Source organism: Amia ocellicauda, chromosome 2 (assembly GCF_036373705.1).
Source record: "Amia ocellicauda isolate fAmiCal2 chromosome 2, fAmiCal2.hap1, whole genome shotgun sequence".
Classification (NCBI taxonomy): Eukaryota; Metazoa; Chordata; class Actinopteri; order Amiiformes; family Amiidae; genus Amia; species Amia ocellicauda.
The window spans coordinates 51,751,563-51,823,651 of NC_089851.1; the positions used below are offsets into that span (position 1 = coordinate 51,751,563).

The 72,089-nt window shown below is 42.2% G+C and overlaps 12 non-coding genes across 12 annotated transcripts; all 12 read right to left on the reverse strand.

Moving 5' to 3' along the window:
• Nucleotides 1-14,161: 14,161 nt before the first annotated feature.
• Nucleotides 14,162-14,235, reverse strand: trnai-uau (transfer RNA isoleucine (anticodon UAU)). The gene has a single exon. It is a non-coding gene; the product is annotated as a tRNA-Ile (tRNA).
• A 5,691-nt stretch (nt 14,236-19,926) lies between these two features.
• Nucleotides 19,927-20,000, reverse strand: trnat-cgu (transfer RNA threonine (anticodon CGU)). The gene has a single exon. It is a non-coding gene; the product is annotated as a tRNA-Thr (tRNA).
• A 920-nt stretch (nt 20,001-20,920) lies between these two features.
• On the reverse strand, nt 20,921-20,994 carry trnat-cgu (transfer RNA threonine (anticodon CGU)). The gene has a single exon. It is a non-coding gene; the product is annotated as a tRNA-Thr (tRNA).
• Nucleotides 20,995-22,906: 1,912 nt separating this feature from the next.
• Nucleotides 22,907-22,980, reverse strand: trnat-cgu (transfer RNA threonine (anticodon CGU)). Its single transcript has one exon. It is a non-coding gene; the product is annotated as a tRNA-Thr (tRNA).
• Nucleotides 22,981-24,658: 1,678 nt separating this feature from the next.
• Nucleotides 24,659-24,732, reverse strand: trnat-cgu (transfer RNA threonine (anticodon CGU)). The gene has a single exon. It is a non-coding gene; the product is annotated as a tRNA-Thr (tRNA).
• A 1,310-nt stretch (nt 24,733-26,042) lies between these two features.
• On the reverse strand, nt 26,043-26,116 carry trnat-cgu (transfer RNA threonine (anticodon CGU)). Its single transcript has one exon. It is a non-coding gene; the product is annotated as a tRNA-Thr (tRNA).
• Nucleotides 26,117-27,607: 1,491 nt separating this feature from the next.
• trnat-cgu (transfer RNA threonine (anticodon CGU)) lies at nt 27,608-27,681 on the reverse strand. Its single transcript has one exon. It is a non-coding gene; the product is annotated as a tRNA-Thr (tRNA).
• A 1,316-nt stretch (nt 27,682-28,997) lies between these two features.
• Nucleotides 28,998-29,071, reverse strand: trnat-cgu (transfer RNA threonine (anticodon CGU)). Its single transcript has one exon. It is a non-coding gene; the product is annotated as a tRNA-Thr (tRNA).
• Nucleotides 29,072-30,545: 1,474 nt separating this feature from the next.
• Nucleotides 30,546-30,619, reverse strand: trnat-cgu (transfer RNA threonine (anticodon CGU)). The gene has a single exon. It is a non-coding gene; the product is annotated as a tRNA-Thr (tRNA).
• A 1,470-nt stretch (nt 30,620-32,089) lies between these two features.
• Nucleotides 32,090-32,163, reverse strand: trnat-cgu (transfer RNA threonine (anticodon CGU)). Its single transcript has one exon. It is a non-coding gene; the product is annotated as a tRNA-Thr (tRNA).
• Nucleotides 32,164-33,382: 1,219 nt separating this feature from the next.
• On the reverse strand, nt 33,383-33,456 carry trnat-cgu (transfer RNA threonine (anticodon CGU)). The gene has a single exon. It is a non-coding gene; the product is annotated as a tRNA-Thr (tRNA).
• Nucleotides 33,457-34,518: 1,062 nt separating this feature from the next.
• trnat-cgu (transfer RNA threonine (anticodon CGU)) lies at nt 34,519-34,592 on the reverse strand. The gene has a single exon. It is a non-coding gene; the product is annotated as a tRNA-Thr (tRNA).
• Between the last annotated feature and the right edge of the window lie 37,497 nt (nt 34,593-72,089).

Here is a 72,089-nt window from a genome sequence, read left to right on the forward strand (position 1 = left end):
AAAAAATGTATTTAAATTCACTTTTTCGCTGAAATGTATACACACACACACAACCTTTTCTGTTGCAGGAGGAGCCAGGTGTGGCCTGTTAGGTGTGAATTGGGGGTAGTAGACAAAAGCTACTTAAACAGCTGTTTCTCACTGACAAAATGTAGGCAGTTGACTAGGCAATTGGAACCAAGAGACAAAAAAAAAAACAAAAAAACTAACATTTAGAAGCATGTGGCCACTACAGTGTCAGATTTGCAGAATGATTGCCTTCCTGCATGAACTCATCCAAGAAAGTTTCATTTGTGAACGTTGTCAACAGGTTGAAATCCTAGAGATCAAGGTTTGTGATCTTGAGGCTCAGCTTGTCGATCTGTGCTGTATTAGGGATATAGAAGAATTGGTCAATCAGCCCATGAGAGAGATGGTGTGCACTACAAAACCTAGGAGAGTTGAGACCTTAGAGCAGGACAGTGTAGAGAACTGCTGGGTTACAGTAGGTCGTAACCACAGAAAAGGGCATGCACAACACCTAGAGACACCCCAAGAGCTAGAATTGCTCAACAGGTTCCAACTGCTGGACACAGAGTTGGACAGTGACAGCTCAGAGGGTGATCTGGGGGCAGTTGAGCACCAGAGCACCATGGTGCACACTCCCCCCCAGAAGAGGGAGGTAGTTCTAGTAGGAGACTCAATTCTTGCGGTGTAGATCACACAGTGTGTTCTAGTGACAAGGAGACCCGCATGGTATCTTGCCTGCCTGGTGCTCAGGTTGCAGATCTCCCTAAACTAGTAGACGGGCTACTGGCCTAAGCCGGAGGGAATCCACTGGTCATGGTCTACATTGGAACCAATGACATAGGAAAAGGTAGGACAGAGGTTCTGCAAGACAAATTTAAAGAGTTAGGAACAAAACTAAACAGCAGAACCTCCACAGTAGTTTTCTCTGAAATACTTCCGTTACCACGTGCCAGGCCAGGGAGACAGGCAGAGATTAGAAAGTTTAACACATGGTTGAAAGCTTGGTGTAGGGAAGAGGGGTTTAGGTTTATAGAGCATTGGTCTTTCTTCTGGGATAGATGGGACCTGTACAAAATGGACAGTCTACATCTAAACAGAAGGGGGGCTAATGCATTGGGAGAGCGTATGTGCAGTGAAATTGAGAATCATTTAAACTAGGAACCAGGGGGACAGGGAGCTATGACAATGGGAGATGTTCCTCTAAGGAAAGAAAACAAAGGGAACCCACTAGTAGGAAAGTCCTGAAATGTTTGTACATCAATGCCAGGAGTATAAGGAACAAGATGTTAGACTTGGAAGCCACAGTGCTGGCATGTGACTATGATGTTGTAGGAGTGACAGAAACATGGCTTACAGAAAATGATGGGGATGAATACAAGTTGGAAGGATACACACAGTTTAGGAGAGACAGGCAAAATCGAAGAGGGGGTGGGGTAGCATTATATGTCAAAAATGACATTGAGGCAGAAGAACTCATATTAGATCCCAGTAATGGAACAGAATCTTTGTGGGTGAAACTTTTGAACAAGAGATCTGGAGGATTAGTGGTAGGAGTGTGTTACAGGCCACCAAACTCAGATATTCAGCAAGATGTTGCATTGTACAGTGTAATCAGGACTGCATGTAGCAAGGATGTGGCTGTTATAATGGGATTTCAATTTCCCAAACTTAGACTGGGAAAGCCCAGTGGGGACTACAGAAGCAGAAATCGAAATGGTTGAGATTGTAAATGACTGCTTTCTAACTCAGTTTGTTATTGAACCAACTGGGGAGAGTGCATGTATTGACTTGATCTTTTCAAATGACCAAGACAGAGTCAGGGGGACAGTAGTTAGAGAACCAATGGCAAATTGTGATCACAATATGGTTAGCTTTGAGGCACTTTTAAAATATTATTAGAATATTTTATTGCCATGCTGGAATACCCATCCACGACCCATTTACAATGCCCTGGCTGAGGGAAGGAGGTTCTCACCCAAGATTTGAGAGTACATGGCCCTGTCCATCGTCCCTTTAATGCGGTGCCAGTCCCCTTAGCAGAAAAACACCCCCAAAGCATAATGTTTACACCTCCATGTTTGACGGTGGGGATGGTGTTCTTGGGGTCATTCCTCCTCCTCCAAACATAGCAAATTGAGTTGATGCCAAAGAGCTCAATTTTGGTCTCATCTGACCACAACACTTTCACACAGTTCTCCTCTGAATCATTCAGATGTTCATTGGCAAACTTCAGACGGGCCTGTACATGTGCTTTCTTGAGCAGGGGGACCTTGCGGGCGCTGCAGGATTTCACGGTGTAGTGCGTTACCAATTGTTTTCTTGGTGACTATGGTCCCAGCTGCCTTGAGATCATTAACAAGATCCTCCCATGTAGTTCTGGGCTGATTCCTCACCGTTCTCATGATCATTGAAACTCCACGAGGTGAGATCTGGCATGGAGCCCCAGACTGAGGGAGACTGACAGTTATTTTGTGTTTCTTCCATTTGCGAATAATCACACCAACTGTTGTCACCTTCTCACCAAGCTGCTTGGCGATGGTCTTGTAGCCCATTCCAGCCTTGTGTAGGTCTACAATCTTGTCCCTGACATCCTTGGACAGCTCTTTGGTCTTGGCCATGGTGGAGCGTTTGGAATCTGATTGATTGATTGAGTCTGTGGACAGGTGTCTTTTATACAGGTAACAAACTGAGATTAGGAGCACTCCCTTTAAGAGAGTGCTCCTAATCTCAGCTCGTTACCTGTATAAAAGACACCTGGGAGCCAGAAATCTTGCTGATTGATAGGGGATCAAATACTTATTTCCCTCATTAACATGCAAATCAATTTATAACTTTTTTGAAATGCGTTTTTCTGGATTTTTTGTTGTTATTCTGTCTCTCACTGTTAAAATACACCTACCATTAAAATTATAGACTGATCATTTCTTTGTCAGTGGGCAAACGTACAAAATCAGCAGGGGATCAAATACTTTTTTCCCTCACTGTATGTGATAAAGAGGTGTTTTTCACCCTTGCTTTAAGATGCATTACTATTTATGTACAGCACAATTAGGCTGGGATTAAATCTAAACTTTGACCCACCCGCTAATAGAAAACTACAGAACTGTACTCAGTTGCAGCTTCATTTTTAGTAAGATGCCATTTTCTTCTAATCATAAATGTAACCACTATGATGTACAGGTTTGTAGTTTGCTATTAGCGGGTGGGTCAAAGTTTTGATTTAATCCGGCCGTTAGTCAGATATGAATTCGTTATTTTAACTTTTTTTATAAAGGTGACCTGCCTGGTATGACCTGAGTAATGGGGATAATGTTTCTATCTCTCACAAATTTAATAAGACAATTGAAAAAAGTAATAGTTTAAGAATATATACACAGATATATATATACCATTGTTTAAAAGAAACTCACCTATCTACCCACTGGTATTGGGCCTTTTCTACACCAGCACCTTCATATCTGTTCGCTAATCTGCATTCCAACTGCACCATCACCCAGGAAAGGATCATCCAATTCTCATTCATAACAGCGTAGGATGACATGGTGTCAGATGTCAACTTAATTTTTCTGGCAACTTTCCTGGTGTGGTCAGATCTCATTACTTGCCCAAATGTGCCCTGTGTAAACTTGTTGATGACTGACTCTTGACATTGATGCTTCTGTATCAGACAATCAGTAAAATGTTGGTATACCTCAGAGAAAGTTTTTCCAGCCATTGTGGATTGTCAGCAAACCAGTGCTTTTTTCATGCTTTACAGCACAGTCTGGATGTAAATATATAATATTGACCACTGATGCCAACAATCACTCTGGGTCTTCCCACCCCAGATGAGACTATCAGTGGCTGAGAACATCCATGTAAGCAGCGAAGTGTGAAATTGTTTTTCAACCTGCTCATAATGGTACTATCCTCAGGTTTCCAAATAAAGAATAGGTGGAGCTGAAAATACTTTGGTCAAAACAGCGAAACACTGTTCATTGGGAGACATACAGGATGCGATCCAGGCCACAGTCCCAAGGCTTCTAATTCTGTCTTCATCCACACCTTCCACTCTTGAGAACATCTCCAACCCTTGATTCCTTTATCAAAACTAATTGTGTGAGGAGAAGCAAATGATGACACTTGTATGGAAGTAGGTGGTAGGGGTGTACCTTTAGGCAAAATATATGAATAATTTTTAGTCCAGACCACAAAGCTTGCACAGTACACAACTATTTTCTGTAATGGTGCGCTGGCAATGGCACTCACAGTCACAGACTCTGTACCTGCATAAAATATAAAATATCAGTATCTTTTTATAGTGTTTAATTTTTTCTAAACTGGTAATTATTTAGTGTAAAAGATTAAGAAAAACATGTATATAGTGACAGTACAGACAAAAACTTAGGTTTGTGAAACAACAAAAGCAATGAATTGTGTATTTGTATGCATGTGCACATAATGATGATTTCAGTACACTTATCAATGAAATGTAAATAGCATACCTTGTGCTTGACCAGATGGAGCCACTTCTGACACCATTGATAACAGTGGTGATGTAGGCTTTACAGGTGGACTTATGTTTTAAAAACAAAGAAATGTTTCAAATGAAAGTTATGTTTATTAAGATTATGCAAGTAATACATATTTACAATCTGACTGGCATACATCCTTGTTGGTAGTGTCACCTCCAGGTGGTCAAGATACTGTAGAATTAGATCGTTCGGAATGTATTAAAAAAAGTTTATTCATATTCTTACTGTGAAGCAGATTAATTGTTAGTGTTAGTATTAGTATGGCAATAACAATATTCCATGTTTAAAGTTTTTATCTTTGGTTGTGCCACCTTATTCACTAATAAGATCATTTCTATGTGAAATGAACATAGATAACTTGTTTCACTTTTGACTAGTTTCAAAATCAAAATAACATAATAAACGTTTACTTACAAGCTTGTGCAGTAAATTTAGATGGTGATATATCTATCATTACCTTTTCCAGGTATTCATGACCACTGACAGGTGAAGTGAATAACACTGATAATCTCGTTATCATGGCACCTGTCAGTGGGTGGGATATATTAGGCAGCAAGTGAACATTTTGTCCTCAAAGTTGATGTGTTAGAAGCAGGAAAAATGGGCAAGCGTAAGGATCTGAGTGACTTTGACATGGGCCAAATTGTGATGGCTATACGACTGGGTCAGAGCATCTCCAAAACTGCAGCTCGGGTGTTCCCGGTTTGCAGTGGTCAGTATCTATCAAAAGTGGTCCTAGGAAGGAAAAGCAGTGAACCGGCGACAGGGTCATGGGTCGGCCAAGGCTCATTGATGCACGTGGGGAGCGAAGGCTGGCCCGTGTGGTCCGATCCAACAGAAAAAGTTAATGCTGGTTCTGATAGAAAGGTGTCGGAACACACAGTGCATCACAGTTTGTTGCGTATGGGGCTGCATAGCCGCAGACTAGTCAGGGTGCCCATGCTGACCCCTGTCTACTGCCGAAAGTGCCTACAATGGGCACGTGAGCATCAGAACTGGACCACGGAGCAATGGAAAAAGGTGGCCTGGTCTGATGAATCACGAGTTCAGGGTGTTGACTTGGCCTCCAAATTCCCCAGATCTCAATCAAATCGAGCATCTGTGGTATGTGCTGGACAAACAAATCTGATCCATGGAGGCCCCACCTCGCAACTTACTGGACTTACAGGAGTCCATGCCTCGACAGGTCAGGGCTGTTTTGGCGGAAAAAGGGGGACCTACACAATATTAGGCAGGTGGTCATAATGTTATGGCTGATTGGTGTATATCTAGTAAATAGAAAATATTTAAGTATTTAATTTTTGTTTTTAACTTCATGACATTCGTTACTACTTGAAGTAGTGAAGTAATTACATGCCTGGTTCTTGTGGGGGAGGCACAGACACTGTTGAGGGAACAGAAACAGCCCGAGGGGGCACAGACACCATCGAGGGAACAGAAACAGCCCCAAGTAGCACAGACACTGTTGAGGTAGCTCTAGAAAAAAGATCCCTTTTCCTCTGCAAGTAACTTTGTAGCTTATGCATTTTTGTCCCCGGTACACATTTTCTGCTGAGAATAAATGCAGCATAACCATCGGCTTCGCTTTATCGAAATCTCTCTCCAGGTGTCTTCAGCGCGCACCCCAAATCCAACAAGATTGTCATCTTCAGATTTCTCAGGTCCCATTGGCACATCTTTCTTGTGCGTTTCAAATTTCAGAAGATCCTCAATTTTGTTGTGGCTCAGTGCATAATCAATGAATGACATTAAACTGTCCTTACTGTGTCCTTGTGAAGAAGGAAACCTTTAGCTGTTTCCTCCTGTACATTTGTGATCAGGTACATGGTGTAACCGACATCATTTTCCAGAAGCCATCTGAATGATTTCCCCTAATATCAGCCAAAGTCGGCGCAGTTGGTCTTTGAGACCTTTTTGGATCACGTGCGGAACAGACCAGGGAGGCGCCAACCATGACTCATTTCAAAAAGGGCAAAAGGAGCACTGTTTTTATTGTTTGAGTATTTTACATTACGAAAATTAAACATACAAAGTTTTAATACTCATGATTAAAAACTGTTTTTAAAAAACAATTCTAAAATCATTTCTGAAACTTTTAAAATCCTTAAAAGTTTTAAACAGAACAAGTGAATTCAAAAGTGTGTTAAATATCAAAACAATTTGTATTAAATATGGCAAACTGCCAAAATAACTATAATGAAAAAAAAACCATCTGATGTGTTGTTTTAAAACGGTAGATGCATTAGACAAAATAAAGAACAAAACATGTTTCTAAAGCAATACAAAACAGTCTAATACATCTTTTTCTAATTTTAAAAACAGTCAGCACATCAGACAAACCATAAACATAAAAAAAAACCTCAAAACCCTGTGATTATAAACCATTTAAAACAAAGACCATAATCAGTCTTTATAAAATTAAAATCAACAATCCTGCAGAGGAGGCCCTCACAGTCCTGATAGAGATGTTCTTTCTATGCTTCCCAGTGCTGATGCTCCACTCCGGACCGGTTCCTGTCTCTGCTGTGCTAACTCCTCTCCGCAGGCCATGGTTGCCTCGCCGGCACCCTCAATCTGTGTGGATGGTGCCTAGGCGCCGGCGCCTCGGCTCCTCACAGACCTGCAGAGAGAGAGAGAGACAGAGAACCAGTCTGGGTGCACATGGGAAGCTTCACTCACGTCTGTACTCCTGAGACCAGCGTGTCAAGTCGGACTCTGCTCCTGAGGAGCAGCCCTGAGGTGGGGGCCCAAGGACCCCTGGACCAGACTTATTAGGAGGAGGAGTGCCTTTTACCCCCCCCCTCACCACCTTTGATCTTCTTAACAAGAGGGATGGGGTAGTTGGGGTATCTCTTCCCCTCTCTCTTCCTCTCCTTTGGCCGTCTGGCCAACTCCTCCTCTGTCATGGAGGCTTTGGCCCCTAACATCGAATCCTGGGTGGGGCAGTGCAGTTGTACACTTGAGCAAGGTACTTCACTTAGATTGCTCCAGTAAAATGCCCAGCTGTATAAATGGGTACAAATGTAAGTCGCCCTGGATAAGATTGTCAGCTAAATGACAAAAATAATAATAATAATAATAATAATAATAATAATAATAATATAAATAATAATAATAATAATAATAATAATAATAATAATAATAATAAAAAGCAGGGACCCCTGGGTGAGACCGTGGCCCTGCCGCTCCTCTATCCCCCTTCTCCGAGGTGGCTAGAGGAGGCACCCTTCTGTGCTGGCGGTTTCGACACCTGTGTGGCGCCGATATTCCTGTCCTTTGCCTTTCTTTCTATACGAGCCAGCACCTGATCTAATTCACCCTCCAGCTACAACGGTTCCAGGGCTTTCTTTCTCACCTGCCTGTCGCAGCTGGAGGGAGGGCTGGCTCTCTTCTGCAAGACGGTCTCACCTACACTATCTTTCGACCCGGTTCCCGAGGCTCTGCTCTCCACTCTCACACATGGAGGAGCGGTGGGTCTGGTTTTCTTTTCAGCGGTTTTCAGGGGGCTGGTCCACCAAGGCAGGGCCCGATGTTCCGTTTTTGCTGGAGGAGGGAGTGGAACTTCTGCCTCGGCTCCAGCGAGGGGTGGGCCGGGGGGAGCTCGACTATCTTGGGCTGCCTCCAGAGAGGAGACATTATTCGGGTTCTTGGCAGATTTCTCCTCTCTGTCCACCACTTTTCTCCTTTTATTGCTCACCTTCACCCAACCCCCCCCTTCTGACTGTTACCCCTTTCTCTTAAGTGGTTCCTTTGGGGTAGGGGGAGGTTCTGGAGCCAGGTCATATATCTGTTCTTCTTCTCCCTCTCCCTCCTCCTCCCACGCCGGGCCTCCCTCATGTTCCGGCTCAGGGTCCAGAATGGAATTGTGAGAAGGGAGACCCAACTCTATTTGTGTACGACTGGAGGCAGTTCTTATAGATATGGCCCCCACAGCTGCAGAGGTAGTAGAGTAACTTTTCTCTGCAGGCGTGTGTCTGGTGACCTCCTCTACACTTACACGTGCACTGGGCAACAACGGGGTCTCGGCCCTGACACCGCCTGCAGAGTTTTGGCATCCCGTCATAGTAGACCAGCCCCCTAGCTTCTCTGATCTGTATAGTATTGGGGAGGTGGCAGACCTTCTCTGGATTCTCCACGCTCCGCCTCAATCGAATCCGGCACTGCCACATTCCCCCCACACACCGTCCACATCCAACATCCAACTATTCGAGTGGAGAGCTCACTGAACCTCGCAAGCCAGATCTTCACGTCCTTGCCTGAGACCATCTCACAGAAAAATTGCACAGTCACTATTCTATAGCAAATATCCGACAGGATTATCATCGCAAAACCCGCCAGCTCCCTGTATTTCTCCCTTCTATACACGCTGTAGCACTCCTCTAGCAAATCATGGTTGACAAAGCTTACCTCGAAGAAGTCTTTGTCTTTATGCGGCAGCTTCACCAGCAAAGCCCATACCTTTTTGCAGGACCTCCCTGCTGAACTGGAGTCTTGACATCCGCTTGTCTCCTAAACTAAACAAAGGAACAGAAAACTAGAGGTAGGTCTCCTGCTGGTGGTGGAGGTTCCAGTGGATTGATGTCAGTGAAAAGGTCTGACTGGAGTCACTGCTCCAGTGGGCTGCGCTGCTTCCCGCTGAGACCTGGTCCTGGTATCCCGTGGGGTGCTGCCTTCATGAAGCCTGCTCTTCGGTCCCACTGGTCCAGGCAGGACCTTCAGATGGTTCATCCTCAGCTGGGCCTCCCTCGCACCGGAACAGGAACACCGCTGGATCAGGAACTCCAAAGGATTCTGGGTCGCCGCCACACTGCCTCTGCTGAAAAAAAAAAGACAAATGCCAATCTCTGCAAAGTCTACTCCATGTCCTCCTTCAGGTGGTGAAGAGAAACCCAATTCCAAGATAAAGGAGCACTGGCTATGTCAAAAGCAGGAATCAAACCCATGCCTCTAGGGGAAACTACAACCTAACCACAGCACCTTCGACCACTTGGCCATCCTGACCACCCGGGAGGGTGCTAGCAAAATGAGTAGCAGTCAAGGACTGCCTTCCGGAGCTTGAGCTGACTGAAGGACACTCACAATGTGGAATAAAGCAGGCAGGGGAGGCAGCGATGCTGCCCTCAACTTTTAGAACTGGAAAAAGACGTGGCGGAAGATATGGGGGCTGCAAGGGCAGCTCCTCATTAGAATACTATTTTATTGTATTTAGTATTTTACATTTACATAAAAACAATTCAATTTTTTAATACTTATGATTAAAATCTTTAAAAATCAATTCTTAAAATCACTTAAAAAAATTTAAAATCTTTGTGATTTTAACGAAAAACAAAACAATTAACTTAAAATAAACGTGCACAAAACAACAAAACAAACGTGATTAAAGCAAAACTGCTCACCAACATAAAAGTCAAATACATTGAAAATAACTGAAAATGCATTGGACAAAATAAAAAAAACAATTAAAAAGGTAAAAATAAAAAACAAACAAAAAAGGTCCAATGCATTTAAAATTAAATCCAAAACAGTCAATGTATTTGACAAAAGAATATAACAAAACTAAACCAAAAAACCCCTAAAACAATTAGTGGTTTAAAAACAACTAAATCTTTAAAAACAATTAAGATTCATTTTTAAAATCGTTTTAAAAACAATCATCCATAAATTAATTAAAAGATCTTGGACTCGGGCTCCAGCAGGGGGAACTGACCGTCCCCGGAGGTGGGTCCCATCATGGGATCCTGAGCTCCCCCAGATCTTGTATGTGCCAGTTCTTATAGGCTTATAGGCTGCCCTCAACTTTTAGAACTGGAAAAAGACGTGGCGGAAGATATGGGGGCTGCAAGGGCAGCTCCTCATTAGAATAGCGTTGAGTATCCCTGCCTGTCATGCGGGAGACTGGGGTTTGATTTCCCAATAGCAGGCTCCTTCTCTGGTTTTGCTTCCCCCACCTAGGGGGGGAAGCCTACACAAAGGACTTGGGAACAAGAAAGAAATGTCACCCCAATGACCAGAGAAAGGAGGAAGAGCAAGAGCAACACAATAATTCCAATAGATTCCAATCTCTATATGTAGATTTATATATTATAAAGTCATAGAGCGAGAGAGAGAGATTGCAAAAAAATGTGTGAGAGAAACAGATTTTACGAATGGGGGCCAACAAGCCATAGGGGGGCTGGCACTATTCTTTGGCGTCATAGTCAGCAGGATTCAAACCTGCACGGGGAGACTTCAATGGATAACTAGTCCATAGCGGGGGATGTGGAGAAGCAGGTGTATCCCGATGAGGAAGGGACAGGGAGCAGATCGCTTTACAGATCAAGAAGGATATAGGATTAAAAGCGTCTGCTAAACCTACTTAAAATGATGGACGGGGGTGCTTGACTTATTTTTTTCTGCTGTCTGTTTTCTTTGTGTGTGTTACTCACTCTACTTCTATAATGGACACAATTAAAGTATGAATGGATGCGTTAAAGAGAGCGGCTGTGTTTTAGTATGTCAAGCAGAAATGCCTGTCCGTGATCTTTTTAGATGCAGATGCACACAGAGCATGCTAGAGGGGGAGTGGGTCAGGAATTGGAAAGGCGAGATTTGTTTTAGTCATGGGTCAAGACAGAGTGCAGGAGTTACAGTTTTATTTTCAGGGCATTTTAGATTAGTTTCTGTTTTAATGACTGAGGTGGTGGAAGGACGCCTGCTTGTTGTCAAGGCAGTAGTTGAGAGACGATTGTTTGTTTTTATAAATGTATATGCACCAACAAATGGCAGGGAGAGAGTGGGGGGGTTAAAACAGCTTGACAATGACAATTATTGATTTTAATTGCACCCTGCATGACAAACTTGACAGGAACCACACTGAGCCGCACTCCCAGTCTGCCAGGGAGATGAGGGAGCTGCAGGAGAGGCATGACCTGCAGGATGTGTGGAGGAGTTTGTATGGGGCAGAAAGGCAGTATAGCTGGTCGGAGGTGCGGGAGGACACTCTCTCCCTATCCAGGCTTGATCAGATTTACACTGTACTCCAGTGAGGTGGATGAGCCTCAGACCAACATGCAGCATCTCCTTGGAGACCTGCCGCAGGTGCCGGAGGAGAAGCAGGCTGGGCTGGAGGGGGAGCTCACCCTGCAGGAGCTTACTGCTGCTCTTCATGGGTTGAGTACAAGGAAGGCCCAGGGCATTGATGGCCTGCCAGTTGAGTTTTATAGCACCTTCTGGGGTCTGCTGGGGACTGACCTGCTGGCAGTGATGCAGGAGAGCATCCAGCAAGGGGCGCTGCAAGTGAGCTGCAGGCGTGCCCTCGTGGCACTGTTGCCCAAGAAAGATGACCTGTGCTAGAACTGAAGCTCCTCTCCAGAGTGATGGCCTGATCCATCTGATCCACCCTGACCAGTCCTACTGTGTGCCTGGTAGGTCCATACAGGACAACATCCTGTTCATTAGGCACATCATGGAGGTCTCCAGGCTGTTGGGGTTAAAGACTGGTCTCATTGCGCTGGACCAGGAAAAGGCTTTTGACCGGGTTGAGCACCAGTACCTGTGGCGGATGATGGAGGCTTTTGGGTTCAGCCCTGTTTTCATAGCCATGACCAGGGTGCTCTATGGTGACACTCAAAACATATTGAAAATCAATGTTGGCTTGAGCGCCCCCTTCAGGGTGTACAGGGGAATCTGGCAGGGCTGCCCCATGTTGGGATGCTCCACTCCATGGCCATTGAGCCATTGCTGCAGGAGCTGCACAGAGTGGTGGGGGGGCTTTATGTCCCTCGCTGCCCGACACCCTTCCGCTTCTCTGCCTACGCTGATGATGTGGTGGTGCTGGTGGGGTGCGAGGGGGATGTGGACAGAATCAGCACCTCGCTCTGGGACTTAAACCAAAGTGAACTGGTCCAAGAGCACGGGGTTGCTGCTGGGGGAGTTGGGGGGGCAGGGAGGCCTGCAACTCCCTGGAGGATTACAGTGGTGCAGAGGTGGTCTCAAGTACTTGGAGGTGCACCTGGGGGATCAGGCCATGGAGCAGAGGAACTGGGAGGGGATGCCGGAGGGGCTGCGGGGGAGGCTCGGGCGATGGCACTGGCTGCTCCCTCAGCGTTCTTCTTCTGGACTGGTCTGCACTGGCTGTGAAAGGGGCTACTATACCTGCCCCGTGAGGAGGGGGGGCAAGGGCTGGTGGACGTGGAGTGCAGGATGGCTGCTTTCCATCTGCAGTTCCTGCAGAAGCTGGTCTACGGGCCGAGCCTCCTGTCCTGGAGGCCGCTTACGTGGACCTTGCTCCGTCATGTGGGGACGCTGCAGGTGGACAGTGCAATGTCCCTGATGGACATTAGCAGGCTGGCAGCAGGCAACCTTCCTGGGTTCTACCGCAGTGTGTTGAGGGCCTGGCAGCTGCTCACAGCCTGACATGTGTACAGCTCCCTCATCCTGCACTGGCTGCTCCAGATGCCCATCATCTGGACCGGGGTGTTCCAGCTGCATGATCTGCTGGCTGGAGGATTGTGGACAGCCTGGAAGGGAAAATGGGTGTGCGCTCCCTGCGCTGGACAGGTATTCTGCTCGGCCGAGGCCGGTGCCACCCTGCCTTCTGAAGGGAAACTGCTGCTGAGGGAGTGTTTCCTCCAGCTCCAGACCCCAGAGCCCCAGTTCAAGTTCCCCAATTTGCTGGTTTCCCCCTTCCCTGAGGTATGATGGAGGCCTCTCAGGGACCCTGTTGAGGAGGGGTCCGCAGGAGTTGTCCCTGGATGGGGCCTGTGTGAAGGCCCGGCACCAAACGCAGCTCTTGCCGCTAACTGACATGCCCTGGAGGGACAGGCTGGGGGGGAGGAGGGGAAGGGGGAGCCAGTATGGCACAGTGTGTATCAGCCACTTCTGAAAAGAGAGCTTGGGATCTGCAGTGGAGAGTGCTCCACGTTATCATTGCCATCAAGTACTTCCTGTTGCTAATTAACGTTGCACAGTGTGACATCAGTTTGCACACCTTTCTCTTTCTTGTTCTCAAGTCCTTTGTGTAGGCTTCCCCCACCACTCCCCGGAATCAATCCCCGGTCTCCCGCAAGACAGGTAGACATACTCACCACTATACTAATGAGGAGCTGCCCCTGGTGCCCCTGCTGCCCCCACATCTTCCGCCACGTCCTTTTACGGTTCTAAATTTGTCAGAGCAAGGTGAGGGCAGCATCCCTGCCTCACCTGCCTACTTTATTCCACCTTGTGAGTGTCCTTCGGTCAGCTCAGGCTGCGGAAGGCAATCCTGGACCACTACTCGCATTCCTAGTACCCTGCCGAGTGGTCAGGATGTCCGAGCAGTCTAAGAGGCTGCGTTCATGTTGCAGTCTCCTCTGGAGTTCAAGTCCCACTTCTGACATATCCAGTGTTCCTTTTGCCCTTCTTCAAACGTGTCAGCAGGAACACCTTTGTCTGTCTCTGTGGTGTAATCGATTAGCTGTTGACCTTTAGAATCCACCCAGGGAGGGCCCCCTTTTCCCCCCACCCCCTGTTATTATTTCTACTTCGGGCGGTCAGCTTGCCAGACTGCGGCTTTCCTTCAGCCACAGTAACCTTATGCTGCTTGCTGTGGACGGCCATCTTGCTAAAGTCTAAGGAGGTTTTAGAAGCTTCCTTTACATTGCCTAGATCAACATAAACCAAGGCACTGCTGGGATTCAAACCCAGAGTTTCCTGTTTATAAGATAGGTGCTTTGACCAACTAAGCCACAGCGCCAGTACTCCCCTGTTCCCCAGTGCCTACACTCAGGGGTAAGGAGCAAAACAAAACAAAACAAAACAAAACAAAACAAAACAAATACTATTTTATTGGATTTAGTATTTTCTTTTCATCAATAAAAACAATTCAATTTTTAATACTTATGATTAAAAACATTGACATATCAATCCTTAAAATCACTTAAAAATTTTAAAATCTTTGTGATTTTAACAAAACTAAAACAATTAACTTTTAAAATAAATGTGCTCAAATCAAATAAACAAAACGTGATAAAAGCAAAAACTGCACACCAACAAAAAAGTCAAATACATTGAAAATAACTGAAAATGCATTAGACAAAATAAAGAAACAAAACAAAACAAAGTGTGGATCCAGGCTGCAACAAAGGAAGCACACAGAGGTGTACACGTAAGGTTGATGGGAGCAACAAGCTTCCTGGTGAGCTTGTCCCGCGGGTGGCAATGGGAATTCGACATCGGCCGTTAGGTGTGCGTAGCCCACGCAGGGATGTCCTTTGGGTTTTGGTTCTTCTTTAAAAACTGTCATCTGTCCTGTTGGCTTTCCGCTTCATAACGTCCTCCAATGGCTTTACTATTAGCCTATCTTGCTAAAACTAAGGGTTGATGTAACAGTTCGGGTGGGATATTCAACAGCCCCTCCCAACCTGCACACAACGAATAATGTGACAGCAAACAACTCAAACAACTGATACAAATGTGTGTATCCTAGCACAATGAAATGTATTTGGAATAAATTACAGCACATTTAAGATGAGCAAAAAGATCATGAAAAAGGAAGGACAACAAAAGTCATAACAAATCAGACACTATTACAAATGGTGGCGATACAAAGTCCACAATGAAGTTCCCCCAGTCCTTTACCAGTTCATATCACAACCGACGCTGAGGTGCCGTGGAAATCATGGAAGTGTTGATTATAACATGTCCATTATGGTCAAGACTTCCAAAGTGGGCGAAAGATTAATTTAACAGTCTTTTGTGCAATGAATCCGCGGTTGAAGTATTCCCCCACCATGGCGTCTCATTTCTCCTGTTCCTCTTCCCTTTCTCCTTTTATATCCATTCCATAAATTAGGTCATCTGTAGTCCACCACATCCTCACCTGGAACCATGTATGCACAACAGCACCAGCAGGGGATAGTGGTCACCACAATACACACTCATAACACAACAAATATAAAGCACAAGCTTCACAAGGTGCACATAAAGCCCACCTAAGGCACTGCTGGGATTCAAACCCAGGATCTCCTGTTTGCTAAACAGGCACCTTAACCAACTAAGCCAAGATGCTGCCAATAGTAGCAGAACAGCAGATCACGGACCACTGTCAATCAGATGCTTGCCTTGCCGTCCATCCATCTATCCATCTATCTATCTATCTATCTATCTATCTATCTATCTATCTATCTATCTATCTATCTATGACTCTCGATATCTAACTCTCGCTTGCTAGTTAGCTAGCTATGACTCTACACTCAGGCGTAAGGAACAAAACAAAACAAAACAAAACAAAACAAAACAAAATCTGGATGCAGGCTGCAACAAAGGAAGCACACAGAGGTGTAAACGTAAGGTTGACGGCACCAAGACTGCAGCTGCTGCTGCCGATAGTAGCATAATAGCAGATCACGGACCACTGTCAATCAGATGCTTGCCTTGCCGTCTATCTATCTATCTATCTATCTATCTATGACTCTCGATATCTAACTCTCTTTGCTGGCTATCGCTCCCCCAATGGTCAGTAGCATAGTAGCATAACAGCAGATCACGGACCACTGTCAATCAGATGCTAGCCTTGCCATCCATCCATCTATCTATCTATCTATGACTCTCGATATCTATCTCTCTTGCTTGCTATCGCTACCCCAATGGTCAGTAGCATAGTAGCATAACAGCAGATCAAGAACCACTGTCAATCAGATGCTTGCCTTGCCGTCCATCCATCCATTCATCTATCTATGACTCTCGATATCTAACTCTCTTGCTTGCTATCGCTCCCCCAATGGTCAGTAGCATAGTTGCATAACAGCAGATCACAGACCACTGTCAATCAGATGCTTGCCTTGCCGTCCATCCATCCATCTATCTATCTAGCTAGCTAGCTATCTATCTATGACTCTCGATATCTAACTCTCTTGCTTGCTATCGCTCCCCCAATGGTCACGTATGTTGCATTCAACGACAAAGAAAATCGTGTGCTGGAAATGATTTCTGGCAACTGTGAAGGAGCTGCACGACTGCAGCAACCACAACACCTCTGTCTGTCTCTGTGGTGCAATCGCTCAGCGCGTTTGGCTGTTAACCGAAAGGATGGTGGTTTGAATCCACCAAGGGACGGCCAACTTTTCCCCCCGCCCCTTGTTATTGTTTCTACTTCTGGCGGTCACCTTGCCAGACTGCGGCTACAGTAACCTTAAGCTGCTTGCTGTGGACGGCCATGTTGCAAAAATGTATTGAGCGTTTAGATACTTCCTTTCCATTGCCTAGGCCAACATAAACCAATGCACTGCTGGGAGTCGAACCCAGGGTTTCTTGTTTACAAGACAGGTGCTTTGACCAACTAAGCCACGGTGCCAGGACTCTCCCATTCCCCAGTGCCTACACTCAGGCGTAAGGAACAAAACAAAACAAAACAAAACAAAACAAAACAAAACAAAACAAAACAAAACAAAACAAAACAAAACAAAATCTGGATGCAGGCTGCAACAAAGGAAGCACGCAGAGGTGAAAACGTAAGGTTGACGGGAGCAACAAGCTCCCTGTTGCGACTGTCCAGGGGCTGCAATGGGAATTGGACGTTGGCCGTTAGGTGCGCGTAGCGCGTGTCCTTTGGGTTCTGGTTCTTCTTTACAAACCGGCTTCTGTCCAGTTGGCTTTCCGGTTCATTACGTCCTCTGATGGCTTTACGATAAGCCTATCTTGCAATCAGATGCTTGCCTTGCCGTCCATCCATCCATCTATCTATCTATCTATCTATGACTCTCGATATCTAACTCTCTTGCTTGCTATCGCTCCCCCAATGGTCAGTAGCATAGTTGCATAACAGCAGATCACAGACCACTGTCAATCAGATGCTTGCCTTGCCGTCCATCCATCCATTCATCTATCTATGACTCTCGATATCTAACTCTCTTGCTTGCTATCGCTCCCCCAATGGTCAGTAGCATAGTTGCATAACAGCAGATCAAAGACCACTGTCAATCAGATGCTTGCCTTGCCGTCCATCCATCCATCCATCTATCTTTCTATGTATCTGTGTCTCTCGATATCTAACTCTCTTGCTTGCTAACGCTCCCCCAATGGTCAGTAGCATAGTAGCATAACAGCAGATCACGGACAACTGTCAATCAGATGCTTGCCTTGCCGTCCATCCATCCATCTATCTATTTATCTATCTATGACTCTTGATATCTAACTCTCTTGCTTGCTATCGCTCCCCCAATGGTCAGTAGCATAGTAGCAAATCACGGACCACTGTCAATCAGGTGCTTGCCTTGCCGTCCATCCATCCATCCATCTATCTATCTATCTATCTATCTATGACTCTCAATATCTAACTCTCTTGCTTGCTATCGCTCCCCCAATGGTCAGTAGCATAGTAGCATAACAGCAGATCACGGACCACTGTCAATCAGATGCTTGCCTTGCAGTCCATCCATCTATCTATCTATCTATCTATAACTCTTGATATCTAACTCTCTTGCTTGCTATCGCTCCCCCAATGGTCAGTAGCATTGTAGCATAACAGCAGATCATGGACCACTGTCAATCAGATGCTTGCCTTGCCGTCCATCCATCCATCCATCTATCTATGACTCTCGATATCTAACTCTCTTGCTTGCTATCGCTCCCCCAATGGTCAGTAGCATAGTTGCATAACAGCAGATCACAGACCACTGTCAATCAGATGCTTGCCTTGCCGTCCATCCATCCATCCATCTATCTTTCTATGTATCTATGTCTCTCGATATCTAACTCTCTTGCTTGCTATCGCTCCCCCAATGGTCAGTAGCATAGTAGCATAACAGCAGATCACGGACCACTGTCAATCAGATGCTTGCCTTGCCGTCCATCCATCTATCTATCTATCCATCTATGACTCTTGATATCTAACTCTCTTGCTTGCTATCGCTCCCCCAATGGTCAGTAGCATAGTAGCATAACAGCAGATCACGGACCACTGTCAATCAGATGCTTGCCTTGCCGTCCATCCATCCATCTATCTATTTATCTATCTATGACTCTTGATATCTAACTCTCTTGCTTGCTATCGCTCCCCCAATGGTCAGTAGCATAGTAGCAAATCACGGACCACTGTCAATCAGGTGCTTGCCTTGCCGTCCATCCATCCATCCATCTATCTATCTATCTATCTATGACTCTCAATATCTAACTCTCTTGCTTGCTATCGCTCCCCCAATGGTCAGTAGCATTGTAGCATAACAGCAGATCACGGACCACTGTCAATCAGATGCTTGCCTTGCCGTCCATCCATCTATCTATCTATCTATCTATGACTCTTGATATCTAACTCTCTTGCTTGCTATCGCTCCGCCAATGGTCAGTAGCATAGTAGCATGACAGCAGATCACGGACCACTGTCAATCAGATGCTTGCCTTGCCGTCCATCCATCCATCCATCTATCTATGACTCTCGATATCTAACTCTCTTGCTTGCTATCGCTCCCCCAATGGTCAGTAGCATAGTTGCATAACAGCAGATCACAGACCACTGTCAATCAGATGCTTGCCTTGCCGTCCATCCATCCATCCATCTATCTTTCTATGTATCTATGTCTCTCGATATCTAACTCTCTTGCTTGCTATCGCTCCCCCAATGGTCAGTAGCATAACAGCAGATCACGGAACACTGTCAATCAGATGCTTGCCTTGCCGTCCATCCATCCATCCATCTATCTATCTATCTATCTATCTATCTATGACTCTCGATATCTAACTCTCTTGCTTGCTATCGCTCCCCCAATGGTCAGTAGAATAGTAGCATATCAGCAGATCATGGACCACTGTCAATCAGATGCTTGCCTTGTCTTCCATCCATCCATCTATCTATCTATCTAGCTATCTAGATAGCTATCAATCTATGACTCTCAATATCTAACTCTCTTGCTTGCTATCGCTCCCCCAATGGTCAGTAGAATAGTAGCATAACAGCAGATCACGGACCACTGTCAATCAGATGCTTGCCTTGCCGTCCATCCATCCATCCATCTATCTATCTATCTAGCTATTTAGCTAGCTATTTAGCTAGCTATCAATCTATGACTCTCAATATCTAACTCTCTTGCTTGCTATCGCTCCCCCAATGGTCACGTATGTTGCATTCAACGACAAAGAAAATCGTGTGCTGGAAATGATTTCTGGCAACTGTGAAGGAACTGCACGACTGCAGCAAGCACAACACCTCCGTCTGTGTCTGTGGCGTAATCGGTCAGCGTGTTCGGCTGTTATTCGAAAGGATGGTGGTTTGAATCCACCCAGGGACGGCCCACTTTTCCCCCCGCCCCTTGTTATTGTTTCTACTTCTGGCGGTCACCTTGCCAGACTGCGGCTACAGTAACCTTAAGCTGATTGCTGCAGACGGCCATCTTGGAAAAATGTATTGAGCGTTTAGAAACTTCCTTTCCATTGCCTAGGCCAACATAAACCAAGGCACTGCTAGGGGTCGAACCCAGGGTTTCCTGTTTACGAGACAGGCGCTTTGACCAACTAAGCCACGGTGCCAGGACTCTCCCATTCCCCAGTGCCTACACTCAGGCGTAAGAAACAAAACAAAACAAAACAAAACAAAACAAAACAAAACAAAACAAAACAAAACAAAACAAAACAAAACAAAACAAAACAAAACAAAACAAAACAAAACAAAATCTGGATGCAGGCTGCAACAAAGGAAGCACACAGAGGTGAAAACGTAAGGTTGACGGGAGCAACAAGCTCCCTGTTGCGACTGTCCAGGGGCGGCAATGGGAATTGGACGTTAGGTAAGTAGCATAGTAGCATAACAGCAGATCACGGACCACTGTCAATCAGATGCTTGCCTTTCCGTCCATCCATCCATCTATCTATCTATCTATCTATGACTCTCGATATCTAACTCTCTTGCTTGCTATCGCTCCCCCAATGGTCAGTAGCATAGTAGCATAACAGCAGATCACGGACCACTGTCAATCAGATGCTTGCCTTGCCGTCCATCCATCCATCTTTCTATCTATCTATCTAGCTATCTATCTAGCTATTTAGCTAGCTATCAATCTATGACTCTCAATATCTAACTCTCTTGCTTGCTATCGCTCCCCCAATGGTCACGTATGTTGCATTCAACGACAAAGAAAATCGTGTGCTGGAAATGATTTCTGGCAACTGTGAAGGAACTGCACGACTGCAGCAAGCACAACACCTCCGTCTGTGTCTGTGGCGCAATCGGTCAGCGTGTTCGGCTGTTAACCGAAAGTATGGTGGTTTGAATCCACCCAGGGACGGCCCACTTTTCCCCCCCGCCCCTTGTTATTGTTTCTACTTCTGGCGGTCACCTTGCCAGACTGTGGCTACAGTAACCTTAAGCTGCTTGCTGCGGACGGCCATCTTGGAAAAATGTATTGAGCGTTTAGAAACTTCCTTTCCATTGCCTAGGCCAACATAAACCAAGGCACTGCTAGGAGTCGAACCCAGGGTTTCCTGTTTACGAGACAGGCGCTTTGACCAACTAAGCCACGGTGCCAGGACTCTCCCATTCCCCAGTGTCTACACTCAGGCGTAAGAAACAAAACAAAACAAAACAAAACAAAACAAAACAAAACAAAACAAAACAAAACAAAACAAAACAAAACAAAACAAAACAAAACAAAACAAAACAAAATCTGGATGCAGGCTGCAACAAAGGAAGCACACAGAGGTGAAAACGTAAGGTTGACGGGAGCAACAAGCTCCCTGTTGCGACTGTCCAGGGGCGGCAATGGGAATTGGACGTTAGGTAAGTAGCATAGTAGCATAACAGCAGATCACGGACCACTGTCAATCAGATGCTTGCCTTTCCGTCCATCCATCCATCTATCTATCTATCTATCTATGACTCTCGATATCTAACTCTCTTGCTTGCTATCGCTCCCCCAATGGTCAGTAGCATAGTAGCATAACAGCAGATCACGGACCACTGTCAATCAGATGCTTGCCTTGCCGTCCATCCATCCATCCATCTATGACTCTCGATATCTAACTCTCTTGCTTGCTATCGCTCCCCCAATGGTCAGTAGCATAGTAGCATAACAGCAGATCACGGACCACTGTCAATCAGGTGCTTGCCTTGCCGTCCATCCATCCATCCATCTATCTATCTATCTATCTATGACTCTCAATATCTAACTCTCTTGCTTGCTATCGCTCCCCCAATGGTCAGTAGCATTGTAGCATAACAGCAGATCACGGACCACTGTCAATCAGATGCTTGCCTTGCCGTCCATCCATCTATCTATCTATCTATCTATGACTCTTGATATCTAACTCTCTTGCTTGCTATCGCTCCCCCAATGGTCAGTAGCATAGTAGCATGACAGCAGATCACGGACCACTGTCAATCAGATGCTTGCCTTGCCGTCCATCCATCCATCCATCTATCTATGACTCTCGATATCTAACTCTCTTGCTTGCTATCGCTCCCCCAATGGTCAGTAGCATAGTTGCATAACAGCAGATCACAGACCACTGTCAATCAGATGCTGGCCTTGCCGTCCATCCATCCATCCATCTATCTTTCTATGTATCTATGTCTCTCGATATCTAACTCTCTTGCTTGCTAACGCTCCGCCAATGGTCAGTAGCATAACAGCAGATCACGGAACACTGTCAATCAGATGCTTGCCTTGCCGTCCATCCATCTATCTATCTATCTATCTATCTATGACTCTCGATATCTAACTCTCTTGCTTGCTATCGCTCCCCCAATGGTCAGTAGAATAGTAGCATATCAGCAGATCATGGACCACTGTCAATCAGATGCTTGCCTTGTCTTCCATCCATCCATCTATCTATCTATCTATCTATCTAGCTATCTAGATAGCTATCAATCTATGACTCTCAATATCTAACTCTCTTGCTTGCTATCGCTCCCCCAATGGTCAGTAGAATAGTAGCATAACAGCAGATCACGGACCACTGTCAATCAGATGCTTGCCTTGCCGTCCATCCATCCATCCATCTATCTATCTATCTAGCTATTTAGCTAGCTATTTAGCTAGCTATCAATCTATGACTCTCAATATCTAACTCTCTTGCTTGCTATCGCTCCCCCAATGGTCACGTATGTTGCATTCAACGACAAAGAAAATCGTGTGCTGGAAATGATTTCTGGCAACTGTGAAGGAACTGCACGACTGCAGCAAGCACAACACCTCCGTCTGTGTCTGTGGCGCAATCGGTCAGCGTGTTCGGCTGTTAACCGAAAGGATGGTGGTTTGAATCCACCCAGGGACGGCCCACTTTTCCCCCCGCCCCTTGTTATTGTTTCTACTTCTGGCGGTCACCTTGCCAGACTGCGGCTACAGTAACCTTAAGCTGCTTGCTGCGGACGGCCATCTTGGAAAAATGTATTGAGCGTTTAGAAACTTCCTTTCCATTGCCTAGGCCAACATAAACCAAGGCACTGCTAGGAGTCGAACCCAGGGTTTCCTGTTTACGAGACAGGCGCTTTGACCAACTAAGCCACGGTGCCAGGACTCTCCCATTCCCCAGTGCCTACACTCAGGCGTAAGAAACAAAACAAAACAAAACAAAACAAAACAAAACAAAACAAAACAAAACAAAACAAAACAAAACAAAACAAAACAAAACAAAACAAAACAAAACAAAACAAAACAAAACAAAACAAAACAAAACAAAATCTGGATGCAGGCTGCAACAAAGGAAGCACACAGAGGTGAAAACGTAAGGTTGACGGGAGCAACAAGCTCCCTGTTGCGACTGTCCAGGGGCGGCAATAGGAATTGGACGTTAGGTAAGTAGCATAGTAGCATAACAGCAGATCACGGACCACTGTCAATCAGATGCTTGCCTTTCCGTCCATCCATCCATCTATCTATCTATCTATCTATGACTCTCGATATCTAACTCTCTTGCTTGCTATCGCTCCCCCAATGGTCAGTAGCATAGTAGCATAACAGCAGATCACGGACCACTGTCAATCAGATGCTTGCCTTGCCGTCCATTTATCCATCCGTCTATCTATCTATCTATCTATGACTCTCGATATCTAACTCTCTTGCTTGCTATCGCTCCCCCAATGGTCAGTAGCATAGTAGCATAACAGCAGATCACGGACCACTGTCAATCAGATGCTTGCCTTTCCGTCCATCTATCTATCTATCTATCTATCTATCTATGACTCTCGATATCTAACTCTCTTGCTTGCTATCGCTCCCCCAATGGTCAGTAGCATAGTAGCATAACAGCAGATCACGGACCACTGTCAATCAGATGCTTGCCTTGCCGTCCATCCATCCATCCATCTATGACTCTCGATATCTAACTCTCTTGCTTGCTATCGCTCCCCCAATGGTCAGTAGCATAGTAGCATAACAGCAGATCACGGACCACTGTCAATCAGATGCTTGCCTCGCCGTCCATCCATCCATCCATCTATCTATCTATCTATCTATGACTCTCGATATCTAACTCTCTTGCTTGCTATCGCTCCCCCAATGGTCAGTAGAATAGTAGCATATCAGCAGATCATGGACCACTGTCAATCAGATGCTTGCCTTGTCTTCCATCCATCCATCTATCTATCTATCTATCTATCTAGCTATCTAGATAGCTATCAATCTATGACTCTCAATATCTAACTCTCTTGCTTGCTATCGCTCCCCCAATGGTCAGTAGAATAGTAGCATAACAGCAGATCACGGACCACTGTCAATCAGATGCTTGCCTTGCCGTCCATCCATCCATCCATCTATCTATCTATCTAGCTATTTAGCTAGCTATTTAGCTAGCTATCAATCTATGACTCTCAATATCTAACTCTCTTGCTTGCTATCGCTCCCCCAATGGTCACGTATGTTGCATTCAACGACAAAGAAAATCGTGTGCTGGAAATGATTTCTGGCAACTGTGAAGGAACTGCACGACTGCAGCAAGCACAACACCTCCGTCTGTGTCTGTGGCGCAATCGGTCAGCGTGTTCGGCTGTTAACCGAAAGGATGGTGGTTTGAATCCACCCAGGGACGGCCCACTTTTCCCCCCGCCCCTTGTTATTGTTTCTACTTCTGGCGGTCACCTTGCCAGACTGCGGCTACAGTAACCTTAAGCTGCTTGCTGCGGACGGCCATCTTGGAAAAATGTATTGAGCGTTTAGAAACTTCCTTTCCATTGCCTAGGCCAACATAAACCAAGGCACTGCTAGGGGTCGAACCCAGGGTTTCCTGTTTACGAGACAGGCGCTTTGACCAACTAAGCCACGGTGCCAGGACTCTCCCATTCCCCAGTGCCTACACTCAGGCGTAAGAAACAAAACAAAACAAATCAAAACAAAACAAAACAAAACAAAACAAAACAAATTAAAAAACAAAACAAAACAAAACAAAATCTGGATGCAGGCTGCAACAAAGGAAGCACACAGAGGTGAAAACGTAAGGTTGACGGGAGCAACAAGCTCCCTGTTGCGACTGTCCAGGGGCGGCAATGGGAATTGGACGTTAGGTAAGTAGCATAGTAGCATAACAGCAGATCACGGACCACTGTCAATCAGATGCTTGCCTTTCCGTCCATCCATCCATCTATCTATCTATCTATCTATGACTCTCGATATCTAACTCTCTTGCTTGCTATCGCTCCCCCAATGGTCAGTAGCATAGTAGCATAACAGCAGATCACGGACCACTGTCAATCAGATGCTTGCCTTGCCGTCCATCCATCCATCCATCTATGACTCTCGATATCTAACTCTCTTGCTTGCTATCGCTCCCCCAATGGTCAGTAGCATAGTAGCATAACAGCAGATCACGGACCACTGTCAATCAGGTGCTTGCCTTGCCGTCCATCCATCCATCCATCTATCTATCTATCTATCTATGACTCTCAATATCTAACTCTCTTGCTTGCTATCGCTCCCCCAATGGTCAGTAGCATTGTAGCATAACAGCAGATCACGGACCACTGTCAATCAGATGCTTGCCTTGCCGTCCATCCATCTATCTATCTATCTATCTATGACTCTTGATATCTAACTCTCTTGCTTGCTATCGCTCCCCCAATGGTCAGTAGCATAGTAGCATAACAGCAGATCACGGACCACTGTCAATCAGATGCTTGCCTTGCCGTCCATCCATCCATCTATCTATCTATCTATCTAGCTATCTATCTAGCTATTTAGCTAGCTATCAATCTATGACTCTCAATATCTAACTCTCTTGCTTGCTATCGCTCCCCCAATGGTCACGTATGTTGCATTCAACGACAAAGAAAATCGTGTGCTGGCAATGATTTTTGGCAACTGTGAAGGAACTGCACGACTGCAGCAAGCACAACACCTCTGTCTGTGTCTGTGGCGCAATCGGTCAGCGTGTTCGGCTGTTAACCGAAAGGATGGTGGTTTGAATCCACCCAGGGACGGCCCACTTTTCCCCCCGCCCCTTGTTATTGTTTCTACTTCTGGCGGTCACCTTGCCAGACTGCGGCTACAGTAACCTTAAGCTGCTTGCTGCGGACGGCCATCTTGGAAAAATGTATTGAGCGTTTAGAAACTTCCTTTCCATTGCCTAGGCCAACATAAACCAAGGCACTGCTAGGAGTCGAACCCAGGGTTTCCTGTTTACGAGACAGGCGCTTTGACCAACTAAGCCACGGTGCCAGGACTCTCCCATTCCCCAGTGCCTACACTCAGGCGTAAGAAACAAAACAAAACAAAACAAAACAAAACAAAACAAAACAAAACAAAACAAAACAAAACAAAACAAAACAAAACAAAACAAAACAAAACAAAACAAAACAAAACAAAACAAAACAAAACAAAATCTGGATGCAGGCTGCAACAAAGGAAGCACACAGAGGTGAAAACGTAAGGTTGACGGGAGCAACAAGCTCCCTGTTGCGACTGTCCAGGGGCGGCAATAGGAATTGGACGTTAGGTAAGTAGCATAGTAGCATAACAGCAGATCACGGACCACTGTCAATCAGATGCTTGCCTTTCCGTCCATCCATCCATCTATCTATGACTCTCGATATCTAACTCTCTTGCTTGCTATCGCTCCCCCAATGGTCAGTAGCATAGTAGCATAACAGCAGATCACGGACCACTGTCAATCAGATGCTTGCCTTGCCGTCCATTTATCCATCCGTCTATCTATCTATCTATCTATGACTCTCGATATCTAACTCTCTTGCTTGCTATCGCTCCCCCAATGGTCAGTAGCATAGTAGCATAACAGCAGATCACGGACCACTGTCAATCAGATGCTTACCTTTCCGTCCATCTATCTATCTATCTATCTATCTATCTATGACTCTCGATATCTAACTCTCTTGCTTGCTATCGCTCCCCCAATGGTCAGTAGCATAGTAGCATAACAGCAGATCACGGACCACTGTCAATCAGATGCTTGCCTTGCCGTCCATCCATCCATCCATCTATGACTCTCGATATCTAACTCTCTTGCTTGCTATCGCTCCCCCAATGGTCAGTAGCATAGTAGCATAACAGCAGATCACGGACCACTGTCAATCAGATGCTTGCCTCGCCGTCCATCCATCCATCCATCTATCTATCTATCTATCTATGACTCTCCATATCTAACTCTCTTGCTTGCTATCGCTCCCCCAATGGTCAGTAGCATAGTAGCATAACAGCAGATCACGGACCACTGTCAATCAGATGCTTGCCTTGCCGTCCATCCATTCATCTATCTATCTATCTATCTAGCTATCTATCTAGCTATTTAGCTAGCTATCAATCTATGACTCTCAATATCTAACTCTCTTGCTTGCTATCGCTCCCCCAATGGTCACGTATGTTGCATTCAACGACAAAGAAAATCGTGTGCTGGCAATGATTTCTGGCAACTGTGAAGGAACTGCACGACTGCAGCAAGCACAACACCTCCGTCTGTGTCTGTGGCGCAATCGGTCAGCGTGTTCGGCTGTTAACCGAAAGGATGGTGGTTTGAATCCACCCAGGGACGGCCCACTTTTCCCCCCGCCCCTTGTTATTGTTTCTACTTCTGGCGGTCACCTTGCCAGACTGCGGCTACAGTAACCTTAAGCTGCTTGCTGCGGACGGCCATCTTGGAAAAATGTATTGAGCGTTTAGAAACTTCCTTTCCATTGCCTAGGCCAACATAAACCAAGGCACTGCTAGGAGTCGAACCCAGGGTTTCCTGTTTACGAGACAGGCGCTTTGACCAACTAAGCCACGGTGCCAGGACTCTCCCATTTCCCAGTGCCTACACTCAGGCGTAAGAAACAAAACAAAACAAAACAAAACAAAACAAAACAAAACAAAACAAAACAAAACAAAACAAAACAAAACAAAACAAAACAAAACAAAACAAAACAAAACAAAACAAAATCTGGATGCAGGCTGCAACAAAGGAAGCACACAGAGGTGAAAACGTAAGGTTGACGGGAGCAACAAGCTCCCTGTTGCGACTGTCCAGGGGCGGCAATGGGAATTGGACGTTAGGTAAGTAGCATAGTAGCATAACAGCAGATCACGGACCACTGTCAATCAGATGCTTGCCTTTCCGTCCATCCATCCATCTATCTATCTATCTATCTATGACTCTCGATATCTAACTCTCTTGCTTGCTATCGCTCCCCCAATGGTCAGTAGCATAGTAGCATAACAGCAGATCACGGACCACTGTCAATCAGATGCTTGCCTTGCCGTCCATTTATCTATCTATCTATCTATGACTCTCGATATCTAACTCTCTTGCTTGCTATCGCTCCCCCAATGGTCAGTAGCATAGTAGCATCACAGCAGATCACGGACCACTGTCAATCAGATGCTTGCCTTGCCGTCCATTTATCCATCCATCTATCTATCTATCTATCTATCTATGACTCTCGATATCTAACTCTCTTGCTTGCTATCGCTCCCCCAATGGTCAGTAGCATAGTAGCATAACAGCAGATCACGGACCACTGTCAATCAGATGCTTGCCTTGCCGTCCATTTATCCATCCATCTATCTATCTATCTATCTATGACTCTCGATATCTAACTCTCTTGCTTGCTATCGCTCCCCCAATGGTCAGTAGCATAGTAGCATAACAGCAGATCACGGACCACTGTCAATCAGATGCTTGCCTTGCCGTCCATTTATCCATCCATCTATCTATCTATCTATCTATGACTCTCGATATCTAACTCTCTTGCTTGCTATCGCTCCCCCAATGGTCACGTATGTTGCATTCAACGACAAAGAAAATCGTGTGCTGGCAATGATTTCTGGCAACTGTGAAGGAACTGCACGACTGCAGCAAGCACAATGTCTGTGTCTGTGGCGCAATCGGTCAGCGTGTTCGGCTGTTAACCGAAAGGATGGTGGTTTGAATCCACCCAGGGACGGCCCACTTTTCCCCCCGCCCCTTGTTATTGTTTCTACTTCTGGCGGTCACCTTGCCAGACTGCGGCTACAGTAACCTTAAGCTGCTTGCTGCGGACGGCCATCTTGGAAAAATGTATTGAGCGTTTAGAAACTTCCTTTCCATTGCCTAGGCCAACATAAACCAAGGCACTGCTAGGAGTCGAACCCAGGGTTTCCTGTTTACGAGACAGGCGCTTTGACCAACTAAGCCACGGTGCCAGGACTCTCCCATTCCCCAGTGCCTACACTCAGGCGTAAGAAACAAAACAAAACAAAACAAAACAAAACAAAACAAAACAAAACAAAACAAAACAAAACAAAACAAAACAAAACAAAACAAAACAAAACAAAACAAAACAAAACAAAACAAAACAAAATCTGGATGCAGGCTGCAACAAAGGAAGCACACAGAGGTGAAAACGTAAGGTTGACGGGAGCAACAAGCTCCCTGTTGCGACTGTCCAGGGGCGGCAATGGGAATTGGACGTTAGGTAAGTAGCATAGTAGCATAACAGCAGATCACGGACCACTGTCAATCAGATGCTTGCCTTTCCGTCCATCTATCTATCTATCTATCTATCTATCTATGACTCTCGATATCTAACTCTCTTGCTTGCTATCGCTCCCCCAATGGTCAGTAGCATAGTAGCATAACAGCAGATCACGGACCACTGTCAATCAGATGCTTGCCTTGCCGTCCATCCATCCATCCATCTATGACTCTCGATATCTAACTCTCTTGCTTGCTATCGCTCCCCCAATGGTCAGTAGCATAGTAGCATAACAGCAGATCACGGACCACTGTCAATCAGATGCTTGCCTTGCCGTCCATCCATCCATCCATCTATCTATCTATCTATCTATGACTCTCCATATCTAACTCTCTTGCTTGCTATCGCTCCCCCAATGGTCAGTAGCATAGTAGCATATCAGCAGATCACGGACCACTGTCAATCAGATGCTTGCCTTGCCGTCCATCCATCCATCCATCTATGACTCTCGATATCTAACTCTCTTGCTTGCTATCGCTCCCCCAATGGTCAGTAGCATAGTAGCATAACAGCAGATCACGGACCACTGTCAATCAGATGCTTGCCTTGCCGTCCATCCATCCATCCATCTATCTATCTATCTATCTATGACTCTCCATATCTAACTCTCTTGCTTGCTATCGCTCCCCCAATGGTCAGTAGCATAGTAGCATAACAGCAGATCACGGACCACTGTCAATCAGATGCTTGCCTTGCCGTCCATCCATCCATCTATCTATCTATCTATCTAGCTATTTAGCTAGCTATCAATCTATGACTCTCAATATCTAACTCTCTTGCTTGCTATCGCTCCCCCAATGGTCACGTATGTTGCATTCAACGACAAAGAAAATCGTGTGCTGGCAATGATTTCTGGCAACTGTGAAGGAACTGCACGACTGCAGCAAGCACAACACCTCCGTCTGTGTCTGTGGCGCAATCGGTCAGCGTGTTCGGCTGTTAACCGAAAGGATGGTGGTTTGAATCCACCCAGGGACGGCCCACTTTTCCCCCCGCCCCTTGTTATTGTTTCTACTTCTGGCGGTCACCTTGCCAGACTGCGGCTACAGTAACCTTAAGCTGCTTGCTGCGGACGGCCATCTTGGAAAAATGTATTGAGCGTTTAGAAACTTCCTTTCCATTGCCTAGGCCAACATAAACCAAGGCACAGCTAGGAGTCGAACCCAGGGTTTCCTGTTTACGAGACAGGCGCTTTGACCAACTAAGCCACGGTGCCAGGACTCTCACATTCCCCAGTGCCTACACTCAGGCGTAAGAAACAAAACAAAACAAAACAAAAAAACAAAACAAAACAAAACAAAACAAAACAAAACAAAACAAAACAAAACAAAACAAAACAAAACAAAACAAAACAAAACAAAATCTGGATGCAGGCTGCAACAAAGGAAGCACACAGAGGTGAAAACGTAAGGTTGACGGGAGCAACAAGCTCCCTGTTGCGACTGTCCAGGGGCGGCAATGGGAATTGGACGTTAGGTAAGTAGCATAGTAGCATAACAGCAGATCACGGACCACTGTCAATCAGATGCTTGCCTTTCCGTCCATCTATCTATCTATCTATCTATCTATCTATCTATGACTCTCGATATCTAACTCTCTTGCTTGCTATCGCTCCCCCAATGGTCAGTAGCATAGTAGCATAACAGCAGATCACGGACCACTGTCAATCAGATGCTTGCCTTGCCGTCCATCCATCCATCCATCTATGACTCTCGATATCTAACTCTCTTGCTTGCTATCGCTCCCCCAATGGTCAGTAGCATAGTAGCATAACAGCAGATCACGGACCACTGTCAATCAGATGCTTGCCTTGCCGTCCATCCATCCATCCATCTATCTATCTATCTATCTATGACTCTCCATATCTAACTCTCTTGCTTGCTATCGCTCCCCCAATGGTCAGTAGCATAGTAGCATAACAGCAGATCACGGACCACTGTCAATCAGATGCTTGCCTTGCCGTCCATCCATCCATCCATCTATGACTCTCGATATCTAACTCTCTTGCTTGCTATCGCTCCCCCAATGGTCAGTAGCATAGTAGCATAACAGCAGATCACGGACCACTGTCAATCAGATGCTTGCCTTGCCGTCCATCCATCCATCCATCTATCTATCTATCTATCTATGACTCTCCATATCTAACTCTCTTGCTTGCTATCGCTCCCCCAATGGTCAGTAGCATAGTAGCATAACAGCAGATCACGGACCACTGTCAATCAAATGCTTGCCTTGCCGTCCATCCATCTATCTATCTATCTAGCTATCTATCTAGCTATTTAGCTAGCTATCAATCTATGACTCTCAATATCTAACTCTCTTGCTTGCTATCGCTCCCCCAATGGTCACGTATGTTGCATTCAACGACAAAGAAAATCGTGTGCTGGCAATGATTTCTGGCAACTGTGAAGGAACTGCACGACTGCAGCAAGCACAACACCTCTGTCTGTGTCTGTGGCGCAATCGGTCAGCGTGTTCGGCTGTTAACCGAAAGGATGGTGGTTTGAATCCACCCAGGGACGGCCCACTTTTCCCCCCGCCCCTTGTTATTGTTTCTACTTCTGGCGGTCACCTTGCCAGACTGCGGCTACAGTAACCTTAAGCTGCTTGCTGCGGACGGCCATCTTGGAAAAATGTATTGAGCGTTTAGAAACTTCCTTTCCATTGCCTAGGCCAACATAAACCAAGGCACAGCTAGGAGTCGAACCCAGGGTTTCCTGTTTACGAGACAGGCACTTTGACCAACTAAGCCACGGTGCCAGGACTCTCCCATTCCCCAGTGCCTACACTCAGGCGTAAGAAACAAAACAAAACAAAACAAAACAAAACAAAACAAAACAAAACAAAACAAAACAAAACAAAACAAAACAAAACAAAACAAAACAAAACAAAACAAAACAAAACAAAACAAAACAAAACAAAATCTGGATGCAGGCTGCAACAAAGGAAGCACACAGAGGTGAAAACGTAAGGTTGACGGGAGCAACAAGCTCCCTGTTGCGACTGTCCAGGGGCGGCAATGGGAATTGGACGTTAGGTAAGTAGCATAGTAGCATAACAGCAGATCACGGACCACTGTCAATCAGATGCTTGCCTTTCCGTCCATCTATCTATCTATCTATCTATCTATCTATGACTCTCGATATCTAACTCTCTTGCTTGCTATCGCTCCCCCAATGGTCAGTAGCATAGTAGCATAACAGCAGATCACGGACCACTGTCAATCAGATGCTTGCCTTGCCGTCCATCCATCCATCCATCTATGACTCTCGATATCTAACTCTCTTGCTTGCTATCGCTCCCCCAATGGTCAGTAGCATAGTAGCATAACAGCAGATCACGGACCACTGTCAATCAGATGCTTGCCTTGCCGTCCATCCATCCATCCATCTATCTATCTATCTATCTATGACTCTACATATCTAACTCTCTTGCTTGCTATCGCTCCCCCAATGGTCAGTAGCATAGTAGCATAACAGCAGATCACGGACCACTGTCAATCAGATGCTTGCCTTGCCGTCCATCCATCCATCTATCTATCTATCTATCTATCTAGCTATCTATCTAGCTATTTAGCTAGCTATCAATCTATGACTCTCAATATCTAACTCTCTTGCTTGCTATCGCTCCCCCAATGGTCACGTATGTTGCATTCAACGACAAAGAAAATCGTGTGCTGGCAATGATTTCTGGCAACTGTGAAGGAACTGCACGACTGCAGCAAGCACAACACCTCCGTCTGTGTCTGTGGCGCAATCGGTCAGCGTGTTCGGCTGTTAACCGAAAGGATGGTGGTTTGAATCCACCCAGGGACGGCCCACTTTTCCCCCCGCCCCTTGTTATTGTTTCTACTTCTGGCGGTCACCTTGTCAGACTGCGGCTACAGTAACCTTAAGCTGCTTGCTGCGGACGGCCATCTTGGAAAAATGTATTGAGCGTTTAGAAACTTCCTTTCCATTGCCTAGGCCAACATAAACCAAGGCACTGCTAGGAGTCGAACCCAGGGTTTCCTGTTTACGAGACAGGCGCTTTGACCAACTAAGCCACGGTGCCAGGACTCTCCCATTCCCCAGTGCCTACACTCAGGCGTAAGAAACAAAACAAAACAAAACAAAACAAAACAAAACAAAACAAAACAAAACAAAACAAAACAAAACAAAACAAAACAAAACAAAACAAAACAAAACAAAACAAAACAAAATCTGGATGCAGGCTGCAACAAAGGAAGCACACAGAGGTGAAAACGTAAGGTTGACGGGAGCAACAAGCTCCCTGTTGCGACTGTACAGGGGCGGCAATGGGAATTGGACGTTAGGTAAGTAGCATAGTAGCATAACAGCAGATCACGGACCACTGTCAATCAGATGCTTGCCTTGCCGTCCATCCATCCATCTATCTATCTATCTATCTATGACTCTCGATATCTAACTCTCTTGCTTGCTATCGCTCCCCCAATGGTCAGTAGCATAGTAGCATAACAGCAGATCACGGACCACTGTCAATCAGATGCTTGCCTTTCCGTCCATCTATCTATCTATCTATCTATCTATGACTCTCGATATCTAACTCTCTTGCTTGCTATCGCTCCCCCAATGGTCAGTAGCATAGTAGCATAACAGCAGATCACGGACCACTGTCAATCAGATGCTTGCCTTGCCGTCCATCCATCCATCTATCTATCTATCTATCTAGCTATCTATCTAGCTATTTAGCTAGCTATCAATCTATGACTCTCAATATCTAACTCTCTTGCTTGCTATCGCTCCCCCAATGGTCACGTATGTTGCATTCAACGACAAAGAAAATCGTGTGCTGGAAATGATTTCTGGCAACTGTGAAGGAACTGCACGACTGCAGCAAGCACAACACCTCCGTCTGTGTCTGTGGCGCAATCGGTCAGCGTGTTTGGCTGTTAACCGAAAGGATGGTGGTTTGAATCCACCCAGGGACGGCCCACTTTTCCCCCCGCCCCTTGTTATTGTTTCTACTTCTGGCGGTCACCTTGCCAGACTGCGGCTACAGTAACCTTAAGCTGCTTGCTGCGGACGGCCATCTTGGAAAAATGTATTGAGCGTTTAGAAACTTCCTTTCCATTGCCTAGGCCAACATAAACCAAGGCACTGCTAGGAGTCGAACCCAGGGTTTCCTGTTTACGAGACAGGCACTTTGACCAACTAAGCCACGGTGCCAGGACTCTCCCATTCCCCAGTGCCTACACTCAGGCGTAAGAAACAAAACAAAACAAAACAAAACAAAACAAAACAAAACAAAACAAAACAAAACAAAACAAAACAAAACAAAACAAAACAAAACAAAACAAAACAAAATCTGGATGCAGGCTGCAACAAAGGAAGCACACAGAGGTGAAAACGTAAGGTTGACGGGAGCAACAAGCTCCCTGTTGCGACTGTCCAGGGGCGGCAATGGGAATTGGACGTTAGGTAAGTAGCATAGTAGCATAACAGCAGATCACGGACCACTGTCAATCAGATGCTTGCCTTTCCGTCCATCCATCCATCTATCTATCTATCTATCTATCTATCTATGACTCTCGATATCTAACTCTCTTGCTTGCTATCGCTCCCCCAATGGTCAGTAGCATAGTAGCATAACAGCAGATCACGGACCACTGTCAATCAGATGCTTGCCTTGCCGTCCATACATCCATCTATCTATGACTCTCGATATCTAACTCTCTTGCTTGCTATCGCTCCCCCAATGACAGGCATTCCCGCATGACAGGCGGGGATACTCACCACTATACTAACGAGGAGCCGGGCTTGCCACCTCCCACCTTCTCCGCCCCCACATCTTTCGCCACGCCCCTTTCCGATTCTGAATGTCTCAGGGCAAGGCGAGGGCAGCATCGCTGCCTCCCCTGCCTGCTTTATTCCACCTTGTTAGTGTCCTTCGGTCAGCTCAGGCTCCGGAAAGCAGTCCTGGACCGCGACCCGTTGCGCTAGGGCCCCGCCGGGCAGTCAGGATGGCCGAGCGGTCTAAGGCGCTGCGTTCAGGTCGCAGTCTCCCCTGGAGGTGTGGGTTCGAATCTCACTTCTGAAAACAGTGTGTGCTCCTTTTTGCCCCGTTTGAAACGGGTCAAGGATGGCGCCCTCCCTGGTCCTTTCAGCACGTGAGCCAAAAAACGAACGCTTCAGTGACTGCGAAGCGGGGCCAAGCGGGCTCGTCCGGGAGTTGAAGCCAGGGCCTCTCGCACCCGAAGCGAGAATCATACCCTAGACCAACGAGCCAAGTTAACGGACGGTGTCGCAGTTTCTGCTGGGCAAGCACGTAACTGCTTGGGGCAGACCAGGAGACCTACGCTCACTGACTGATAGCATGGACTGTAGCGCTGACGTGTCTTTCCAGAACGGTAACCCCATCCCCAGTGAGACAGCACTGAGAGCATGGTTCAGCAGGCCCGCAAACAACTGAAAAGAATGCCTCTCCTTGGGTGCAGCTCAGGTGTACACGTTCAGCAAAGGTCTCCATAATAAGCCGGCAAACCACATTTCGTCCTCCTCCTCCTCAACAACACACTACATGTCCTCCTCCTCCTCAACAACAACAACAACAACAACAACAAACTTGTAAAATACACATTTTCTTTAAAGAAAACAAAACACACAGGTGACAGTCTGATTTCCCATCAGCTATACAGGCAACAGTATCTGAGGTCAATAGCCCTCCTTTGTGCAGAGGAGCCCAGAAGCCAGCCTTCAAGAGCAAATGAACAAACACTTCAGTGACTGCAAAGCAGGGCCATATGGGCTCGTCCTGGAGTTGAACCCAGGGCCTCTCACACCCTCAGCAAGAATCATACCCCTAGACGAACGAGCCAAGCTAATAGGCAGTATTGCATGTTCTCCTGGGAAGCACGTAACTGCTTGAGGCAGACTCTCACCTGATCACCACATGTGGTTACACTTTAAGAAGGGGTGAGTTTAAGGTCATCGGTAACATCACAAAGGTTGGCAGCATTTTACATGAATATGTAAAGTAAAAAACACACACTACATGTAAATAAGCCATACTACTTGTTTAGTGTATGTAAGCTCGTTCTGTAATCATACATCATCCATACTAGTATTTAATAATTTAATTAACTATACACAAACTACTTGGTCAATTCACTCTTGTTACCGTGTAATTACAGTGCAAGTAAATTGTAATAATTGTAGCATTGTATATTGGGCCATATTTTACATGTAACTATATATTTCATATTTGTCCAATTAATGTACATTTGTTTTTGTTTTTTTTAGCTGGTACCAAAACATTGGTCTCTGGAACTAAAAGGTCGGAAATTGGAAGAACTATTAATGACAAATGAATGACCGCTGATACAAGTAAATAGTGTTTCCTCAAATCTAAAGTGAGACCTTTTTGAATGAATCTGTAATACATGCCCTATACACTCACCTAAAGGATTATTAGGAACACCTGTTCAATTTCTCATTAATGCAATTATCTAACCAACCAATCACATGGCAGTTGCTTCAATGCATTTAGGGGTGTGGTCCTGGTCAAGACAATCTCCTGAACTCCAAACTGAATGTCTGAATGGGAAAGAAAGGTGATTTAAGCCATTTTGAGCGTGGCATGGTTGTTGGTGCCAGACGGGCCGGTCTGAGTATTTCACAATCTGCTCAGTTACTGGGATTTTCACGCACAACCATTTCTAGGGTTTACAAAGAATGGTGTGAAAAGGGAGAAACATCCAGTATGCGGCAGTCCTGTGGGCGAAAATGCCTTGTTGATGCTAGAGGTCAGAGGAGAATGGGCCGACTGATTCAAGCTGATAGAAGAGCAACTTTGCCTGAAATAACCACTCGTTACAACCGAGGTATGCAGCAAAGCATTTGTGAAGCCACAACACGTACAACCTTGAGGCGGATGGGCTACAACAGCAGAAGACCCCACCGGGTACCACTCATCTCCACTACAAATAGGAAAAAGAGGCTACAATTTGCACAAGCCTGGTCTGATGAGTCTCGATTTCTGTTGAGACATTCAGATGGTAGAGTCAGAATTTGGCGTAAACAGAATGAGAACATGGATCCATCATGCCTTGTTACCACTGTGCAGGCTGGTGGTGGTGGTGTAATGGTGTGGGGGATGTTTTCTTGGCACACTTTATGCCCCTTAGTGCCAATTGGGCATCGTTTAAATGCCACGGCCTACCTGAGCATTGTTTCTGACCATGTCCATCCCTTTATGACCACCATGTACCCATCCTCTGATGGCTACTTCCAGCAGGATAATGCACCATGTCACAAAGGTCGAATCATTTCAAATTGGTTTCTTGAACATGACAATGAGTTCACTGTACTAAACTGGCCCCCACAGTCACCAGATCTCAACCCAATAGAGCATCTTTGGGATGTGGTGGAAAGGGAGCTTCGTGCCCTGGATGTGCATCCCACAAATCTCCATCAATTGCAAGATGCTATCCTATCAATATGGGCCAACATTTCTAAAGAATGCTTTCAGCACCTTGTTGAATCAATGCCACGTAGAATTAAGGCAGTTCTGAAGGCAAAAGGGGGTCAAACACCAAGTGAGTACCAAGTGAAATCTATTAAAGTATTGAAGTATCCCAATGTTTTAAGTTACACTTCATGTATACATGTGTTTGGAAGTTTATCCAAATATATTCTACCAGTATATTTAGAATGCAACATTTTTGCAGTCTAATATATTCACAGTATACAATACATGCAATATGAGATTGTTGTGTATTTAGCAGTATACTAAATGTATATTATAAGGGGACATATATGTATGCATTTTTATATATTTAGTATAAAATACATGTGTAGATGTTACAGTATATTTGCATATAATTATAGATATATTAAAAACAAGTTTACATATAATTCTGAATATACTTAAGTTATATTAAGCAATATTTGTATTGTATAATATAGTGTATTTGACCATATTTCTGTATCAAGTAACATACTAAAACTGCAATTGATATTTAAAAGTATATTTTCACCATATATTATAAAATGGTATGCACATTTATAAAACATATTAATACATTAAAATACATTTCATATTTCAGAATATTATATATTTTTAAATATTTTATTTTTGTAAGGGTATCTTCCATAAATGCAGTTTTACCAAACAAAGGAAAACCAGGAAAGGTTGGTGGAGGAGATTACGCAGTTTTGGCAGCCCATTCTGAAACCCACTGCAGAATATATTCTGGCAGGAGGTCTGATTAAAATACTGGAAAATCTTCAATCAAAGTCAAGAAATGTGTCAAAAGGCTTCCAGTTTCCTTTCCTGCCATGAGAAGTATGCTGATTTCAGAACCTCTATGAAGTAGATTCCTTATTTTTCAAAAAATAAGTAATGGTTATTTTTTTCACTGTTTCCTCAATATATTAATAATAAACTGTTTTATTTTTTTCTGCAAAATAAGTAAAGTTTACTTATTTATTTCTGGTTCCTGTTTTTTTTTTTTTTAAATAAGTAATGGTTATTTATTTTTATCTTTATTGTTTATTACTTTTTCTGTGAATTCTGATTCTAGCAGTATGAAGAAATAAGTAATAGTTACTTATTCCTTATTTCTGTTTCCCTGTTTTTTCACAAAATAAGTAATGGTTATTTCAAAAATCCTTGTTTACAAATGTAAGGACTTATAGGACAACAGCATTACATACAGATAGATAACATACATTAGTTATTATGCTAACAAGTGTCCATTATAAACAATCTATTAACAAATTATTGATTATGTTATTGTTATATGATTATTACAAATTATAAATATATTAGACATTTTTATTTAAACATTTTTGCTATACTATGTAGTTTGCATGTTCTCCCCGTGTCCACGTGGGTTTCCTCCCACCGTCCAAAGACATGTGGGTTAGGTTAATTGGCTTCTCTAAATTGCCCTGTATGTGGGTGTGTCTGCGTGTGTGTGTGTGTGTGTTGCCCAGCGATGGACTGGGGTCCCGTCCTGGGTGTATTCCTGCCTTGTGCCCTTTGCCTGCCGGGATCAGTGCTCGGCGACCTTCGCCAGGATAACTGGTTTCAAAAATGGATGGATAATAGCAGCAATTAACTGGCATGGCAGTTAATGATAATAGATTGATATCGGTGTGCAAATGTCATGTTATTATACCCTTTATTAAATATGTTATTAAATACCTTAAAACATATTATAGCAAAAAAGTTTAAAAATGTCTAATATATTTATAATTTGTAAAATTAATCATATAATAATAACATAACATGTTAATAGATTGTTTATAATGGACACTTAAAATAAAGCATTACCATTATTCTTAATACATGGATACAAGATAATCAACAACATGGGAGGGCTTGAGAATCTGCTATGGCTTTGTGCAAGGAAATTTGGCACTGAATAAATGTTGGCTACGGCAAACATGCGCTGCTGTACAGGCTGACAGAGACACTGTGATGCATTTCTTCAATGAGTGATGCTTACTTAATCTTTATTTCCATTTCCCAGTTTAAGGACACTTATCTCTACAGCATTACTTCAGTAGTTCACGCAGCCCCCTATAGAAGTCAGCGGAAGATGTAGTGATTGAAGTAATGGAGGTATCTTGGCCTGTACACACTTGGCAGAGGGAACGACAGCCTGGCCATGGAACACCTACCCCCAGCTCCATCTTGAGATTAGCGAGAGGCAGCAGTGATGCAGCGCTATGGAGCCTACAGCGCAGGGAAGGGACTTAATGCGTGGTATCTCTGATGTAGTGCTTGTGTGTTTTTCAGGTCTTTTCTATAATGTGCTTTCTGTATTGTCATAAACCCCTGGCACTTTTTGTCACTGTTACTCTATATTGTTTTGAATTACATTCATAAAGAAAATAAAACGAAAAATCTCTAATAGTGTGTGTCTCAATGGTTGTGTTTGTTCATACATCGATAAAAAACGTTTGGAAATACTATGAAAAGTAAAATGTAGATAACAAATAAGTAATCATAAGTTATTTCTGTGTCCTATTCTGTAAAAAATAAGAAATGATTAGGCCTACTTATTAAGTGGTTACTGAACAGTGTGCTCTCTGTCAAAAGCCAGCTTTTGGGCTCCTCTGCACAAGAGGGCTTTTGACCTCAGATGCTGTTGCCTGTGCAGCTGAAGGGAAATCAGACTGTCATCTGTGTGTTTTTCTATAAAAAAAATGTGTATTATGCAAGTTTGTTGTGGTTGTTGAGGAGGAGGAGGAGGAGGACATGTAGTGTGTTGTTGAGGAGGAGAACTTTGTGAAGCCACTTGTTCAGTTGGCCCGTTGGTCTAGGAGTATGATTCTCACTTAGTGTGCGAGAGGTCCTGTGTTCAACTCCTGAACGAGCCCTAGGGCATGAAGCCGTCTGGTTTCGTGGCTGGTGACGGTAGTCTTCTTGGGGTTGCTTTCCTCTACCTGCTTTCACATTATTGTTCATCTGCACTGTGAAGTGCTGTTAAATGAGTTTTGAATCATTTGGCTGAATCGGAGCAGATAACATAGCCCTAAACATTTCAGAATTCATCCTGCTGCTTTTGTCAAAAGTCAACCAGTTCTCTTGACAGCCATACATGCCCTTACCATAACACTACCTTCACCATGTTTCACAGATGAGGTGGTATGCTTCAGATCATGAGCAGTTCCTTCCCTTCTCCATACTCTTCTCTTCCCATCATTCTGGTACAAGTTGATCTTTGTCTCATCTGTACATAAGATGTTGTTCCAGAACTGTACAGGGTTCTTTAGATGTTTTTTGCCAAACTCTAATATGGTCTTCCCATTTCCTGTTTAAATACAGAGGGTTTACCACAAGATGTACTCTGGTGAAGTGTTCTCTTGATTGTTGACATTGACACAGATACACCTACCTCCTGGAGGGTATTCTTGATTTGGCCAACTGTTGTGAAGGGGTTTTCCTCACCAGGGAAAAAATTCTGTCATCCACCACAGTTGTTTTCCGTGGTGTTCATGGCCTTGTGGTGTTCCTCCGCTCACCAGTACGTTCTTATTAGTGGATTTGGCCCCACCTAATGTTTTTGCTCTCTGATTGGTTTGTTTCGATATCTAAGGCAGAACACCCCAAGAACAAGCAGGATCTAAAGACAGCTGTAGTGCAGGCCTGGCATAGCATCACCAGGGAAGAAACCCAGCATCTGGTGATGTCTATGGGTTCCAGACTTCAGGCAGTCATTGACTGCAAAGGATTTGCAACTGATAGGGAGAAATTTTACTCCCTCAATAAACAGGCGGACAAGGAATACTCAGGACCCGATTTAACTGAAATAATACCAAAATAGTTTATTCAGCTACAACTAAGTGCTCTGGAGATGGTCAGTCAGCAAGACACATCTAAGGTTTTTCTAAAGAACATGCTATCATATACAAGATGACTCCCTTTGGTTGCTGGGAAACTGGATGACGTCAATGATGTACCCCAAACTTGATCACAGACTTCTCCTTTGTCTTCTGTTTTCTCTATAGCCTTGGATGAAAATGTTTTTCTAAAAATCAGCTACACAGAACTACTGCACCTGTCCTCTGCGGAGCAATACACAAAGCTTAAATTCATACATGGGCTACACAATCTTACTGCAACAATGGTGCAAATATATTTGGCATTCGGACAGGCCACTGTCCCGCATCACAACCAAGTATTGAAACTCACAATTTAATTAATGATTATATTAGTTTGTCCAAATGCTTTTGAGCCCCTAAAATTGGGGGGACCACATAAAAATTGGTTTAATTCCTACACCATTCACCCGATTTGGATGTAACTACCCTCCAATTAAAGATGAAAGTCTACACTTAAAGCACATCTTGATTGTTTCCTTTCCAATCCATTGTGATGGTGTACAGAGCCAAATTGACAATTGGGTCTGTCCAAATATTTATGGACCGGACTGTATACCTGTAACGAAGGACTGCCATGGCGGGGAACCCAGGTGCGGAGTGAGAGGTGGTCAGAAACAGGCTGTGGTCAATGCTGGCAAACCGTAATGTCCAGAGAAATCCACAAGTCCTGGTCGAAAAGACAAGCAGGGGGTCAATGATCAGGCAAACAGGCTGGTAGGGAGAATACGGGAATTGGTGGAGGAACACGTGGAGGTTGTAAACAATCAATAACAAAAGGATACAAGACTTAGCAGTGAATTAAAGTCACAGAAAGGTTTATATGTGTAGCAGAGAGGAGCAGAGGACGGTGAAGGAGAGTGCTGGTCCAATGGGAGTTCGAGGATGATAGAACAAGTGCACATGGTGCCGAGGAATGTTAAGTGGCTGATTGCTGGGGAATGTGAGGGTTTAGAATTCCGGTGATTCTGACCTCTGCAGGGGAGCTTGTGAATTGCGGGATGTGTGGGATACAACAGTGACAATACCACTTGTTATTGTGTGTTTGAGTTTACTTGCATGGATTGTCTATTCATGTCAATATTAAAATTCCAAAGCATAACATTTATTCACAACATGCTTTAGTGTTAAATGTTTGATATGGCAGCGCATATAAAGGTGTATACAGCTCTGGAAAAAATTAAGAGACCAGTGCACAATTATCAGTTTCTCTGGTTTTACTATTTATAGGTATATGTTTTGGTAAAATTAACATTTTTGTTTTATTCTATAAACTGCTGAAAACATTTTTCCCAAATTCCAAATAAAAATATTGTCATTTAGAGCATTTATTTGCAGAAATTTACAACTGGACAAAATTACAAAAAATATGCAGTGTTGTCAGACCTCAAATAATGCAAAGAAAATAAGTTCATATTAATTTTTAAACAACATAATACTAATGTTTTAACTTACAAAGAGTTCAGAAATTAATATTTGGTGATTTTCAATCACAGCATTCATGCGTCTTGGCATGCTCTCCACCAGTCTTTCACATCGCTGTTGGGTGACTTTATGCCACTCCTGGCGCACAAATTCAAGCAACTCGGCTTTGATTGATGGCTTGTGACCATCCATCTTCCATCCATCACATTCCAGAGGTTTTCAATGGGGTTCAGGTCTGGAGATTGGGCTGGCCATAACAGGGTCTTGATCTGGTGGTCCTCCATCCACACCTTGATTGACCTGGCAGTGTGGCATGGAGCATTGTCCTGCTGGAAAAAACAATCCTCAGATTTGGGGAACACAGCAGAAGGATCAGAGCAGAAGGAAGCAAGTTTTCATTCAGGACAACCTTGTACATGGCTTGATTCATGCGTCCTTCACAAAGACAAATCTGCCCGATTCCAGCCTTGCTGAAGCACCCCCAGATTATCACTGATCCTTCACCAAATTCCACAGTGGGTGCGAGACACTGTGGCTTGTAGGCCTCTCCAGGTCTCCGTCTAACCATTAGATGACCAGGTGTTGGGCAAAGATGAAAATTTGACTCATCAGAGAAGATGACCTTACTCCAGTCCTCTACGGTCCAAACCTTATGGTCTTTTGCAAACCTCAGCCTGGCTCTTCTTTGCTTCTCGCTTTTTTCTAGCTTTGCAAGACTTCAGCCCTGCCCCTAGGAGCCTGTTTCGAACCATCCTCGCAGTGCACTTCACCCCAGCTGTCGTTTGCCATTCTTTTTGTAGGTCACTTGATGTCATCCTACGGTTGTTGAGTGACATTCCAATGAGTTGGCGGTCATCCCGGTCAGTGGAGAGTCGTTTTTGTCTTCTGCTGGTAGCTTTGTAGCTTTGTTGTCCCCAATGTCTGCTGCTTGACCTTGTTCTTATGAACCGCCATCTTTGACATTTTAAGAATGGAAGCAACGCTCACTGTATCCCTCTGCCAGTAAAGCCAGAATTGAAACCTAATTTTCTCAAAACTTTCCTTTTCAACTCTTTTGGCATGGTCAATAGTTATTTTCTGATTCCAATTACTTTTGAGGTTCTACTAGCACTGTTTTTCCCATCCAGCTGGTGCTAATGCAAGAGGATAGTGATATACTTTTCCTCCTTAAATATGATTTGGTTCAGGTGATCACCTAATTAGTACCTCATTGAGTAGAATGAGGTGTGTCTGTGTTGGAATTCAACAGACACTGGCATGGAATGACTGCCATACATGTCGAGATGCTGATTTAAGAAAAATGTGCAGTGGTCTCTTAATTCTTTCCAGAGCTGTATAAAATAATGAGGACCTAGTAGGGCAGCATGGTGGCATGGTGGTTAGCACTGCTGCCTCACCGGTACAGGGGTCTGGGGTTTGAGTCCTGGCTTGGGGGCTTGTCTGTGTGGAGTTCACATGATCTACCTCTGTCTGTGTGGGTTTCCTATGGGCACTTCAGTTACCAGTTCTGTGAGAAGAGTGCAAATCTAAACAAACAAGAAGGTTCTTGAGTTTCAACTTCACTGCTGCAACTGGTCTGTAATTCTGTGAGGCAAGAATGATAAAAAAAAATCTGTAACCTTTGTAAGGACTTGTAAGGTATGCATATTCCATGTTTTTACTGGTAATGGATTTTATGTAATTACAGTCACTGACTCCCTCAGCTGTGCTTGGGTGGCCTTCTTCTCCTCAGTCCTCATCCTCCTCAATCTCTCTGCAGAATTTGACACTGTCGATCACTCCATCCTCCTCTCCTGCCTCGCTGACCTTGGAATCTCTGAACTGCTCTCACCTGGTTCTACTCCTACCTCAGCGACGGGACCTACCAAGTGACATGGCGAGGTTCCTCATCCACCCCCCAACCTCTCCTCACAGGTGTAACCCAAGGCTCCATTCTGGGTCCCCTCTTGTCCTCTCTCTACACTCACTCCCTGGGCCCCCTCATTGCATCCCATGGTTTCTCTTACCATTTTTACACCGATGATGCCCAGATCTTCCTGTCTTTTCCCTCCTCCGACATTCTCATCCCCTCTTGCATCTCTTCCTGCTTGTCTGCTATCTCTGCCTGGATGCACTCACACCACCTCAAGCTCAACCTCTCCAAATCTTTTTTACATTCCGTTAATTCCTTTAGAAATCAGGATAAATTGGGTAAAACCAGAAAAGCATCTAATTAATTCTCATTCAGGAGTCAACATAAAAAACAGAAAAGAAACAGAAAACCATCCTGAGGTTCTGTGACACCGAAGAAGGTTTCCTACTGTTCACAGAGAAAGGGGAGCAATTGCTTGCCCCAGTGGAGGACCTTCTACGGCAGATGGGATTGAAGACTGTGGAGGAGATCGAACAGCTTCTCCCTGTAGTAGCAGACATAACTATCCAAAGTAAAAAAAAAATGCAATCAATCTATTGCAATTAGCAATGAGGAGTAGCATTTAGTGCTATTGTTTGGCTCCAAACCAGAAGCCTATTGGATGATGTGTTATTTTAAATAAGTATGTATAATATAAAAATAGTAACAGACTGATTTGTTTTTTTGTATACGCATATTTTACTGTTTTAGTTTTTAATTTACTTTTTTTTAACTAAGTTAATTACATGCAATTAAATGTGTGTGTATATATATGTTTCCAATTTTGTTTACTTTTTAACAAAATTAAAGTGTTCCGAAGCCCAACCCTGCAGCAACACCAGTCTATCACAAGGCAACTCTAATTATCTCTAATTAAGGACACAAGTCTAACACAGGGTAACTCTAATTCTAATGTTTGTTATATTCCTTTTTGATAATTGTCAAGATAAGAAAATGTACAAACAAATGATATATGCCAATATTCAGTAAATAATTATCCATTAAGTTTAATCTGAGGATTTTTACAGCTTTCCTTCTACCCCCAAAATTCCAACTCCTGTTACAACTTTGGTAGAAACATAGTATACATACCAGGCAATTAATTCCCTATATTATCCTTATCTAATAGCCTTAGCTTATTTTCCTTAAACACCTTTTTCAAATCGTTTAACGTTTCGATTATTTTCAAAAACTACTACTAGTAGCTTACTACTGTTAAAAATAACTTACATGTACTTATAGTAACTTACATACTGTAGCATTGGGGGGGCATTTTATTGGTTATTATGAATTATTATTTATTATTTTGTATTGTAAGGATAAGGGTGTCTGCCAAGAGATAAATAATAATAATAATTTAATTATTGAAACAGCGATACACAGCAGACCGACACTGTACACACTGCCGGTTTATCTGCCGCTCACGCTTGGCTGCGAGGCACTGCCTGAAGAGCTGGAGTCTCTGGCCTGCGCCCCCTCCTCCCCTGTCTGCTGGCCAGGAGCCGTAAGTGTCCATCCTCATTTCTGATGCCAATGTAGTATTTTCAGCGGGGGAAAGCAAGTAGCCCACAAATCGCTTGCTTACTTGCTGCTAGATTTATTGAAGAAAAAAACTACGCGCCTCTTGCCCAGTAGAAGTTCACACAGTTCCAGGTGTTGCTCCGCACACGTGGTCACCAACTCTAAAACCCCTGCACACACCCTAATAAACCCCAGCTACCTTACCTAAATTAGCATAACACATTTTTAAATAAATTAAACTGAGCACTTTATCTCCGTTCTTACACATACATAGTATTAATAATTATACTGTTCTTACCACATGTAAATCCTGCAATAAATCATTCCCCAGCGTGAAGTAATTTTCACAAAACGAAATCCAAATATAAATTTTTGCTAGTCTTTAGATGTGCCCAGCAAATGTAGTCTGTAACTCTAAGTTAAAACTTTAATAACACTCATGTATTACAATCAAACTTGAAAAATAGGGCATCCAAAACAGGAATGTCACAAAATGTTGTATCACTATATTAAAATAATATCATATGAAAGCTGTTGGGACTGAGGGACGGAAGCTCAGTTCGTTAGCTTTGCCCCTCATATTAGGATTTGGGGGTGCACAAAATGTACTAATTTATGTTTAATCTTAATTGTAAACTACTGTAAATAAATGAATAAACATATCAAGAGGGCTTCCTTTGATCTACTGGCAGAGGTCTGGTCTCATAGTTCTCAAAGCAACTGTTGATCAATAATGATGAGGTGACCTCTCCAGCCACAGATTAGCCACAGAAATCTTGAAGGAGATGCTGGGAGTGTCAGAACAGCCTTGCTAAAATTTGCTTGCTTGACAATTAATACAATTGGCTCTGTTGACATGTTTTTCAATCATTAATATAAAACATTATACAGTTTATACAAAACATTAATACCGGCTCTTCAAAAAGTTTTACATTTATATTTATAAATGTTATTTTGTATACTGGTAAGTTAGCCTTGATTGGTCTTTGTTCACATATTTTTCTTTTTAAGCTGTCAAAAGCAAAATATTCCATACCTCTGTTTTGGATAGCGTACAGTTGCTAATAATAATACAAACCATACATTTCATTACAATAACACACACACATATATATTAAGGCTGTCAGTCCATTCAAATATTTGATCGGTTAATCAATGGGCAATTGCTGATTAATCGGGCACTTATTAAAATAAAAACAACGCTGTAACATTAATGGTAAAATATATATATATATAGGAATATATATTTAAAAAACACCAAATCATTATAATAAGCAAACTAAATTATAATTGCTACAGCAAATGGGTGCTCACAAATTATACTGTAAACTACACTGCTCTTGTAAGAAAAGCATTGCATGCAAATGAAACAGAAAACCTTTCCTTGTCTTCAATATTTCCTTACAAATCGAGTTTGAATCCAAAGTTTAGTTTCCCATTTGCGGCTTGTGACCCTGTAGTTTGTGTGCTGATACTGTACACGTGATGTGATCTTTTGCATGATTTGCCTTTATAATTTAACTCTAGAAGTGCACGGCTGGTCAGTTTGACTGATTTAATTTGAATTACTATGTGTTCCTGAATACACTATGGATACCAATTCCTCACTTTTCCTAAATATATGTATTAAATATGCCTACAGCATTTTAGCTGCATAAACGCAAATAAAGTTTTTTATTTGATCATTATTATACTATAGTTTTGGCTCTTGTAGGTAGTTTGAAATGTCGGTGCTTCTAGTGTGTACTGTATAATAGCCAGTCATTATAATAGACATTTTTAATTTGTTTAAATCTGCTTGATAAATGATCTTTTAAGAACTATACTGTGATGATTATATATATATATATATACTGTCATTTATGTTGTTGTAACTTACCATTACATATAGTGTGCCTTCCAGATGTATGCATACCCCTGATTCAATGTAACAAAAATAGTTTTAGCAAAGAAAAGAGAACAATGTTGTTTTTTGTTTGTTTTTGTTTTGTTTAAATACATGCACACATGAAACAATCTAGGACTATCAGTGTTAGATATCGCAAAAATATTAAAGTACAAGTTTTGAACAAATATGCAAATATGTTTTTGCGAAGTACAGTACTGAAACTAGTATTGCTTTCATTAATTTCTGCAACAAATACTGAGTGTACACTTGCATAGATGTGAGTGAAGCCATCTTCTTTTTGCCAATGTACAGCATGGCAGAAGCTGCCATAACTAAATATTCCTATACATATTTACACTCTTGATCTTGCTTTTCTCTTTCAAAACTCAAAACTTCATCATGTAGTCTTGCTCCCAAACAACCTTTATATAGCATGCAATTGCATCACGATTTAATCTGTATTCACCTGATTAAATCATGCAATTTCATGCATTCGGATTTCATGAAATCCAACGAAATTGAACACATTCGGATTCCATGGAAATTTCATAGTGTATCGCAAAGCTCTTTACAAGAAAATATAGTTAATTAAATATTAAAACTACAATTAAGTAGTACAACAAATACTGTAGGACACTGTTGTATACCACACTAAACTTTTATACTATGGTATACTGAATAATGTGTGACATACGATAGTACACTGTTATACTATAGTATACTCTTGTTACATGATATACTATAGTATCTTGTAATGTACTATAGTGCCTCCTACGGTACTTAGACAAATATTGAACTACCCTGTTGTATACTATAGTTTACTGTAGTACCTTGTGATGTACTATAGTACTTAATATATTACATGTACACTGAAACATACTGCTTACTGTACTTCCACAATGTTTCTCATGGAACTTTAGCATTCTAGTTATAAATAATATCATCATTATTATTATGCTTTTACTTTGTATTGCCTACAGGTCTTACACATACTAGTACAGACTGTTACCGAGGGTCTGGTGGAGAGAAAATGGTCATCTATTCCTTAAGAAAATCATATTAATAAATATATCTTCACTTCAGACATTTGTGACATTGCTATATTTAAAACAATTTATACAAATAACAGAATTAAGATAAAATTGTGGTGCAGTTCCCCTTAAAGTTTAAGCAAAACTTATTTTAGCAAATACATTGTTTATTCATTACTTGAATCGCTTCACATTACATAAATAAATGAATAAATGTAGTAGTGTTGACATAAATAAATGTCCATTTGAACAAGTATTTATGTATTAATGTATTGATTATTTTCACTGTATTTATTTTTAATTAAAATTTAAAACAAATTCGCAGTGAAAATAATAAATAAATGTTGAAATAAATAAATACATGTTCTAATAAATACATGGAGATTTATTTATTATTGTATTTAATTCAAAATCTGTTTATTTATCCATCTATTTATTTCCACATTAATTCATGTATTTATTATTTTCTCCATGTATTTATTTTTAATTTTGTCATGGATAGTATGGAGGATAATTTGTGCCAAAATGTAAAAACAAAAAAAAAAAACAATGTATAAATAAATAAATAAATATGTAGATAGTAAAGACGTTAATTCCGTTCGGAATTTAAAATGGTGTCCAGACTGTTCCTATTGCACAGACCTCCTGATGTGCCTTGTCCTAATGGATTATTTCTGTAATGGATAATTTAATCACTGGATCTATAGAGTTGAACATAAGACAACATACGGACATACGGACATACTCGGTCAGGCGCAATAGTAAAAACTAATTGGAGCTATTTGCTCCTTAGTGATATACTTTGCTTTTCCAGCTGTAAATATATATAACGCATACATCAGAAATCAACGTGATAACTATATGAAACACCAGGTATGCAACTAAATAAGCTTGAGAAGGTAAATGGAAAAATGGAGAGCAGCAGCAATCTAAAGCTACTTAAATGGTTAGATTGTGTTTTAAAGTACACAAAATGAAACTTAGAGAATAAACTGTTTACTACTATATTATGATATTAGAAGTATTGATGGTACTACTAATGTAATTAAATTGATACATTTCAATCAAATAAGTGTAGTTGGTTTATTGAGATTGAAATGGCTTGTTCCTTAAAATATTAGACCACAAGAGGGGGAACTTGACCTTGAATACTCTACTTACCAAAACCTTTAAGCAACAATTGTTGTCAACATGTGTCTTCATCTGATTCATATTTTTATGAGTCTGAAGCCATACATTTCTCGACTCCAAGCACCTGGAAGCCTCAAAAGTTGGGGGCCAAGCAACGAAGTTGCTGGAACCCTATTGTTATTGTTAGGATTATTATTTTTCCGCAGTATCTTTTCAAAAGCCTATAAAAACCAACGCTTGATGAAAACTCATGAAACTTCATACAGTGATAGATGGCTATGTAGTACTATGCCATATTCAATATGGAGGCCATATGTCACATGGTCTGGTGGCCATAGTGGCTTAAGTGACACATTTTGGAAAATATACAAAAATCTTCTTCTCCGAAACCGCAGACGGGACAGATGTGAAACTTGGTGTGTGATGTTATGTTATGGCCTAAATTCAGATTTGTTCAAAACAAGTCAATAAGTAATATGGTTTGGCAGCCATATTGGATTGGCCAAGAATCTTCAAAGATCTTCATCTCTGAAATGGTTGGTCTGATTGATATGAAATTTTGTACACGTGACCTTGGCTAGATCCTCTATCAGATTTTTTCAAGGCAAGTTGATTGAGAAAACAAAATGGCCGCCATGAGCCAATCAAATTTCAGAGATGGTCAAGTTGCAAATAAATGCATATGGTGCAGTATGGAACTATGTTAGAATGTATTGGACTGATTGTTACATGACAGAATTGATCCCATAAGCAATGTGGTGGTCACTGGTCATTATTATTATTATTATACTTATTTTTTCTTCTCTTCCACCAGAATATGTTCAAATGCCTATAACTTTTGAACCGCAGTCTAAAAAGTCATCAGACTTTGAATGGATGTAGGGGTCTATGGCATGGTCACTAGATCGCAAAATGGCGGCATAATGTCACATGGTTTGGTAGCCATCTTGATTGTAGTCCAGGCAAAAAATTACAGTTTTCAAACATAGTTTTCTCAGGAACGGGAAAGATATTGTACATATTGCGCTTATGAGTAGTAATGATGGCACTTTATGTCAAAGTGTCAGGTGGCCCCACCCCTACCCAGAAGCCCCATGGGCTGGGAAGCCCCGCCTTACCCAGAAGCCCCACGGGCCAGGAAGCCCCTCCTTACCCAGAAGCCCCACGGGCCAGGAAGCCCCTCCTTACCCTGTACCCTTTGATCCTCTCCAGTCAGCCAACTTGTTAGGATACAGGTTTTACCCTTTGACCCTCTCCTGTCAGCCATCTTGTTTGGATGACCGTAATCTTGTTAGGATGACAGCCATCTTGTTTGGATGACCTCCATCTTGTTAGGATGACAGGCATTTTGGAAAGGGCACAGGTCATCTTGACAAGTGTTTACTGCCATCTCACCCTGATGGTGTATGTGTGTGTGTGTGTAATGTTTAATAGTTTAAACTTATTATTATTTGTGTTAGGTTATGTTTTATGAATAGGTTTGTTATGATAAGTTGTTAGCAAAATAAAATACATTAAAATTAAAAGAGAACAACAACATAAAGTTTTAATAAAAAAGTATTTTAAACTGTGTTTAGTGATGTGCGTGTGATGATTTTAGGTTATATATTTTATGATTATTTTTGGGGTGGTACAGTGTTGGAAAAATAAAAGAGAAAGAAAAGGTATAGACATTCAAAATATGAGACTCAGTAAAATATATTTCAATGTCAATATTTTATTGTGACAGCTCTAAAAATGACAACAAGGCATCAAGTCAGATGTAGACAGTGAGATTAGATACTGACTCGGGTGACCAATGATCCCGCTTCCCCAACACCTACAGCAGCCAGGAAGAAACAACTGAACTGTACTGCACTAGCTACTCCCTCTACTTGTTTATTGGCCAGGGCAGTGACACTATTCTGTCTAGCACAGTGTAGAAATTGGGTTTGGTCATGATAGGGATAGTATTTCCAAAAGAACTGTGCAGAACTTTTTGGACAGATGTAAAAGCAGATTCACCAGGATGTGTCTCTTTATACAGCATTCTCTTGAGCACATTGGGGAGGGACGCCACTGTTTTTTCAACATCAGCAACTAGCGATTTCACATCAGAATTACCAGTATCATACAAATCACCAAACTTGTGAGCTATTAGAGTGAGGATGACATCTTCAAACATAGATTCCTCAAACATACGTAAACATAATTCCAGGGGCCCCGGGGGTTTCTTTCTCTGAAAAAATATAGGAATTAATATAATGTCTTATTGCACAGAAAAGCAGAGCAGACACAAACAGTATTTTATTTATGTTTGTAAAACACTTGATAAGCCTTGTTTTTTATAACCTTCTCAACTATTTGCATTACTTTCTCATCCACACTTTCTAACAAGTCACTAAACCATTTTGAAGGTAGAGTGCATGTTTCAGAGAAAAGCACGCAGTAAGACAGCCCGCTACTGTAAAATGAGGTAAGCAGACAAATAGCACAGTTAACCCCACTCCGAGTGTGCATAAAGAGATAGACAGGTCAGGTGAACAAATACCCTGTACAGGCATTCAGACCTCTGATGATTCTAGGGCCCTGTTGTTTAGTAAAATATGTCACATTTGTTGGCAACTGGTAGAAGATTTACACACAGCTCATAGAAAAATACATGTTTTGACAAATGTGTTAAAACAAAAAGGGTATAACATCGAGTTTGCTGAATCGTCACACTGTGAGTGAAAACCGCAATTAACAAATAATGAAACAAGTAAGACACAAAGACACTCGGTCTGCACGTATCACGGCAGTACTGATAAAGAATATTAATGTAGCCAGAAGAATGCTGCGTAGGCTTAAATCTAGAATGGATGTGTCACAATTAGCAGGATCACAGACACCATTACAGCACAGTGGCGGTTGATGACCACCCAGCAAACTTGGAAATTCAGGAATATATTGATTTGATTGTGTCTGATGAATTAGCATTAGAAGCTGATAATAATAACCAACCAGACTTGGAAATTCAGGAATATATAGATTTGCACGTGTCTGATGGGTAAGCATTAGAAGCGAATAATAATGATAATCAGATTGGGGGTGGTGATGTAGCAATGTTAGAGGTGAATAATGAAAATGCTGAACAAATGGTTGAGGGTGGTGATGGCGGGGACCCGCCTCGGGTGTTTTTGGAGCGTATTCGTCACTATGACCGGGAACTTAACAGGTTCCGGGGAATGGAGTTTTATGAAGAATTCAGGTTTGTGAATCTGGATCTGGTAGAATTGTACTGGTGCTGTGCAAGGGCTGTTAAATGAAATATCACACAATGTGGGTCCTAATGATTTTGTACAGCTTAGACTGAGCTCGGGGTCATTAAATAATGCTTTCTGTTAGAGGAGGCAACATTTGGGGGAGCTGGATGAAACAGATTTCCTAGAGAGCATAGCTAATTTACTGCAAAGTCACACCGAAATCCTAATATGCAAGGTGGGGTACGGAGACGTATAAAAGGTATTTTGTTTTGCAAGATAATAGACAAGAAAAGGGCATGCCTCACTGATTTCAAAAACCAAGGTAACAATTTATGTTTTGCCGCCAGTGTGTACCGCCTGTGGAAAGGGAAAGAATGCACAGATGTTTGTTTTACTTCACAAACAGCATTACTACGGGGTTTTAAACATCAGAACATTTATAGGTGTTAACTATTTCTGTGATTATTGCCACGCAGTATATGGGCATAAAAATAGTCACACGTGTCGGAATTTGTGCAGAGCGTGTTTTGACCCCCACTGTTTTGAGGTTAAAGAGACCATCACCAGATGCGATGTATGTAAAATATTCTGTAGAGGTGGTGTCTGTCTCAGGAAACACAAGGCTAAAGCTGCCACCAAAGAGATTCAGTGTGTTCAACACTTTTACTGTACAGAGTGCCGGACTTTTCTCCCAATAATGCACACTTGTGAAGAAAAGCTCTTTCCGCGCTGTAAAAGTGTTATCCAGACACCTGACAATCATGTATGCTACATGAGCGTAATAAACATCCCCAAACAATCGGAAAAATACAGTTTCTTTGATTTTGAATGCATGCAAGAAACAGGACACACATCCCAAATTATGTTTATGCCTCACACATAAACAACAACCGCACATGGGAGTTTTATGGGGATTCTTGCTTATCTGACTTTGTGAAATGTTTCATTGACACGTGTTTTAAAAACTACACTTTTATTTCACACAATGGTAAAGGCTATGATAACTACTTGGTCATTAGAGAGCTCATACGTGAAAAGGTTGCTACACACTTCATCACACAAGGAGGTAAAATTATGTGCATGACAGTGACCGCTCTGAACATCATGTTCATTGATTCATTACATTTCTTGCCTCTGAAACTGAGCAATATGCCAAAAGCAATGGGGTTTGAGGGTGAGAAAGGCCATTTCCCACACTTCTTTAACACGGTCGCAAACCAAAATTATGTAGGACCCTTACCCGCTAAACAATTTTACGGGGTAGACTACATGATGGGTGCTGATAAAACACAGTTTCAGGAATGGTACGATGAGCACAAACTCGATGAATTGAAGCGGTATTGTAGACAGGACGTGGACATACTGAGACAAGCTTGTACTACATATAGAAACGAGATATTAAGTATGACAGAGCAGATACGTCTGAAGTGTCCGTCTGACCCTGATTCAGACCTGATTAAAGTCAGTCTTGACCCGTTTCAGTACATCACATTAGCCTCTGTGTGTATGACCATGTACCGGTACATGTTTCTCAGACCGCAGACCATAGCATTAGTCCCGCACAACAATTATCACAACCAGAAAAAGCGGTTCTCGACCCCCGCTATTCAGTGGCTCATGTATACTGAACACACAGACAACATCAGTATACAACACGCACTAAAGCTGGGTGGTGAGCATAAATTTGGCCCGTACTATCTAGATGGTTTTGCAGTAATAAACGGTGTGTACACTGCTTTTGAGTACCATGGATGTTTTTTTCATGGTTGCGATACCTGTTATAGCGAAAATGACGTTAACAGTGTGACAAAAACAACATTCGGCTGGCTATATCAAAAGACAATGTATAAAACCGAATTCTTAAAATTACAAGGGTTTGATGTTAAAGTGATGTGGGAACACAAATGGAAGACAATGCTGAATGAAGACCAGGATGTTAGGGCATTTATTTCCGAATCACAGTTACCAGCGCCTTTAGACCCCAGGGAGTCTCTATTCGGTGGGTGGACGAATGCAGTGACCCTGTATTATCAACCAAAACCTGGCTAGGAACTCCGTTACTATGATTTCACCAGTCTGTACCCGTTTGTAAATAAAACCAAATTGTACCCCGTTGGTCACCCGGATATAATATGCGAGGGCTTTGAAGATTTACAAAATTACTTTGGGCTCGCAAAAGTCAAAGTTTACCCTCCTAGAAGGTTGTTTTTCCCTGTGCTACCGACCAGAGTTGGTAAAAAACTGTTCTTTACACTCTGTCGGACGTGCGCTGACACCCAGCAGGGCTCCCCCTGAACAAACAGCGACGAGCAGATAGCGCTTACCGGTGTCTGGTGCATGCCAGAGCTGCTGGCTGCTGTAGATAAGGATTACAGAATAGCAGAATTATACGAGATCTGGCACTTTAAGCACTCGACCAACACGTTGTTTAGTGAATATATTAAAACGCATTTAAAAGGCAAACAAGAAGCTTCAGGCTACCCCCAGTGGTGCAAAAATGACACAGACCGTGAACACTACATCAGAGAGTAACATGACAGAGAGGGGGTACACTTGGACCATTACAACATTACTAAGAATCCGGCCAAAAGACAGATTTCAAAACTGTTTTTGAATTCTTTATGGGGAAAATTTGGACAACGACCAGATTTACAAAACACCAGTATTGTGAGAGACCCCAACGAATTATTTAAATACGTGTTTGCCCCATACCACGAGGTCCCGTCTTGTGATTTTATTGATGATGACGATGATTTTATGTGCCTGTGTCACCTGGAAACGGGGAAAAGAGCACTACACACAGCTTTCAAATGTAAATATTTGTATTGCCAGTTTCACCACCGCCTATGCTAGGTTAGAACTGTACTCTCTTCTGGATTCATTACAAGGTCGTTGTTTGTATTATGACACTGATTCAATCATTTATGTAAGCAGGCCAGGACAGTGGGACCCCAAGTTAGGAGATTATCTGGGTCAATTGACAAGTGAGCTGCCTCCGGATCAGCACATTACAGAGTTTGTTGCAACAGGACCTAAATCCTATGGATATAAGCTCTCAGGAGGGAAAGCCTGTATCAAGGTAAAGGTATCACATTAAACGTGGCTAATAGTGAGAAAATTAATGTCGATAGCCTAAAAGATTTGTTACTTGACTATGCGGATAAGTAGGCTGGTGCAAATGGTGAAATAAAAGACATTGCACTGCGGCAACCGGGGATAGTACGTGTTAAACGTGACTGGCACTTTGAGATGAGAACACTGCAAAAGACCGAGAGATAAATTACAGATTACAACGTTAGCTCGACAGATGTATCCAGGCAAATCTCAATATTTTTTGGAAGCTTTTGAAGATGCCACCAAGAAGTATTTCGGATACTTATTTGTCGATGTCATGTCAAAGACCCCTGATGAATACCGTTTAAGGACGGGTCTTTTCCCCCCTGACATCCCGGTGGTTTATGTGTTTAAAAAACAAAGAAAGTAAAAGCCGCTGGTTTTCCAGCGTTGAGCACATTTGCTGTCTGTGACTCTGGCTGTCAGTATGTCACTGCGTATGAAGAGAAAACTGGCTCTCCTGCAGCTGCTGGTTAAAGCCAAGCCGCAACAAGGCCATTCTGTGCGCCGCTGGAAGCGACCTGGTACAGGCCGTGTCAGAAATCGCTCTAAATACACTGAAAGGAAACATCCGCTTGAGCGCTAAACAATTTCAGAAACTCAAGAAAAGTGGCCACATTATAAAAACACTTAGTAAAAAGACAGTGTCTGTTAAGAGAAAGAGAAATCTATTGAATCAGTCTGGGGGGTTTATCGGTAATTTGCTAAGTATTGCCATTCCCCTCATTACCGGCTTACTGACCAGATGAAAATGCAATTCACTGAGAAAATGTATCTAGTACCTCAGAAACAGATGGGCCAAATTAAAGAGGACTTTCCAGTTGAACACGACATCAGAAAAATAGCCACATATAAATTGGATGGTGAAATGAAAGATATTCTGCAAAGCTCTCAATTGGGTGAATATGACAAAGCGCTGCAGAGGTACTTGGCCCTGACGCGGCAGGCAGAATCTGAAAAAGCCACTTTGACTTTGCAGATGCCTGACACCGATACCCCGGCCGAAAAACCGCACACAGAGCCTGTTTTCGATTATATTTTAGACGCTATCCCACAAAGGCAAAATAAAAATGCCCAAATGGTGTCCAACAATTCTATAGCTAGCTGGAATGAGAATGGGGAATTTGTGTACAAGGGGGGCCCTGTTCGTGGGTCTCATGTGATTGATCTGGTTAGGGCTGTCACACAGCCGCACACGCTGGCCACAGGAAGAGCCCCCAAAGGCTGGGGCAGTTTTATGATGGCGAGGGCGGAGATTAACATCCCCGGTTCGGTACTGTCTAACAGAATAAACAGGGAGGTGTTGGAGAAACTGAAAACAACACCTACTAGAGACAGTTCTATGTCTATACAGAGAAATCCTATTTCTCCTGAACCAGACTTTGATATTTCGTTGGAGGGGGCGGCTGCCCCACCCGAAACACCACAAAGAGACCAGCCAGCTAAAAAGCATAGGCTGTTTGGGAAATTACCATGGCTGTCTCTGTAAAGCGGGTCCTCATGGTTTTATTTTTTGTATTATTATTTTGGTTGTTGTTTGTTTATATATAGGCTATAGAAATACATACATTGATGTTATCTGTAAAATGTTAAATCCTTGTGTGATTCTGATAATAAAAAATGTATTATTATTATTATTATTATTATTATTATTATTATTATTATTATTATTATTATTATTGTGTTTGTATGTCAAAGAACATTATCAGTGGTGTTTCACTGTTTTAGTTTATTTGGTTTTTGTGTGTGCTGAATAAAAAATGTAACGCGTGATAAACTATGGTGTTTGTATGTATGGATTTATTAACTACATATAAACATAATTCATGTGTATATAATATTTTATTATCAGGTTAGCAGGCGTTACATATATGAGAATGCCACGTCATTAAGCTTAAACGCACACACACAAACATACACACAAGCATTATTCTATCATTCTATAGTGTCTATGGTGTTATTCATACACTGTTCTAACATTGTTTATTTCTGTTCATGACTGATTTAGCAATTATGACAGATCCTAAAATCATGCATTCGGTTACACATCTGACAATTCTCATTTACATGAAGCTTAAACAGATACATAGGTCTCGTTCTCCTGTTATAACTTTTCACAAACTGCATTACCATGTTGTCATTACTAATTAAATCTTCAGAATACAAATCCAATATCTGATTATAAGCTAGCCCCTTACAACGCTGTTGTAAAAAATACACACAGTGGTTTCCACATGTTGTGGATAAAGCATCCTGCAACTGTCTGGAGTTAACACTGTTAACACTGAGTTTGTGTTTAAAAAACGCATGATTGATTTAGGGAAAAAAGGAGCATTGGGGGGGAATCCGTAAGAATCAAAGAATTCGGCCTTCCCATCTCCTCCTAGATAGATAGCAAGCCAGTGCTCCCCGGGTCGGTCATGCGGATGTGTGTTGATGACGAAACAGGCCGGCCTGTGGACTCCTGACCATTTGGGGAGCTTGTCAGATGGAAACACACCCAGAAAATAGTCTGTTGTGTAACTGTCCTTAGTCATGATGGCCCCAATCTGTTGCGTATTCATGACCAGAGTATTGAAAGCCACAAGGCAATCGTTTTTCAACTGTAGTCGTAAAGGACTTATCTTAATAATGATTAATGTTAATTTCAACAATGTTGTCAAAAACAGCATACACTATCATGTTCACGGTGGTTGGTAATGGCTGGGCAAAACTAATTTCTGCTCTCAGGTTCCCTGTTTTTATGAGCGAATAGTGCCCAGTGCACTCTTGATCCGGGCTGAGGTTAAATGCAAACAGTGTGTAACCTCTGGCAAACTCCTTACAGTCCACTACCAGAGGCTTGTCTTTGAGGTGCTTTCCGGCTGTTTCCACCAGGTTAAAGTTATCATTTGCGAAATCCGGTTGTAGCGGTTTAGTAGGGATCTGCTCCCGATCTACTTACAGGGCCAGGAAATTAATATCACAATGTTTAAAGTAGAAGGGGTTTATCCACAAAACCAATTGCTATTATTTTAGCCAATTGTCCCAGAAACACATTTTCCTGGTTGCAGACCCTGCTTCCTCTGGCCAGACTGAACACTTTCATATGAACCCGATCTACAGGGTATTTTGCATTAGCCACCTGCAGCACATCGGCATGACCCAGCCTGACAGCGGGGGCCACCCGGACCCTCTTCACAAACACAGCTGCTGAGAGAACCGACAGTTTGAAATCCTCAGCGTTGCTCATGAGACAGAACGCTTCTCTGTTACGGGTGAGTTGAATTTTTATATCAACACCGTTCAGCATTAATTTGTCTTGAAAAAACATGTCTGCATGAATACAACCCAACAATTCTAGTTTTCGGCTTCCTGCTGTATAGGCCGCTCTATTTCTGAACCCCAGGTTTGTCCCGTTCAGTGCGGTTACTTCATGCTGGCCGGCTGTGTCCTTGACAAAAAGGCCTGCTGAGTACTGTGTGTTCAAAGTGCTTTCACTGTAGTTGAGAATGGATTCTATTATAGCCCTGTATGGATAACAGTTGTTGCTCTGGCTAATAAGTCTGTCACCGATTGTGATGTCGACCTGGCTGAAAAGGGAGGCCACGGGGTAATTTACCAGGCCCACCCGATCATCCTGGGCCAGATCAGTGCCATCATGCTTAGTAATTTTACAAGTCAGGTAGATGATCGTGTTGTTCAGATCTAGATAGTCTTCTCCGTTTCCAGTGATGTAGAATTCCAGTGGGGCACTGTCAGAGAGCGCTGTGAGGGGGGGCACCTCCACATAGAAACTCTTCTCAATGCTGGTCTGTGTGGGCACCAGCTGAAAAAGGTCCAGTTCAGATTTGGTGCACTCCTCAGAACTGCAGTGAACGAAAGCCATGTTTAAAATATATCCCCGCGATGTTGTTGCCTGGAGCTCCTCTTCTTACCAGCCCCGTTTCTCTTATGATTGTGTTTCTTCTGTATAGTCCTTTTAACAGGGGCCGGCGGTCCTGTGAGCCCCAGTGGTGTCGTTCTTTTCCTTTTAATGCCTCTCCTGACCTTTCGGAGCATGAATTCTACTGGCCACCGCACTTGTAACCTGCCCGACCACATCTTTAGCTATGTTTCTGGCAGCCAATTTGACGTGTGGTTTGACAATTTCTAATCCGCGTCTCAGAAAAGGCATAGCTACCAGCTACCCCCGCACCGTACTGTACTGGCATCCCGGCGAAACCGGGGAGGCCGTTACCCGCCTGATACTTGTAGTAGTTCCTATACATGTGCGGGTCTCCATAGTTTTTAACAATCACCATGATTTAAAAGTGGTTGTATCTAACAGGTTGGAAATGCAACTTCACTATCACCTTGCCGTATGCGAATGTCACATGTCCGTTCTGGTCAGTCTTTATTTCAGTGCTGATGGTGTCGAATTGATCCATGCTCAGGGGGACATAGTGGGGCTTATCATATAACAGCGTAACAAACTTGCCTTCTTCCCCTTTTTTAGGTACACAGCGCAGAAGCGGGGCATACATGTCACCCACTAGTTGGTGTTCAATTATATCGGTATAAACATACATGTGGTTAAAACCCGCTGTAATATCCGCAGGCTGGGGCGATTCCCCCCCCCCCTTCTCGGGAATGAACCCCAAGACATGTGCTAGCTGGCCCGTGGTAAAAAACAATAAAGTCGAATCCCTGAAAAGCCTCACGCTTCTAATATAGTTGTATTGAAAGTATACCTTGGGCAATGTGGGGACGGCCTTGACAGCATTATTCATGGCTGTTAACAATACATCAATGTTTTTATAGTAGCCTTGTGATATTTCATAATACCAGTTTGTATCGGTTGTCTCAGAATGCAATTCAAAGCTCTGTTTCCTGTCAAACGTATTGATGGTCATGGGGTAGTGCATCTCCACCATCCCTACCTCCCATTTACCTGGTAGATCGATGGATTTGGCTAGATGGTCAGTGAAGTTGGAGCTCTTGTTGTTAGGAAATAGTGTCTCCGAGGCATTACTGGTAAAAGTCAGGTAAAATCCATTTTCACTAATTTTTTATCCTCTCACAACCCCCGGGGCTATGTCTTTCACCTCTGAAGCTTTGATCCAACTATTAAATTTAACTCCCCAACTCAGCCATTTGACTAAAACTTGTTTACCCCGGCCACGGCCTCTGGAGTCTAAATTTTTCTGTATTCGATAGACTCTGTCACCATTTGGGTTTATCTTTTGTAACTCTTCGGTGTAAAACTGACCTTTTATGTCGTCACCAGCATAATCTTTTAGTTTGTAAATAGGCCTTAATCCAGGCACACATTCTTTAACTATGAATATTTCATCTGTGAATGTTTGCTCATACCCCTTTTCAAATTTCCCTTTTATTCTCGACACCCTCACATGATCACCTTCTTTAAACTTAAATTTTGAAGGTTTGCTTTTTACAAATGACCCATACACAGTCCTCCACACCCTCAGGGCATTGTCATGGGTGACATCTACTGGTCGTTCCTTAACAGTTCTATGGAATGTGTGATTGTAACTGTGAAACAGCTCTAAAGTACTTCCACATTTTCGATTTTATAGTCCTATTGAATCTCTCTACCACACTGGCTTTCACTTTACTATTTGTCACAAAATGTACAATTTGGTATTGCTTGAGAAGACTTTGAAAACCATGGTTGAGGAATTCTTTCCCCTGATCTGTCTGCAGTTTCTTTGGAACGCGCCCTTGGGTGAATATTCTTTTAAAGGCGGCACACACTTGCTGACCCGTTTTGTTTTTTAATGGTACTGCCCAGGCGTATTTGGACAACACATCTATACAGGTTAGAATGTATTTCATACCGTTGTTGAACTTTGAAAACTGACCCATTTCCACCAGGTCTGCCTGCCATTGCCAGTCAATGTCTTGTACCAGTGTCAAGTTCCTCTTAAACCTCACCCGCGCTGGTCTGTGCACTGTGTATGTATATTGATCCGATAACCATTGTGAAACATGTTCTCTTTTTATACGGTCACCCTTTGCTCTGGCACTTCTCAGCAGTGTATCGAGTCCTCCAAAACGACCGGCTTCTTTAGGCGTATAATAGATCTCTTTTAATCTCTCTTCATGGTTCATTTTCTCGTGATTAATGAATACACCCTTCAACTTAGTAACTTATACCAAATAGTAACACCCAGGTGGCTGAGTGGTTAAGGCATTGGACTTAAGATCTAATAGATGTATGTCTGTGTGGGTTGGAATTCCACTCTGGGTAAGTACTTTTTTGATCAAAACTTTATTTTGTTCTCTTTTTCTAATTTAATTTATTTTATTTTATACCACCCCAAAAACAATCATAAAATATATAACCTAAAATCATCACATGCACATCACTAAACACAGTTTAAAATACTTTTTTATTAAAACTTTATGTTGTTGTTCTCTTCTTATTTTAATGTATTTTATTTTGGTAACAACTTATCGTACCAAACCTAATCATAAAACATAACCTAACACAAATAATAATAAGTTTAAACTCTTAAACATTACATACACACACACACACACACACACACACATACACCATCAGGGTGAGATGGCGGCGAACACTTGTCAAGATGACCTGTGCCCTTTCCAAAATGCCTGTCATCCTAACAAGATGGAGGTCATCCAAACAAGATGGCTGCCATCCTAACAAGATCACGGTCATCCAAACAAGATGGCTGACAGGAGAGGGTCAAAGGGTAAAACCTGTATTCTTACAAGATGGCTGACTGGAGAGGATCAAAGGGTACAGGGTAAGGAGGAGCTTCCTGGCCCATTGGGCTTCTGGGTAAGGAGGGGCTTCATGGCCCGTGAGGCTTCTGGGTAAGGCGGGTTTCCCAGCCCATGGGGCTTCTGGGTAGGGGCGGGGCCACCTGTCACTTTGACATAAAGTACCATCATTACTACTCTGATGTTAGTACTTGAAATGTGTATTACCAAACATTGATAAGTCACACAGTGTGGCAACAATCTTGGATTATGCCTCGATTTCTCATAAACCCTTATACTGGCTGATGTGTGCTTTGGTATACAGTATCTTTGGACTGTGTTCTACACATATCCTAAAAGACAATTCCTACATGAAGAAACATAGCAGTAATGAACAAAATATTTTGACTTACTGTACATTTTGTTCAATTTTAAGCCTGCAATAAAACACTGTCACCACTGGTAGCAGCATATACCACAAACAGCACTGAGATTTAAAAAAATGAAGCGGCCATCTTGGGCATGTACATCGTAACAACAAAACACTATCAGTCACTTGCAACAGTATTAGAGTGGAAACTATTATTTTAAACACACAGACACTTCTGTATGCAAATACAAATAGTGTAAATTGAGATGTGTTTAAATTAGGGATTATTTCAGCTGTAGAGAAACCTTGAAGAGAAGCAAGAGAAAACAAATGTGAAACTAAAAAATTGGATTAAATGTGATTCACATGAAACATAAATACACATTATGTAAAATACATAAAATACATGAAAATCAACAGTGGTACAAGAGCGGTGATGTTGCTGAATCTGTAGTGGTGGATTATTGCTTTCAACTGAACATCATTTCAAACTGAGATTGGCTGGATCCATGCATCAGTTCCTGGTTAAATAGTTAACGATGCAACACAGGGGGCGATTTTGTGCTCTTCTCTCTCAGTGAAATCGTAACTTATGGTGACATGTATACTGAACTGTGCAGAATCGCTGGCTCTATTCAATATAATTGAAAGGGCGAACATAAGACGTTTACTGTGCGAGCTACAATCGAATAAACGGACCTGCTCATTGAGGCGCTTGATATTAGTAATTGGACATATTTCCCGCTTTATGAAAAACATTGCTTTTACAAGCTGGAATTGTACACTGTAAAAAATGTTACATGCAATCTACTTAAAAAAATTATGGTAACATTATTACACATATTTTTTAAGGTTTAGTTTTTTTGCGAAATCTACGCGAATAAATTAAGTAAAATTTCCTAAATTATTTAGTCTATGGCACACAATGAATTTAATTTAATCTTTTTTATTGTATGTTTTCTCACAAATTAATCAAGTAAAATTTACTCATTTGTATTAATTAAAATGACTTAATTATAAAATGTACTGCCTTTTTCAGGTTAAGATAATAATGAATACAAAATGCAGTTTTTGTTGACAAACATGCTTTTATTGTCTTTTTGGACTGTAACCATAAATAACAAATATATATAAAATGTAAGCAGCAGTTTTAAGACATGAAAAAAAAAAGTTTACATTTCCCATGTCATTGAGAAACATCATTTTGTTACACAAAAACATGTGCATACAAATAACAACTTGTAGCAAAATGTATAAAACCATTTATACTAGCTAAAAGATTGTATGAACAACAATCATGTAGAACAGTATCAAACGCTCAATCAGTGCAGTTTTTTTTCCACCAGAACTTGGTAATAATGCTTTGTCTCTCAATCTAAGACATGAGTTTGTTTTTAAGTGTTAGTAATTTGGGGGAAAACTTGCACACATCCAGTTCTAAGAAGAGCTTCTGAAAGGCCTCAAATGTGTGCCTCAGTTCTTTCGAGTAGGTGAGGTTTAGTGCATACGTCAGTCCAAGAAAAACAGCACAGGCTCTAGACAGATTTTCCAAGCCAGCCATGACTTGCACCCCCTCCAAGATGATGCTGACGTCCTCCTGATCATCCCTCTTGCAGATGGCAATTTTCATTATTTGCGGCAGGAGATCTTGCTGTACATCTGTATTGTCGCACTGTAAAACAACCATTAAATAAGTATTTTTATCTTGTCTGTCTCTCTATCATTATATATCTGTCCATAATTATAAAGTTTATTTGTGTACGGTTGTAAACAAACATTTTGAAACATTTTTCTTATAACAGCTTAAAATTCTAAATTTCTTTGTAAACACTGAAACAAAAAAATATGTTTCAGTGGACGGCACACACTGTCAAAATAACAAGCTCAAATATAGTTTCACCAATGACAGAGGGTGTATTCAGGGTAAAGAAAAAAAATACATTTGGTGACACCAGTGTAGGGGGGAAAACTGCAAATTAACCATGTTTACATGAGGAATATAGTGCATTCAGAATGTAAAACAGCCCCCACATTAATTCTAATTTTCAGTTTACTTATTCTGATTGTTGGGGTAAAGTTGTTTTCCCAATTATAAAGAATACCTTATCAATTATTTCTTCCTGTGTCTCGGAACTGCCCTGGGACATATGCAAAGAAAATTTCATTCAGGTTCGGGACTGCCCCGAACCACCTATGAAATATTGCTTGTAGATGTATAAAAGGCTGTGTGAAACTTTCAATAAACGAAGATAAACAAACTGACATTGTGTCAGTGACTTTATTTCCCGGGCCTGTCTCCTGCTGAGAGTCTAAACTGTTACTGGAAGCGCTCACTGGGGTGCCTGATTCACTGGGATCCGAAGGGTTGCTTCAACTGAAGCTTTGCACCTTAACACTGATGTTGATCCCAATCTGTAAATGTAACTGGTCCTACTTGCACCGCTCCAAGCAGAATTCGAACCAGCTTCACCGGCATTGGAGGTGGGTGCACTAACAAGGACGCTAAAGATCATAGCCTCTAGCATCAGTCACTGGGGCACCTCTTGAGGCCAAGTGGAGTGAGGTTTACTCACACAGCTCTTACTAGCTGCTCTCTGTTACATATAAATGAAATTACACTCTGCCTTACATCACGCCTTTTGGGTTTGAGGACTGAAAGATATAACCTACATTTTTTTTTTTTGGTTACACTATTTCGATGGTCCACTTTAGACATTCTACTAACTGTAAGTAACTACTCTCATTAGAGTATTAGTAGACTGCAAGTAAACTGTTAGGTTAGGGTTAATAGATTACGTTAACACGTAGTTGCAAAGTTACTTATACTCAGTAGAATTTCTAAAGTGGACCACCTAAATAAAGTGTTACCTTTCTTAATATAGTGGCTGACAAAAGTCTTATTTGTGTTAAATATTTTCACAGTTGTTTTAGACAATTTAATTGTAAAAAAGTATTGTTCAGGTTCATCCCCTTGGAATTATAAGGTTCTATCTGACATTTTTGACAAAATTGAGTTATTCACATATTCTTATTCTGTGACAACTTATTTACATTATGTGACTTTTTTTTAAGTTGTGTACATTTTTGGACTTTTTATTTAGAAAACAAAAAGGTTCTGTCTACAAAGTTGAACTCAAACTTCGTACTATACGGTTCTATTTGCGAGCCAATCAGCACTTATCTAATTCTATCTATCTATCTATCTATCTATCTATCTATCTATCTATCTCTCTTTTGGCTATTCTTTCTCAAGCCAACATCAAACAAACCTTTCAATCCATACTGATCTCTAGAGAGAAAGACATTTTACCTGTCACACTTTTTGTGGAATATTGGATTTCGTTAATTTAAGACACCTGTTTCAACTCATCAGCTCGTCAGAATAGGCATCGACATGAGACAACTAAAATTGAACTAATTCTCTTAAGCCTTAAAATTGCAGAAATGTCCTTAAATAAAAGAGGAAAATGTATCTCTTGGTTCTATTAGTGAAATCTTCTCAATATTTTGTATCAAACACTAAACCACAATTTCATTAATAAAATGTACACATTATTTTTAATAATTACGTAAAAACATTTAGTGAAAATTACAAGACCCATGATTAATTTTTTACAGTGTATAAAACATTGAATTTACAAGCCATAATTATATATAACGTGCACATCGGTAATCAATGTGACAACCAAATGAAACAGAAATTAAGCTACTAAATGAGGTTCGGATGATTACTGCGAATTGAAAAGCTGCAGCAGTTCTATGCTATACAAGTACACAAATGAGACTTGTAGAATAAAGTGTTTACTCATTTATTATGATACCAGAGCTATTTATATTATTAAACTAATTTAATTAAAAATGATATATTGAAATCAAATCAGGGTAGTTGACTTTTTGAGATTAATACTGGCTTGTACTTCAACATATGTGACCACAAGAGGGGGAACTTCAACATGAAAACTCTTCCGATTTTGTCAAAATTTGCTTTCATCTGATTTATATTATTAGGGGTGTGAAACCATACATTTATTGACTGGAATCACCTGGAAGCCTCAATAGTTGTCTGCAACGAATATATTTCATTAGTATTATTATGAAAATGTTTCTGCAGTTATTTTCAAAAGCTTATACAAACAATACACTTCATACAGTGATACACAGCTGTGTAGAGCATTGCCATATGTAATATGGAAGTCATTTGTCACTGGCTGGTTGCCAGATTGGTTTAAGTGACAGATTTTGGACAATTTTCAAACGTCTTCTTCTGTGAAACCGCAGGTACGATTGATGTGGAATTCTGTACACATGCCCTTGGCTAGATCCTCCATCAGATTTGTTAAAGGCAATACGATTGATGAAACGAGATGCTTAAAGCAATGCTTAAATTGCATAACGTGTCATAAATAGCAGGTTTGAAGTACATTAGAATGTATTAGACTGTGTTAGTACTGTGTAGATGTGTATTTGGCCCCCTGCATTGCTGCTTGCAGATATATTTATTATTACGCTTCCAGGTCCAGGATGCCTGGAAGCCTATTGTTGTTGTAAGGATTTTTATTATTATTATTATTATTATTATTATTATTATTATTATTATTATTTATTTATTTATTTTTCTTTTCTTCCGCCAGAATATTTTCAAATGCCTATAACTTTTGAACTGCTTGGTGAAAACTCACCAAACTATGGTATGAGTGTAGGGGCTATGGTATGGTCACTTAAATACAATATGGTGGCCTAACGTCACATGGTTTGGCAGCCATCTTGAATGTAGTCCAAAAAATTGGACCGTTTTCAAACAGTGTTTTATCAGGAATGGTAAAGAGTTGAGTTATGAAACTTTTTCTACATAGTGTGCTTATGTAAATACTTGATTTGGATATATCAAAAAAATGATAAGTCACATGGTGTGCTCACAATTTTCAATTAAGCTGAAAACACTTGAGCCTCAGCTCCTCATAGACCATTTGACTGGCTGATGTGTGCTTTGGTATACAGCATCTGTGGACTGTTCTCTACAAATATTCTATAAGAAAAGTTCCTACGTGAAGAAATATGGGCGCAATGAACAAATGTTTTAGACAAAAAGTCAATTTTTTTACTGTAATGATGCACTGTCTCCACTTGTGGCAGCATATATCATATTTTTCACTGAGAAAACAAGATTCAGGAGCCATCTTTGGCATGCACATCGTAAAAACTAAGAACTATCAGTCACTTGCAACAGTACTACAATGGAAAGTATCTGTTTAAACACACAGACACTTCTGCAAGCAAATACAAATAGTATAAACTGAGATTTGTTATAGTGAGGGATCGTTTCAGAAAGAAAGCCGTTGAGAAAAGCTAGACAAACCGAAAGTGAAACTAAAACATAGAATTAAAAGTGATTCACAAAACACGAAAATACAAGTTATTAAAATAAATACAAGAATATGAACAATGGTACAACAGCAATGACGTTGCTGAATCTGTAGTGGTGGGTTATTGCTTTAATTTGAAAATCATTTCAATCTGAGATCGAGTGCCACCGCGAGTGCATTACTACTGTTTAATGTTAACGATGCAACACGGGGGCACGATTTTGTCCTCTTCTATCTCAGTGAGATCGTATATTATGGTGACATATTATATACTGAACAATGCAGAATCGCTGGCTCTACAAAGTAGAGTTGAAAGGGTAAACATAAGACGTGTACTGTGCGAGCTACACCCGAAAATACAGACCTACTCTGTCTTTGTACATTGTAACAGCAAAAGACTAAGGGCAGGATTAAATCAAAAATGTTTGCGAGCGCGAAAAGTCCCAGAAGAGTCACAGGAGGGGATCTCGCAGCTCAGCTCCTCGCTGAATTAAATCTGAAATGTGCGGAGCTGCGAGCGGGAGGAGCCGGATTTTCTGGCGGGGTTTCTGGGGTGGGCGGGCGCGTGAGAGAAATCGCGAGCCAATCACAGTGTCTGAAATCTGAGTGACAGCGAGGGCGCGAGAGCAGGACGTGCTGCGAGGAGAGCGATGCGTCGATAAAGCAGAGAAATCAAAACTGTGACCCGCCCGCTAATAGCAAACTACACAACTGTACTCAGTTGCGGCTTCATTTTCAGTAAGATGACACTTTCTTCTAACCATAAATGTAACCGCTGTGATGTACAGGTGTGTAGTTTGCTATTAGCGGGTGGGTCAAAGTTTTAATTTTATCCAGCCCCACGATAGCGCCTGAAGGTACAGCTCCACGCTGTAAATTGAAAGCATGAGTCTACCCGCTGAAACACAATTACAAACCTGTACTGTGTAGCGGCTAAAAAAGAGTAGCAGAAAATAATACAATAATAAAAACAAAGCCGCTCTTGATGACAGCTGTGTATTTTAAATTTTGTATGTCTTCGCAGACAATCTTATCCAGGCGTTATCTATAGCCGTGGATCAATGCTGGTATCTTCGGTTATATATGAATACCAGAAAAATGCAAGTCTCTTATTCAGGGACGCTTTAAATCAGCGTTTACTTGTCATGTGCACTTTGTATTGCTCTGTTTTGTAAGATTGCCAATAAACATATAAACACATATAATAATAATAAGAATAATAAGAATAAGAATAAGAATAATATGTGTAGCGCGGTGTATTCAATAAAAACTGACCCACTGGCTAATACAAAACTACTAAATGAACATCATAGTGGTTACATTAATTATTAGAATAAATGATCAACTGAAGAATGAAGCCGCAACTGAGTCCAGTTCTGTAGTTTTGTATTAGCAGCGGTCAAAGATTTGATTCAATCTGGCCCCTAGTTTGCCAGTATAATGTCGGTTGATGTGTGATTGTTCACTGGATGTGTCCCATTGTGATATGTGGTTGTGAAGCAAATATATATTTCATGGAGATATTGATATAAGTTGTTCGACTCCGATATGACTCAGAATCGCTCATTTCAGGTGTTTAATTTTCTACATTTTCTGGTGGAGGACCCCCAGACCCCCACCGTGAATCCCTCATTACGCCTCGCCCTCATTTTCCTGGCTACGCCACTGATCCATACATAGATACTCTTTATAGTACACATTGTAATATGACAGTGTAATATAATTGTGTATATGTCAGTTGTATATATGTCAATCTACATCATTGATTTTCCACAGTGCCAGCTGTGATAGCGGTGCTGATAGTGGCTTGGCGCCCCCACAACGTCCCCTACTGTAGTTTGAAAGGAGCCTGTAGCATATAGGCTAACGCGGCACATAATTGTCTCCACGGTAAGAGGATGGTTGCGTGCAAATCTATTGTTCAATTTATCCTTCAGCAGGTGACACAATAACGATATGCTGTGTCTATCAAACCGATAATGTCTTATTAAAAGGTGATCGGAAGGTCTAGAAAGTTCCGATGGATCTGAAAGTGTAGGGCTGGCATCGTCTTCCACGCCTTCGGGCATCGATGTCTGCCGTTATAATTTTAATTGTCATAATAGTCCACTTTCTCTTGTATAGATGGCGATATGGTGCTCATTCAATCCAATTGCGTCATGCGTGTGTGATATGTGATTAGTAATGAATGATTGACTGATGCTACATTATTACTGGTTTCATTATGTTGTTGCATATCATCTCCGTGTTATATAGGCTGCTGTGTCTAGGATAAAGGCATAACGTTGGCCACCTGCTACTAGATAATTGATTGTTCAGATTATTCCATATTTTTCTAGAATATATACAGTGGGGGAAAAAAGTATTTGATCCCCTGCTGATTTTGTACGTTTGCCCACTGACAAAGAAATGATCAGTCTATGATTTTAATGGTAGGTGTATTTTAACAGTGAGAGACAGAATAACAACAAAAAAATCCAGAAAAACGCATTTCAAAAAAGTTATACATTGATTTGCATATTAATGAGGGAAATAAGTATTTGACCCCTTCGACTTAGTACTTGGTGGCAAAACCCTTGTTGGCAATCACAGAGGTCAGACATTTCTTGTAGTTGGCCACCAGGTTTGCACACATCTCAGGAGGGATTTTGTCCCACTCCTCTT